Below are 57,134 nucleotides of genomic sequence, written 5' to 3'. Positions count from 1 at the left end.
GTAACTGTTTCACATTTACCGCCTTGTTCTTCACCGCTTGGGAACAAGATACCAGCATATTTTGAACCTTTGTGTAATTCTTGTCTCGATGGAGCCATTACCTCAATGTTTTCCCAACCACTCTGGTTTCCAATAGGCCACAGACACCCTGGTGTGATCAGAAACAGGGTAACTCCCATGGGTGCAGCTGCCAGGAAGGAAGCCGTGTTTGCAGCTGATATTCACAGCCCTTGCTGCTCCCACAGCCAGCAGAGGTATCCGGGGGCAGAACACACTCGGAAACTGCAGGTACCATGGGTGTGCTGACACCACTTTGGAACAACTTAGGTTAACTTACATGCAGAAATGATTTTGTAACTTGCATTTTCTGGAATTCAGTAGGCAAAGGGTGAAACTGCATTGTAAGCAATAGGATTTCTGACCTTCTCTAGTGGTTAGGTTGTGTCAGATTTGGTACAGCAGAGAAAGAATTCAGCTTGTATATAGAAGTTTATAGCTCAGTTGTTCTCAGTGAACAGAGCCCTTGCAGTCCAACTGCAGTTTTACTTGTGATCTGCTGTTCCTCTGTATTTTTCCTTCGAGTTTATTTTGGTGTCATTCAGAAGTAGGTACTGTGCTACATCTTTTTCCTCAAAAAAGCAAAAGAAGTCAGTGGCTTTTGCTCAGTGTCCTCTTAAAGTCATGCTTGAATGTAGCAGTCATTGAGTTAGTTCTGGACATACCTGCTGCTAGTTTCATACTCGGACATGTCTTTATCACAATGGCTATTACAGTGTTGTGATCAGGTTCCAGCTTGGCATTCTTAAAAGGAGTTACTTTGTCTGTCTAGTAATGAAAAATGGGTTACAGCTCCAGCTATGGCTGATGTTTTTATCCATCTTGCCGATAATTTACTTGTCAATAAATTATAAAACTTTGTAATGAGCCATTTTCAGTCACAGTTCCTTCCTTTTTATCTTGTATGTTAATTAGATCATTTTCCAGGTGCTGGCAGCATGCATAGCAAACAGCATTGTGCCGAGTAACGCTCCCAGATTTCTCAAGCTGTAGCTCCTCTATTGCCAAGCCCCAGGTTATGAGAGTAACTTGAGTTTTGTCAGCTTTCTGGTGACTGGTTTGAAGGTCTTTAAGTAGACATGTGTTTGCTTCTTCATCTGTGAAATAGATGAGATTTTTACCATCCAGTTACCTGATCATGTTTCAGTAACCATTTTTTGACCTTGACAAACCCCTCAGCTGGTGATGAGGGTTCCTTGTGAGCTGACTACGTCACTGTACAGTAAACACGAGCCTGCTGAAGTTATCTTTTCATGTTTTTCCTATGCAACCACAGTGATGGAGGTTGGGGAGGAAAGAAAGTGAAGGGGGATTGTTCTCATTTCTCCCAGAATAGTTCTGTGTTAGTATATTCTCATGGAAATTCCGGAATAATTTTTCTGTCTTCTAGCTTCTATTTGAAACTTGTCTATAAAAAGGAAATACTGCAATTTTACCCAAGGATCTAATGTTCCATAATGTTGTCTTTTGATTGTTAGTAATATTGCAAGTGCACCAATATTTACCTGCAGTCATTGGACTAAAAAGGAGGGAGTAAGGAGGATTAACAAGATTGCTCCTAGCAGTGGTATAAAGGTCTGCTTCATGACTGTAGTAGCTGCTGACTTTCACGCACAGTGTATTCAGGACAGTTACACTGAAAAGGAATCCTTGTAAAAATATCTCCCAAAGTGAAGGAAGTATGAGGGATAAGCAGTCTTTCTATTGGTAGTTTAATCTGCTGGTCCAGATAACCCTGGAGACTTAAAATTGAGTGCAACAAAGGAGAAGCTGTCAGACCAAAAGTCTGTAAGACCTCATGAAGTGTTTCTGGTCACTAATCAGTAGGAAATGCCTAGTGAGAAGTAAAAGTATAGGGAAATGTGGAGTTATGTGCTTTAAAGTGCACTCCTGCCTGCCTTTGTCAGCAGAGGAGGTAGCTGGTTCATTTATAACAGTAAATCTCAGAAGGCTTGAGCCACCTCAGGAAGGGTGATATCAGCCAGTGCCCATTTTTCTGAGTTGGGTCGTCAGCTGGCTGTCATGGTAAAGTCAGTTCTTTTAAAATAATTATAAAGAAACATGGGATTTCTTTAATAATGAATAAAAGGGTAGAAATGTAACTAGTGCCAGTAAGTGTGGCTTAGGAAAAAATTATCTTGGCAGACACACCAAACTTCATTAAGTGAGAAGCTTCAGCACAATATAATTGTGTAGATGGAGCAGACTTGGGTAAGGTGCTTCATGCTACACACACCTAAAGTCTCCCTTACTTTCAGTATCGTACATTGTATGGCTTAAAAACTGATGGACTGAGAGTTGTGAAGGAATACATAACAGAAGAAATGTGAAGAAATAACATTGCAGAAATAATCTAACAATTGGATTGTGTAAAGAGATGGAACCTTAGTTATGACCCAGCACTTCCATTGGGGCCTAGAAGTCATCGTAGAGTCATTCCTGTTTTTATTTGTAACCGTGACGAAGTTGCTGGAATAAGTGCATAGAGATGATGAGGAAAAGACAATAATGCAGAAACATCACACAGACCAGATTACTTCATAAGTTGAACCACTTAAATAAGTTAGGCCTTAATCTGTCCAAGTGCAAAATTAAGTGTCTAGGATTAATGAATGCAAATCATGTACCTAGAGAACATTTCTGAAACCTGGAAAGCAGAGACTTTAGAAAAGATTAAAGGAATGCAATCACAAGACACCTCAAAACCAGCCTCATATACACGTGGGACAAAAAGGGCTGGTGCTGTTTGGGGATGCTCACAGTGGAGTAGGTAGTAGAAATAAGGTGACTTTGTATCTGCTGGGTCGTATTTTTAAATAGACCAAAAACTGGAGAGGCCACAAAGAATTAGAGAAGAATTTGGATGCTTAAAAAGTCTTTAGCTGTTTAATACCAAAAAGAACAACAAAAAAAGTAGACATGAATCATATAGTACTTTCCCAGTTATATGAATTCACTTCAGTCTAAAGAGAGGCATGGATAGCTAGAGTTTAAACAAGATAGATTTGAACAAAAAAAAAAAAAAAAAAAGACTTGGCTTCCTAAGCAACAAATGGTGGTGATCAACCACAAGCAAAACCATGGACAGGATGGGTCTTCCTCCCCTTCATGCCTTCACCTTCAGATTGGATGGCACTTCCTGGCATTTCTGCCCAAGTCCTTTGGTTCACAAAGGAGTGAGTGAAATTTAATGGCTTATGCCATGAAGAAATTGATATTAGGCCATCTTTTATAGTCCTCCCCCGCCCTTTCACAAGTGGAAGCATGTAGAGGTATCTAGAAGAATATAGTTTCTTGGAGCCCTGGTTTTTAGTAGACTGATGTTTTCTATCTAAGAATAATTTCAAATATTTTTTTTCCTCGGTCAAGACATGCCCAGGCCTAGATACTCTTAAGAGACAATAGATTTTCTTATCCATTTTGTAGTCTTTGTAGCACTGTTTAGAATTTCTCAAGGATTGTCCAGACATTAATCTGTGTTTGTAAGTAAAATTACTGTAATTATCCAATACAAACCTCTGAAGACAGTGAGTTCTGTAGAGTCCTCTAGTGTACATGCTGAGGTGCTTGCTCTCAGACAGCAATGCCTGTTTGTCCCCTCTCTTTTTTATTCTCAGACGTTACAGAATTGATACTGCAGATATTGCCAAGCCTTTAATGGCTGACTGACACCCTTTTCCTGGTTGGTTTTGGAAGGAAACTTCTTTTTTCTGGTTTGTTTTCCTGGTTGGTTTTTTGGAAGGAAACTTTGGTTTGTTTTCCTGGTTGGTTTTTTGGAAGGAAACTCTGGTTTGTTTTCCTGGTTGGTTTTTTGGAAGGAAACTTTTTTCCTGCTGCTGGTTTAGGAAGCAGTCATTCTATGGCCACACAAGCACATAGGTCCTTCATTGGTCCTTCATTATCTCTTAGCAACCATTTGGTCCTTCACAAAAAATGTCCCAGGCTAGATGGTCTCAAGAGCTTCCATGCAAGACCATTGAAGAATGAGCTGTGACCCACAGAAGGAAATGTAGCAGGAATTACTGAATCACAGCCTCTGGGCCTAAAATGATTCTGAAAAGAAGGGTCCTTAACTCCTCTCACCTGGGGCAAAAATCATGGTGAGAAAAGAGTTGCTGGAACCTCCCAAAGCAGCTCTGGTTGTTGCTGTCCACTGTGACGGAGGCATGTGGCCATGCACAAAATCTCAGTGGATGAAGCAGAACCCCTTTGAAATTCCCTACAGAAAAGCGAAGACAGGCCAAGTTATCGGGAATTCACAGGGTGGATTTTATCCCGTTTCATCCACGGTATGAAGTGTTCCACCATGTTATGGCCAAGGAACCAAAATCATGGAATTCAGCAAAATCACAGCATAGCAGAGGCGCTGTCAGACCAAAGGAACATGAGGTGCTCCCAAGCTGTGAAGAGATGTTATGAGGAGTCAGGGCTTGGCGTTCATGCTGGACGAGGGAATGAGAGGCCTACGTGATTAATCTTTCTGGTGGCTAGGAGATCCCAAGTCTATAAAACTGCCCAGGTCAGTGTATGTGATCCATAGGCACCAAGTGGCAAGTGCTTAATAACCTTCCATTCCCCTCCAAAGGCACAGTTCACAGAATCACAGAATGGTTTGGGTTGGAAGAGCTCTTCAAGATCATCTAGATGCAACCCCCTGCCACGGGCAGGGAACCTGTCACTGCGCCAGGTTGTTTGTTGTTGTGATGCACTGAATAGTTACTTGGATGCTGCACTGGGTGTTGTGTTTCATGAATGTTTCCCCTTTCCCTCAGGTGGTCTGTTCCCTTGATAAGGTGATCTGTCCCTTGTAGCCCCTCCCTTTGCCCCTCCTCACTGGTATCCCATTGGCTGCAGCCTTCCGTCCCCGCCTCCCATTCCGCGGGTATAAATTGGAATTGGAATTCATTCTCTTTTTTTTCACCTGGACGGTCTCTGATGCAGGTGTCCCTTCCCAGCTAATAAAACAGGACATCAGAACCACGTGGAGAAAGAGCGCTTCTCATCCTTTGCTTCGTCTGTGTAGGATCCGTGCTGGCCTAAATCCCAAACTAGCCGGGGGGATTTTACAGCCCGAAACCCACGGTTCCTTCAGTTTGTCATTATTGGTGGCAAGCTGCTCACAAGTAGAGGCTTCCCTGTTCCTCAGCCTTCTCTGTTAGTTATCTGCCTCATTGAAGACACACAACCCCAGGACAGTCACCGGCCGTGTCCCCTGGCTCCAGCAGCTGCCAGTCCTGGGTTTGCTGCAAGACCCGCTCCCAGCATGCAGCATCCTCACCGTGGAGCTCGAGCACAAGGCTGCTGCAGCTCGGAGTGCTGCCCATCACCATCCCCTGGGAGCCTGTGAAGGGGCTTTGACCCCTCCATCTGCACTTCTCCTGAAGGAACCGGTGGGTTTCGGGCTGTAAATCCCCCTGGCTAGCTTGGGATTTATGCCCACACGGATCCTACATGGACGAAGTAAAGGACGAGAAGCGCTCTTTCTCCACGTGGTTCCGATGTCCTGTTTTATTAGCTGGGAAGGGACATCTACATCGTAGGGTTTCCAGGTGAATAAAGAGGAAGAGCTCCAAACCCAAGGGACATTTAAACCCGCGGAATGGGAGGCGGGGATGGAAGGCCGCAGCCAAGGGGACACCAGTGAGGAGGGGTAAAGGGAGGGGCTACAGGGGACAGATCACCTTATCCGAGGGATACACCATCTGAGGGGAAGGGGAATCATTCGTATAACACAACACCCAGTGCAGCATCCTAATAACAGTCTAGTGCATCACAACATTCTCCAGTTGCTGCTGGTGTTCAGGGTGCTCCCTGAGCCAGCTGAAGACCGAACTGGCTTGGTGCTGGCAGGAAGCTTCATGTAGTTTCTGGGAAGCAAGGCTTGGAAAGGGGCCCAGGCTGTCGCAGTGCCTGTGTTTTGGGTAGCATCTGGCCTGATGTCTGGCGGAACAAATGGCTGGCCACTGAGACAGCACATCACAGCCAACACTGCACATGCAGACAAAGCCACCAACTTGCTTTGGCCCGTGATGCTTGGGGACAAAATGCCATACACACTTGTCTCCAATTCTAGGGTGAGTTTAGACAACCAGAGCTGGGATGTGCACTGAACTGCCCGTGCACACAGGCAGCCACAATGCTTGGGAGCCAAAGGCTTGAGGGCAAGGAAAGATGAATGCAGCTGTAAGAAATACTTTCTTTGATGAAAAAAACTAGTTGCAGTGAATGAAACAAAGATTGACCTTTACAATTGTGTGTCAGTACACAAAATTCTTTGGAGAAATTTCTTCATGATAAGGCTGGAATATTGGATAGCAAAGGAGTGGGAAATACACAAACTGAACAGTGAAACATGATCTGAGAATCTTATTTGTTGCTTGGGGTCTGAAAACTGTATGTGAACTTAAACTTTCTAATGGTTCCTACTTATAAAAAAAGAGTATTTTAAAAATGCGTTCAGATAAACCAGGCTGGTGACTGATTGACATGCTTTTTATTCCAATATTAACATGTATCTTTGAGAACCATGTCCAGTGTAAAAAATCCCATGCTGTTGGGACCCAGAAGAAGAATGCAAGGCTCTTGTTTGGTCTGTCTGTGCTGTGCTACACGGGTAGTTGTAGAAAAAGATCAGAAGAGGGTCCAGATATTCAGTCCATGTCTTTTCTCTTTCAGTTATTCAAGGTCAGTAGGTTGGAACTGACCTAATAGGTTTAAATCAGTGAAAATGTTGTAAGACCAGTATCTCTGCAGCTGCCTGTATCTCAGATAACCTCTCTACTTAAAAACACCAGCAACGTGCAGTGCAATGTCACTTACTTTGAAGCTGACGTTTTGCATTGTACAGGTTTTCAGTTGCTCGTAAAACTTTGCCAGCTTTCACAAGTCTGAAATTTTCCCTAAGGGGTATTGGCCTCAAAATGAATTTTTTGGTGAAGAGTACAGACACAGTTTTTTCAGCTGCCTCAGATCAAAATGCAGATTATTTGTCCTTGTAGAGAAAAGAAGAAGAAAGAGAAAAAGAAAAGGAAAGAAAGAGGAAGAGAAAAAAGGGAAAGAAGAAAGATAAAGAAAAGAAAGGAAAAAAAAAAGGGGGAGAAAAAGAAGAAGAAGAAAAATAAATGAAAGGAAAAAAGAGAAGAGTTTTTTTAAATTCAAAAGCTATATAAAAAACCTTGAAAACAGATCTTACATTTAAACAGCAGGGCGGTCCTTGTGTTGAGCAGGAGTCCCTTGCAGCCTGTCAAGAACTGGTAAGTTATTTGTCTGCATTAAAATCTCTGACATGTCTTGGTTACAAATACTCAGTTGGCTTCTTAATCCTTAGTTGGACTTAGTTGTTAAAGGAAGGCTTTCACAGGCAGTTTTATTTCTAGTTGTCCTGATTAGGTGTTGTGCAAGCTTAAAGGTATTTTTAATTAGGTAGGACGGTTAATTATTCATTCTACAATTTCAAATAACAGCTCTTAGTTTGAACTCTCATTGGTTGTGGGGGCGGGGGGGAGGGGTGGACATTAAAAAATCCATGATTTCCTCCATAATTCTGTAAACTCACATTTCATTCACCTTATTTGCCCATGAATCAATGATATGGCCTAGAGTTGTTGGTGAGTACATATAACAAAGGTAAAAGGACTGGTAAATGTTCAGCCTGACACAGTGTTAGAAGTCAGCACTGATGGATCTTGAAAGGGTAGAGAAGACTTGAAGGGTTAAGAGTTCCTTTCCTCGGCTGGGGCTGGTGGAGTTGTGTTTGGCCCTGGGGGTTACCTGCTTCGGTGACTGTATAAGCATTGTGTTTTGAAACAGAAACAGCCCCTCCCTGTTTCTCTAGTAAATCGTTTAACAAGAGAGCAGGACATTACAAACCAAACCATTACTCTGAGGGACCAGCCTTCTCTTTGGGGAGACTTCAATGGGACAGCACTGATCATTGTGTTTATCAGTTCAAAGCTATGTTATTTGGTCTCTTTCCAGTAAAACTCTTCTGTACTATGTTAACTGTACTCCCCTTGAATGGATGGGAGCTGGTGATCAGCTTCCACCTGCAGCAGCTTTCACCAGTCCATAAAGCAGCCAGGTTGCTCTGCAACATACCAAGAGTCCACTTTCCTGAGATGCTGTGTGTCAAAACAGACACCTTCCCATTATAACGTTTTGCCCGGGGGTTTCGAGCTGATCTGATGAGCCCTCAACACCCCAATGTTACACCCCAGAATAGCTCAGCATTCCTTGGGAGGCATAAAAGGAGCAGGAGGCTGATGTGACAGCGTCAGGAACAAAAAAGGTTTAATAAAGGCAAAATAACAAACTCAAAGCGATCCAGGTGCCACAGACTTGTGCTCCTGGTAAAGACACCTCACAACAGCGATTTGGTTTCTTTGTTCTGTCCTTTTCTACTCAATGGCCCAGGCGGGACCTTTTGGCTCATGGCCAATTAGCTGTCCCCAGACTTGAGGTGAAGCCCCAAGGTCCTCTCAGTGATTTTCTACCTGATCCCTGGGAGAAAGTTCTGGGCTCTTTCCTTTTTGGGGGACAGAGGAAGGTTCTGTCACTCTGTCCATAGGGGGCACATTCCTACATCCCATAAGGCTCAAAATGCTTTCAAAGACAAAATGTCAGGTTTTAACTGCAAAAATAAATTCCCAGCATGAACACACAGGTTGGTAGAACAGCAACAGAGTGAAGAAGCAATGAATTTAAAGGAGGAATTAAGCTTTCAGAATGGCAGTAATTTAAGATCCCAGTTTCCAAACACTTAAAGCACAAGCTCCCCTTCAAGTACACGAGGGTCCCAGCAGTGTTAACGGGACAGTTTGTGTGCCTGAAGCACAGGAGTGCATGGTTCACAGGGCTGTACCAGTGTTTGCTGGCTTGGTGTTTTTAATGCATGCTAACAGACAACGAGGCAGGAGGCAAGGAGCTAAAACCATATGGAGAATATGTGAATGCTTGTGATTGCTGTGGAAGGACTAATTATACCCCCGTGACTCTTTCTGGTGTGAAGTATGTTAGATTTTTAAAGGGCTAAGTTGTATACAATTACTGCCAATGCAATAAATGGGAGACGATTTAAAGAAATAAAAATAATTGTTGCTAAACTTTGTTATCAACAGCATTTTGGCTGTAGCCAAGAAAAAGTACAAAAGGTTATTCTATTTCTGTATGTCCAGTGCTGGTCACCAAGGTTCAAAAAAGCTGCTTTAATGAAAACTTGCAAAAGCTGAGACTTAACTCTGTTGTGTGGTAGTTGGGATGATGTTGCAAGTGAAGTATTTTGAGACACATAATAGATTACCTAATCAAATAGATGATTAAGCAAAACTGGGAAGAGAAATGAGTTCAGAGAACCCTAAGGTGCATTGGCAGGAGAAAACACTTCTCAGGTCTTCATTGAACACCAAATACATGAAAATAACTAAATTTAGAAAAATATAATGTTTGGGGATGGGGTTTTCTAAATTACATAATGAATCCAGGCTAGTATGTAGGATTTCTTTACAAATGCCCACACAGAGGCAGAAAGGGAGAGCTGCTGCCTTGTTTCATTTGAACCCTTAGGATTGTGTAACATGAGACTTAATTAAATGAATCTTGATTTTTTTTTTCCCCCAACTCTACTGAAATATTCAAAAAACTGTACTAGGCTTTAGAAAGAAACTGAACAGAAAAGTTTGTGTTTTATAAATGTATAGCGTGCAATTTCTTAATGAAGCCTTCCTCAACACAAGTAAATAACACAGATATTGACATTACTTCAACTAAAATATTTTAAGAGTTTTCATCTGTGTTTGAGCACAGTGTTCTAGTGCCCTGTTTTATAAAAGACACTGAAGAATGTGTATTTATTTAAATATTCGAGGTAATTCCTTGAACAAGATATCTGTTCCTAGGTAACAAAATTCTCTTGCTAATTTGTTCTTTCTTCATTGCATATATAGTGCCCAGGTTAGGAGTCTTGTTTGGTTGGTTTTTAATCCTTTCAGGGTAAGAAAGGAGAACTTATTTACATACTTTGTAGTTTTTGACTTACAGATTCTATGTCATTCACCATAAACCAAAATTTCTGTAAAATTGGTTATTCTAGCTGGGTTTTTAGTCTTTTACTACAACACTGGGGTGGGCTGGAGATGAATGAAACATTCGATGAGCAGGTACAGATGGAGCTTGACAGGAACAAAAGCAGCCACACGAAGGCAGAGCACATGAGTAATTTTAGCAGCCTGATAAGTGAACATCAGCCACTAAACCAGCTGTGCCAGAACTGTGGCGGGGGAAGAGCTGATGGACAAGGAGCGGCGCTCCCAGGGCCTGGCGCTGACAGGAGAAGGCAGCTGGCCGTTGTGGATGCCCATGGGCCGTGCCAGGCCAGGAGGGCCGGCAGCTGGCACCGGCAGGCGTTTGGAACTTTAGAAATGTTTAGCCCCAGCCCGGCAGCAAGAAGCGACCCAGAACGGCGGAGCTGGGACTTTACCCTGGCAGAAGCGCTGATGGGAAAGGGGGCGGGACAGAAGTTTAAACCTTTCCTGCAGGCGGGCAGGAGGCTCATCCCCGTGACTCAGCATGGAAAAACAGCAGGAACCCTTTCTGCAACGGTGAGCTACAAGGTAGCATTTTTCAAAGTGCTACAGAACGAATGCAATAAAAAATAAGATTTTTTTTTTTTTCTGGATTTCGTGTATACTAGGACCCAATCAGCAAAGGTGTTAAGTTTTTTCTTCCCCCTTTCAGAATAAAATCTGCTATTTGGATGGAAATGGCATTTCCCAAATACACAGTGAAGTCTCAGAAATAACTACTGACACACTTCAACTTTGTACCACTGCACAAGCTATCTACATTTGTGTCCCCAACCCATTAGAAATGCAAATGCACACCTCTGTTCAGGCAGCTAAATATGACCTAAAAAGGGTAAAAAAATAAAATCATTCTGAAGTAAATCCTTGGTAAAGTGAGAAAGCTCACAAGGCTCACAATCTGTCACTACTTCCAACCTGGCCAAGAAAATCAAAGTAATTTTCAACTTCCTTAATTGTAGATATTGCCTTCTCCCCTTGCCTTCAACATCTGAGCAGCACAGTTCAGTGACTGAGGAGGGGGTGTGCACCCAGCAGCACACAATGTATTTGCACTGAACACTGCTCACACTTGGCTCCCCAGTGCTGCAGAGCTGTTTCATGTATTCAGCAGTCTCACTGTCCCGTTACTCATCACTCATGGCAGCAGTCAGAGCTTTCCATGAGAGGAAATCTTAGATTTTGGTGGCAGAAAAAGGACTCTGTCTGTGATTTGCCCCCAGGCCCTCATCCTGGCGTGACAGGATATCCAGCAGTGCAGAAAGTGGTGATCCTTGTGAGAGCCTCACTGCTCCTGGAAAAGCCACGGGGAAAGCAGGTCGATGCACAACTTTGGCAAGATTATGGCACTGGTGTTCTTTAAATTGCAGATCAAGAGAGACACAAGCTCCAAAATACCTGAATGTCTAAGAGTGTCTCTGGGTGCTTAACCAGTTTCTCAGCAGCTTTTCGCATGTGTTTCATTAGACACAGGTGCAGGGCACTGAGAAAGGACTCTGCACTGAATTCCTCCCTGGAGCTGGGGCCATCCAAGCACTCTGCTGTAGCTTACACTCTTTTATGCTCACCCTCCTGCCATCAGACTAGGCAAGGCTTAGGTTTATGCAAGTTCCTAGAATTCACAGTTAAAGAAAGGAGTTGCCAAAGCATGGAAGATGCAATCCTTGAAACAGACACATTTAAGATTGTAGATTGGTCAAGTACCTGGAGAGGCAGAACTACAGCTTACTCCTGCTTTTAAAATGGAAATGCACTATTGAAAAATTAACCTATTTACTCTCAACACCATGTGAGGCAGTACTTTACAAGTGGAAAAACTGAGTACAGGAATGCAGACAATCAGGAACAAAATGCAAGCTGTTTCATCAAATTCCAGTGTGATGAGTGAAATCGTATTTACCTTTAGAAAGCCCTTGAAGATATTGAATAAAACCAAAACCAAGCTCTGAAAACGCGCAGTACTTTGAACCAAAATATGTTAAGTAGCACAACTTGCTAAATAGTATATAAAACACCTGGAACTATGCATATTAGTACAAATGAAGAAGTGAAATTGATTAAAGTATTAGCACCCTACAGTAAGTTTATTACAATTATGTTGTATCCTGAGGCATGTGATTCAGAGTAGCTAAACAAAACTGGTTTTACACCTTTTTTCCTCATCCTATTCACAGTTCCACCACCATTACTCTGCCCCCATCCCAAATCATCCCTTTCTACAGCCTCTTCCCAATGTTTTATATTTGCTCAACAAAATTTCAAACTCTTTTACTCCTACTGTATAAAGAACTCCCAGAGCACTCCCACAGAGCTTCATGATGACAAAGTGATGTTCCAATTAACCACATTCCTTTCATAAATCCATACTAAAATAGGCCAAAACCAGTACTGCCAGTTCAGAACCAGTTTACTTGTAGGTTTTTTTTTTGGGGATTTAAGAAAACATGTAGTAATATCAGAAATGACAAATTCAAGTCAGTCAATACTGCCACCCTAATTACAAAGTGTAATACTTTAGAATCCTAAAGTCAAGAACCATAGAAACAAAGAAATCAAGTTTTTTGTTGGTAACAGTTGTCTAAACAAAACAAATTGTGCAGAAAAGGTACTAGACTAGTCTTCCAAGAGGAGTTTGCTTGCTTTTAATTCTTGCACTTGAACAATCACTGCAGTCTTTTGTTACTCAGAAAAACTGTATGAATTAATGAAAATAAGCAATATTTTATTTCAATACCAGATTAATGGTTTGTGTGTTACACTGGGGCTGGTTTGACTGATATTAAACAGATATGTCTGAAACACAAAGTAACATAAATTAGACATGCCATGAGACATGTACAATTAATTTCTACCAAAACGTGGATCATGAAACCCACTTCTATGCCAATTCTTTTACACTTTTAATGGTGATAGTGACTAGTATTTTAGTAAGAGGGTAAAATTCAATAAAAGGTACGAGGACAGCCATACAACTCAAAGATACTGTTTGCACAGCTTCCAATTCCACTGCGAAAATACACCCCCTCCAAAACAGAAACAGGCACTTCATCTTGAAAAATGAAGCACTCTTTTGTTCTTCAGTCATCATCAACAGTTGGCTTGATTGTCACTCCTCTTCTGATCTGACCCCAACCAATTAAACTGAAAAAAAACATAAAGGTTTATATTATTTTTACCAGTAGTCAGAAATATCCTGTATAAGTCAACATCCTTCTGCCCTTCTTATGCCTTCAGTTCTTACATTTTGAATTTTCTACGCTTGTCTCCCACCCAAAACATTCTACAAGAGCAAACCTGCTTAGTGGAAACACATAATAGGAAAGGATGAAGGACAGGGGCTATTTGTGACCAGCAAGGGTGTACTCCTGAACAGAAGCTGAAAATCTGAAAATATTGTAACTTATGTGCACAGCTTGATCTCTTTCACCTGTGTCTGAAGTGTTGCATTACTTTCAAAGAGAAATGACAATTCAGTAAGATTGCAAACAGCTGCAACTCTCAATGGCAGCCTGTGCCAGTAACTCAGCTCTCAGGTGAGTGCTGCTATTTATACTCAGGAAAATGAAGGCCTTTTTTATAGGCCACTATTGCCTCAGAAAAATACACTTGCAAAACAAATTCAGAATACATCCATTTCCACAGTCAGCAGGCTATTACTATATTATTAGTAAAACTGTTCAAAACCTTTCCAATTTCTGGTGAGAAACCACACATGCATCTCAATTTACCTTGCAGCAGAGCCTGTCTTGGGACACCAGAAAAGAAACTGAAGTTTATCAGAGCAGCACTTCCCACTTTTTAGTACCATAACCATAGGTCATCACTTGACCATCTTTGAATTCAGTGATCCTTGGAATCACTGGTGTATCCCATTTGCTGTTTAACCTTTCTCTATGCCTCTGTACATTTCCTTTTTACTTATACCTCTTTTTAGTATTGCTTTATGAACTTTCTTCTTTATTTTCAGTACTCCATTGTCTCAGGCTGCAAGTTTGTTTTCACAGTGCCAACTGTGTATTATCTTCACTGCAATTAGATTTTATTCTGCTGGTTTTCCCAGTTTGCCTTCTTTCCCTTTTCTCAACTTATAGTTTCCTTATATTGTCTTTATCTTTTTAATACGGCATAGGAATCAACTTTTCAATAACTATCTTTACACCAGGCTGCCACTATTTGTCCTCCTCATAATCCAGAGACAGGTGGGCTTTTGGGCAAAATTTGGTCAAGTTTTTTAACTGGGAAGGAATCTACAGAAGCCACAAAAGACACACTATTATTTGCACAGGCTATCAGTCTACAGCTTAAAAAAAAAAAAACAGCATAATTTCTAACATAGTTTCTCCTCTTCCTTCTGTTTTACCTGACTTAATTTGGGTCCTGCCTTTTTTTTTCCCTTCCTATTCAAGACATGTTATCTTTTCCCTTGGGTTTTTTTTTTTAGAGAATAATCTCTTCCCTAATTTGTCATCTTGCTCTGAGACAGCAAGCACTAAATTCCTGTCTACATTTTCTTGTCATCTGAAAAAGAAACATGCATCTGTGGATATTTAAAGCTTGGTTCCTTTCCATTTAGTGCAGACTTCTTGCTGTGCTCTCTCATACTACAAGGGCTGTGCAGAGCCAACAAATCAAGAAACTCTTTATGTTCTTATCAATCCAGTCTTATGAAACCTGTGACAGGTACAGTATGTGTAATCACCCAAAGAGCCTGGCACTGCCATAAACCAACTCTGTTCATCATTTTCAGAATCCAGATGCCTCTGCAGTCAGACATTTCATATTTGTAATTTGAATGGGTCAATCCAGTTGATTCTTTCCTCTGTGCTCACAGTACAGAAAACATTCAAACATCCCTCCTCTGTTCCCCTGCTGTTACTTCCAGGTTGCACTAGAAACCACAGGCAGCTCCACAGCCAGAAAACCACTGAGCTGTGCATAAAGATGGCTGTTTGGCTTAACATTGTGAGAATTTCCCAACCCCTCTGCCAAGATTCCCTACTGAGCTCAATTTACAGCTTGGCAGTTTGGGCAACAAACACAAACCTCAGGTGTTTCCTTGTCTGTTAACTAATAGATAACCTCCCAGTTGTGGTGTTTGTTTGAAAAGGAGATAGCAATGAAATTAAGCATTCCACAACCATGGCACCAATGTGTTAGGAGAATCCAGAAGAATTTTTAAAACAGACACATGCTTACCTATTCTAGTACAAAATCAGATCCATGTATTTTTTTTGTAAACAATGTATCTCAGAATCACAGAATTTCTAGGTTGGAAGAGACCTTTAAGATCATCGAGTCCAACCCGTGTTCTAACACCTCAACCAGATCATGGCACCAAGTGCCACATCCAGTCTGTTTTTAAACACATCCAGGGATGGTGACTCCACCACCTCCCTGGGCAGATGATTCCAGTATTTGACCACTCTTTCTGTGAAAAACTTCCTCCTCAATTCCAGCCTGGATCTCCCTTGGCGCAGCTTGAGACTACATCCTCTTGTTCTGTCTGTTGTTGCCCGGAGAAAGAGACCGACCCCAGCTCAGCACAGCCACCCTTCAGGAGGCTGAGGAGAGTGACAAGGTCACCTCTGGTATCAAGCAGGTACCCTACCAACCTCCCCAACTTACCGCCAATGTTTCTCAACTCTTCGACTCAGAGCAATTTTTTCTCCCACTTCTGTGCACACAGGGTTAGTTAACACAATCTTCCCCAAATCAGCCTTTACAGCACTGACTCTTCCTCCAGTAGATAAAGATCCTATGTTTACCATTAGAACTTCATTCTTCGATAATTTTTGCACCTGAAGACAGACATACAAAACTCTGAAACATGAGCTTTAGTACTAAAAAACAAACAGCACAGACAGTACCAAGTAATGTTCTGTCACCTTCTTGCCACAAAAAAAGGTACAGCTGAGAAATGCTATAAATATACACACACAAATTATGGGCAGCAGCATCAGCAGATGAAAGTTTTATATGCCAAAGGACAAAACACATAAAGATGTACATGTAGTTCTGAGGTTCTTGGTATGATATACTTTCTTGGGATTGATCTACTTTTTCTATAAACTATACTGATAATTTCATGACGTATTAAAAACACAAACAGTCAGAGATATTGGAACAAACTGTGATGTTATACTGATTATTTACTAGGATGGTGCATTCTCATTTCCCTTACACCTACATAGAAGAAAATTAAAAATAATTAATTTCACAGGATAAGAGAGCGCTGAAGCACTTTACTCACTGTTACATGAAGCAGTTTATAGAGTTAAATACTAACAGGGGAAACAGAAATCTTTTAGTTCATTTGTGTAAAACAGATCGTGTTACACAAGTTTGTCCTGTGCCTAAAGTTTGTTTTTTTTCAACCAGAGTATTTCAAAAATATTTAAACTTTAAAAAATTCTTCAGTGAAAAAAACCTATAAAAAGCATGTCAGTAGGAAGTGGATCAGTACCACTGTAAAACGAATTATTGCACAAATGAATAGGATGATGGCAAAAGAAAACAACTACCAGCATGTTTAGAAAAATACATAACATGACACATAAATACCTTATGCTACTTTAAACTACTGATATGAATTTCTACTCCTCTGAAAACCATTCTACAATATTAAACAAGCAGGTAAGCTTTGTGACAAGCTTATATCAACACTGAGACAAAATGGCTACATATGATCAAAGAAATAGATTCATTAATGAAAATGAGCGCAGGAAGCAAAATCAGGACAAACAAAAGAAGGGGCACAGACCTTTGCAGCTTTCTTGTCTCCTTCAGTGCGCACACCCAGGAGTCGTCTGAGCAGGAAGTAGGAAATTTCGAGCTCTGTAAATATTTCTGGCAGTGCCCCAACTGCACCAAGAACTTGGCCCACCATGCGGTCAGCCCGGCACAAGGTGGGATCAATCTTGGTGCCAACACCTACAACACAACAAGGGAAGGCAGAAGGAGTAACTGAAAGGTAGCTGTCTTTTATTTTATAAAGGAAAGGTCCTTTTTATTTGCTAAAATGTTTGAAGATGATCTGAAAAAAAAACCAGAGAATGTACTGGGAATTCCTTACTACCTGGACAGCACTTACAGAATGTCAGCAAGGCTGTGAGCTCTGTCTAACAGATGGAGAAATATTCTGCTGTTAAAGCTGGTACAATTTACACTGCAAGCTGATCTGCACTGGCCAGTGACATTCAGGAAAATGATTTCATTCTTAAATACTCATTTTTCACACCAACCACGTCTCTCTCTACACATATAAATTATCTAAAAATGCTCGTGGTATGTTTGTTAATTACACTGCAATTCATTGTTGAATGAAACCAAGTGTTTTCAATAAGCATGAAGAAATCAATCTTTTCAAAAGAGGACATTCTTACCTATAAGGCCTCCTGGAGCAGCATATTGTAGATCATTGTGTTCAGCAAAGAGTGACACAATTTTGGAAAAGATTGGCTTGCACATTAATTTGCCTTCACTGTCCTTGGACACAATACCAGGCCTCACCTCAATTTCCTGGCCCACCTAATGCCAAAAGTGAAAAAGTGTTTAACTGTTTATTTCACAGGAACACAAAGCTGACTAGTCACAGATAAGACTTACATATCCCAAGATCTACTTTTCATACGAGTCCTTGGTTCTGGGCTACTGCAGAACCCGTAGGATTTCTGTTGCACTGTTTTATGCAAATTGAACGATACTTACAGCAAATGTAACATCTGATTTTCTTTTCAATACAATTTGTGAAACTGCTTTAGCAAAGGATCTTTATCAGCAATAATTCCAACAATTAAATTTCAGTTTAATTTTTAAACACTGTATTTAATTTAGAAATATTTCAGCTTTGAGAAAAATTGAGTTAATTCAAGCAGGGTAACTGACTGACAGCAATACACTGCAAACCAGAGAATGAACATTTATACAGCTTGTCCTAAGACAGAGTTTGCTCTCCAGCCTAACAAAGCAATCGTTTTGAAGTTTCTGTCTACTGCTAGCAAGCAAGCAAAATTTAAAAAAAATCAAAATATACAGAACACTTAAATGGGGAAGTGGGACCTGTGAGAACCCATACACACTTCCAAGGTGCTTTTAAAGTTCTTCTGCTCTCCTCTTCCTGACAATAATTCAGCAAGTGGAAGTGGTAGGACAGGAAAAAAAAATAGCTCCTTCCATTTTTGTGAGGGATTAAATCTGTTACCATTATTAGCAAACGTTAAGACTACAATAATATATTTAATAAAATAAAACCAGTGCTCCTACCAGTGTTCTGGTATTTTAAAACTGTAAAGTGAAAATGAAGTACAGACAGAAAGAATAAGGGCCATGTGACTGTATTAAAGTTGAAAAAAAATCAATTATGTATTTAAATACATATATATTTAATTACTGTATATATATTTTTAAAAATCAATTTTGTAGCAAGCATGGGGAAACTCTACTCATTGTCATTACAAATTTCAACCAAGAAAGAGAAAGGGCTACCTTTAAAACACCCTTTAGAATACTGCCACCAGCAACACCTCCCTTAAGGTCATCAACTTCACAGCCAGGCTTGTTGACATCAAAAGATCTAATTACTGAAAAGAAGAGATCAGAACCAGGTTTATATTTACTATCAGATTTTTAAACAATGTCTTTCTTTAGCAACTTTCACTGCTTCTGTTCTTATAATAGGATATATATATTTATAACTATTACAAAAACAGATCAGTATTTTATTCCCAGTTTTTAGGCTGACAGTTAATTTTATTCTCAAATCCATTTAAACTACTCATATATATAAATGTTCCATAAGACTTTTTCTGCATAGCAGAAAGTAACTCAAAGATCTGAAAAAGAAAGCAATGATCAACAAAACCCTTATAATATTCACAGTGTTCATCATGAATACCAGAACTCTGTTTTAATGTGCTCATAGCTGAACACTGTGACCTTGATGTAACGTTGTGAATTTTTATGCATTTATGCAATGTAGGACTCCCTTGGATTATTGGGGAAAAAAGGCAAGCAAATGAATTCCTTGAAGGAACTGCATTTCATAGTATGCTGGACAAGAACTGAAATTTTGACAATTATAACCAGGAAACAAGAGACTAATACAAAAGATTTAATCAAGCCACCCAAAATATTTCCATGGAAATAATTTAATTATCAAATCCATCAATTTGCCCATATTTTATTAAATCAAAACCTAAATTCATAGCCACTAAGGGATGTTTTTAAGATAGACGTATTTCTCACTTTTATTGCATTTTAGTGCTGTATATGCACAGAATGTACACAAAACCAACAGCAATTAACAGTGAACAAACAATAGAGCTCACAGAAGACAGGCAAGTTTTAAAAAAGAGCATCCTAAATACTCCTTTAAAACCCACCTCTGTTTAGGGCACTCAGCATCACAGAATCACAGAATTTCTAGGTTGGAAGAGACCTTTAAGATCATCGAGTCCAACCCATGTTCTAACACCTCAACTAGATCATGGCACCAAGTGCCACATCCAGTCTGTTTTTAAACACATCCAGGGATGGTGACTCCACCACCTCCCTGGTGGATGGTTCCAGTATTTGACCACTCTTTCTGTGAAAAACTTCCTCCTTAATTCTAGCCTGTAAGAAATAGCATGTGCTCTTCTAAGTGCAGACATGTTCAGAGAATGTTTGGCCACAAACACCCAGGCCTGGCATTTACGCACCAATGAGCCGCGGTTCAGACGTGAAGTCTCGCAAAGGGACCGGGATTTTCTTCACTATGTACTCACAAACCACCTCTATGTTGTACTTCAGCTGTGCTGAGATTGGAATTATTGGAGCTCCTTCTGCAACTGTACCTAAAACAAAATCAAGTTCAGCGTTAAGCTTTAATACGACCAAGGTTCTGTCCTTGTTAAAAATAGTAATGAATTTTGTGGCATGTTCTATGCGTATTTCCCAAAGCAAGAGCAGAGCATCTATCCTTGCCTTCAACATTTTAGCTCACATCAGCCACACCTACCTTTTGAGGCATTCTGAAAGCATGCAAGATAATCTTCTATTCTAAGGGAGGATTCACTTCCTACACTGTGATCAGAAATATTTTAAAGATTTCCTAAAAGAGTTCAATATCTCGGTATTGGATACAGCAGTGTTAATTTCACAGTCAGGTTTCATTATGACAAACTAAATTTCCTGTTAATTTAATGATTTATGTTTTTCAAATTTTGCAATATAAATACGTATTTTAGAAAAATCCTTATTTTACAGAAGAATGCATTTAGCAATCCAGGTTTTTTAGACATTGTTAGTTTTAATTACATCTATGTTCCTTGTGATAACTCCAGTTTTCAAACGCCAAATTTACACATCAAGCCACTCTGACAGTTATGAACTGCTTCTGCAAGGCAAAAATTATGAATTACAAAAAAAAAAAGAAAAGAAAAAAAAAAAAGAAAAAAAAAAGACCCATAGGCAACTTCTGGTGGTGACAATCTAGTTCTGCAGCTTGTCACATACCCCACCTACTGCAGATAACCAGGGAAAACAGTGGAAGCTCCAGGGAAAGATAACACTCAAATCACTATAAAGGTGAGCAGACCTTTACAGAGTAAATTAACACTGCCCCAACTGGATTTATACAGACAGATGAAAAAGCAATCTTTTGTCATTAGTTAAAAAAAATAAAATAAAAAATTAAACCTACAAGGTGCCCCTAACAAATAAACAAATACAGCTTCCTTCTCTCCTGGACTGCAGTAAAATCCCAGTGAAATCTGGACCAAAGAAGCACTCCAGGAAGAAATCACAAATCCACTGAAAGCTACCATGTAAAAGTGACTGATGTTAGTTTTACATCTGGAGCTCTGACCCAGAGCTGTAACACTGTTGTATGCAAGCAGGCTGAAACAGGCAAGAAGCACATCTCCCATGGTGTAATTTTCACACTAACAGACCATGAACACCTGCATTGCCCAAAATAAGCTTTCCTATGAACGTACAGGAAACCACTATGTCCATGTCTCAACACTGAATTGTGGTTGTGATATTTTATGAAAATCCCTTTGCTAGGATTTTCTTCTCCTGAGAAGCTGAAGGGCCTCAGCTTCAAGTGTAAACAATTTGTTATCTGCTGGTGTGGGATGCAGCAGGTGCTTCCTCCATTGGTCAGTGTGGGATGTTTCTACTTGGTGACCAATCCAGGAGGCAGCAGCTCTCGGACTCTCTGGGAGTCACAGAACTTTGTTATTCATTCCTTTCTATTCCTGTCTCGCCTTCTGATGAATCTCTCTCTCTGTTCTTTGTAGTACAGTTATAGTGTGGTCTTTTTTAATGTAATATATATCATAATATAATAAACCAGCCTTCTGAAATGGAGTCAAGATCTCTCCTTCCCTTCACCAAGTCCTGACTGCCCTGAAGACCCACAGCAATACTGAATTTCCACCACTTACTAGATTTCTGCTCTTGAAAACTTACCTTGTACAAATGCAAGAATCTGTTCATACTGTTCTTTAGCCTGGCTCTCTTTCACCAAGTCAATCTTATTTTGTAGAATCAAAATGTGCTTCAGTTTCATGATTTCTATAGCAGCTAAATGTTCTGAGGTCTGAGGTTGAGGGCATGACTCATTACCAGCTGAAAGAAGAGAAGTGACTGGAATACAGAAACTATAAAGATAGACAAAACTCCTACAGTTAGGATATCTACTTGTATCTACTATCACTAGGTAAAAAAAAAAAAAAAAGACAATTGTCTCTCAGTAATCTACATGTGAAGCAACCCAGTCACTAAGCACCTATTCTCCCCTACAGCTGCTGGCTGTAGCCTCCACACAATGCAGGACAGATAAGAGGCTGCCAGAGAGATTCCCCCATTCTACCTGCTCCCACAAGGAACACCCACCCAAAATATCCAAAGATCCAACACCAAACTTGGCTTACTCCATCCTTCAGCTCTTCAGATATCTCAGTGTTGACTGTAGCTTAATACACAAATTACCTTTCAAGAAGTATCTTAGTATTTTCATAACAGTAAAGTCATAAAAATACCAAGATCCCCAAACTCTTTATAATTCTATCAAGTATGTGAATAGAATCAGCATGATTTAGATTTCAGCTAAGAAATCAGCATTGGCTGATGTATGATTATGGTGGTTAATCTTGCCTGAAGTTTGGTCTGTCACACTTTCTGGAGATAAACAGGCAGAAGAAATGACAGCTCATCATTTATCTTAGACTTTAAATTACACTATCTGAGGCTGGTTTGTTTTTTTGTTGACATATCCTATCAGGGTAAGATAATTACTATGTATCACTACAGAACACTAGAATGTTCTACAGACATAGAAAAATCAGTTTCACTCACTTTCTGTTGCTTGCAAATCTGAACAAAAGTTGTCTGGATTACATTAAATCTCCTGTACTTAAATTTTGCCTCTATTTATCTGGGTTACTGTTTGTACTGTAGTTTGTGAATTCTACTGTGTGTCAAAGACTACATGCATATTTAAAGGAAACTGAACCTTCAGAGAAACTCAAAATGCAGCTAATCTGTTTCCATAAAGTGGTAACAATTTTACAGTACTATACTACTACAAGGTTTTATATTACCTGTCTCCTACCAATGGGGCCAGCTACCAGACTAGTGGGTATGGGTAACTGTGTTTAAAACAACCCAGCTTGTTACAGTACATTACCATTGTAGCAGCACTTTATTTTCTTTAACACATCTCAAAAGCATTCAGTTGTTTAAATTGCTCACCACATCCCAGGAGATTTTAAAACTCATGTGAAGCTGCCTCATGCTACTACAAAACAGAGTTCTGGTTTTGGGTAGCAATTGTTACCTATCAACAGCAAAGCTGCATCCATTACTGCTGCACCGTTCAACATGGTAGCCATCAAAATATCGTGGCCAGGGCAATCCACAAAAGAGACATGCCTGTTGGAGGAGAAGGTGAAAGAGAAATCCACAAGCCCATTATCAACAATTCCTCTGACTGATTTATGTCAGTGATTAGCCAGACACAGAAGTTAAAAGTATCCATAGAATAGTATTTTCAGAAAAGTTCTAAAAGAACACAAACGCTATTGAACAGCTATCAAATACTTTTTCTGAGTTTTCAGATTTAATACCACATGTCCACATTAAGTACCTCTTTAACATTTCACCAATTTACTCTAAACTAGATTAAATGCACCGGGGTAAAAGCCCGAAATCAAACCAACCCACCACCACTAACCCAAACCCCAACACAGCACATGGGATTTCTCTTAACTCTTCTAAAAGGCACCTCCCATTCTTCAGTTTTAGGAAACTATGCATCTTTAATTACATGGTTATAACTGCACTTCAAAGACTTGTCAACAGACACGATGTTACATTTTCAACTCATGGTTTTATTGTGCAGGCCAAGATAACTGATTCACTGTATTCTTTCCTGAACCTATCTAGTGAAGATTCCTTGCTCTTAGTGGCAGGCCACCAAAAACCAAGGGACTAATTCGGTGCTTGGCTGATGATGTTAGAAATCTACTACAAGCAAATAACCAGTAGGATAAAGAATGCAAAGCTTTTAAGCAGCTGTTTCACAATGCCTGCCTGTCACACTCCAACAGAGTTAATCTTAGTACAAGTGCTCTGCTGGGAATCTGAGAAAAGGAAAGACACAGCCCCACACGTATCATAAACACAAACTAAGGATCTTGTACAACAGTCCTCATAACCACTGCATACAGACTGTGCTACACTTGATCAGAAATCGAGGAAATTAAGAACACTCGGCCCCCAGTGAGAGGCCTGATCTCACATTAAGCACCAGGCTTTCATATATTCATTTTAAAAACTTTGGAAACTCTGCCCTTAGGAAGAAAAAGTTCAACAAAGATCACCTTCCAAAAGAGATTTTAAAGATGCGTTTGTGAGGTCCACATTGGCTCTCAATCTGCCTGGTTTAAAATGTACTTCTGTTAACAGCAGGAATATTTAACTTCAAAGCCCTGCAAGTAGCTGAGGCCAGCAGACACAGCTGTGCTGTGCCATGGGGTGCTCATCACCACCAATGAATTCAGTTTAGACAATGCCTTAGCCCAGGAGTGCCCCACCTAAGAATGTGTAGTGTGCCAGAACCCACCCAGCTCACAGCTCAATCCTGTTTTCATACAAAGGGAAGTAAATGCAATTTATTCCAGTAATTTAAAGCAGTTACCTGACTAGCTTAAAGTTCCCTTTGGTGCCAGGAATATCTGTAGGGAACTCATCTGGGGTGCTGCTTCCACAGGATCGGTAGCACTCTGGTCGAGAGCAGCTTGGGTCATCCAGCTTGTAAATCTGTGATTTTTTTAAATTGAAAAAAGGTTTAATATCCTAAGGGTTAGTTACCTGTAATATTACATCCCCTGTGAAATATATTAGCAGCATAGCTGCTAGATTTACAGAGATGACTCACCTTTGCATTAGCATAACCCAGCTTGATTGTGATATTTCTTTCCAGTTCATTTTTAAATCTGACAGTATGAACTCCAGATATAGCTTTGACTACTGTCGACTTTCCATGGGCTACATGACCAATTGTACCTGTGTTGTAAAAGGAAATGTCTGTCAACAAACCACAGTTTAGCGATGTGCAATGCTCCACTGCAGTCAATATACAATTACCCTGAATTCTCCACAGCCAGTAAGTCCATATGGTATACATATGGAATTTGTAATCATTTTTGGTTAAACAAACAAGACCCGAAATTGTGCTCCCAATGGACAGATCTTTGCATTTTAATGAAACTCATTCCAATCCTTTATTTCAAGGTAAAACAAATTTTGCTTTAGCAACTATTCCCCACACCATTCAACTGTGTTCCTGAAGTAAAATCGGTGCTTTTCAAGTCAAAGGGGCTTGACAAAACTACGATGTAACTGTTCCTGTACAAATTTTTTTGAAAGTGTTACCACACCATCTGCTACTGCATGAGCATCAAAAAGAGTCACCTTAATGTGCCCCTCTTTTTCACAAGGTTCTTTTTTACCTATATTAATTGTTGCTTGTCTGCTGATGACTTCTGGTGAAAGAGGCGTCAACTTGGTAACATCCTGTATAAGGGAGATTTTAGAATTTATTCATCTTGTATATAAATGTTTAGAAAGTTAAAAATGTAGAAACTTGAAAATTAACTGATAGTTCTATACAGCAAAATCTAGTTAGATTATGTGCATTCCAGTCTTTTAAGCGTGTGAAATACGTGTGAAAAGTGAACCAAGTCCTGCTGGTGAATCAGTACAGGCTACAATTGGCTGCAAAGTGTTAAAGATGGGAGTAAACAAAACAAGAAACCTTTAACAAAACACCCCAAGCCCCTACATACCCTGAACCTAAATGACACAGAACAGGCAAATTCATTTTCAACAGTCTGCATGAGGAACTGCACCAATATTTTACAAACAAGGCTTTGTCAATCAACAGTTGTTTAATTGGTCTCAGGTTCCATTACAGCCAATATGAAATTACAACTAACACCTTGGAGTCAGTGGGCCCACAGGTTTCATTAGCACCACAGCTTTTCTCTTTAATGGCTAATTTTTTCCTCAGATACTCTTACTGCTGCTTTAGGTATGAGACAAAAATTCTGCTGTCCTAAATAAGTCTGTTGTGCAAACTTATTGGTAGCCACTGGCAAAACAAAACCCTCACAAATACACTCTGTATAAATAAAGAAACAACAGGTTATTTTAAAGGTGTTTAACCAAATAATGGACAAGTGTTGGAATCCACTGAAGCGTTCCTCTCTAAAGCTAATATCCATCCTGCATTTCAATAGTTTCAATCCATTTCATATGGATGAGCCACTCAGTTCAAGCAAAGATCCACGATTTGCATCTTTGCCAGAAGAGTCCTCGGTGAAGGACAAAATTTAAGATACAAATAATACTAACATTAAATCACGTATTGTTTACACGGTTACATGAAGGCTCTGTGCAAAATGATCCAACACATCTGTGTAAAAATGTTAAGTGTAGGAATGTGTCCCCTATGGACAGAGTGACAGAACCTTCCTCTGTCCCCCAAAAAGGAAAGAGCCCAGAACTTTCTCCCAGTGATCAGGTAGAAAATCACTGACAGGACCTTGGGGGCTTCACCTCAAGTCTGGGGACAGCTAATTGGCCATGAGCCAAAAGGTCCCGCCTGGGCCATTGAGTAGAAAAGGACAGAACAAAGAAACCAAATCGCTTTTGTGAGGTGTCTTTACCAGGAGCACAAGCCTGTGGCACCTGGATCGCTTTGAGTTTGTTATTTTGCCTTTATTAAACCTTTTTTGTTCCTGACGCTGTCACATCAGCCTCCTGCTCCTTTTATGCCTCCCAAGGAATGCTGAGCTATTCTGGGGTGTAACGTTGGGGTGTTGAGAGCTCATCAGATCAGCTCAAAACCCCGGGCAAAACGGTACAGTTAAGCTCAGTCATTCTGTTCTCAAGTATGACATGAATAAAATGTTCATCTTCAACACAAAGCAAGTTTTGAACACCTAAGACACACAATTAAATTTATATTTCTCATCTATCGAACATAAAATGACTTCCCAGTGATGGGAACGTGACCTGCAGGTGGCACCATGTGGCCGGGCGAGCAGAATTTCAGCGTGATGCAATTCCTGCCACCAGGAGAATTCTTCCTGGTGCAGGAAATCACGCACGCATGGAGTTTTTGCCTCAAGACTGGTAAAAGGCTATTATTGCTCAGCAAGAAGCTTCTCTCAGTCGTAAGCACTCAAGGGCCGGCAGAACTACCCTTAAAGAGAATTCCTGCTGATGTTCCAGCTAGTCTCTGTCCGTGCCTTTTCCAACTAGGAAATGCCATGGTCAACAACGACAGAAAGAAAAGAAACGATCTGAAATAGCTCCCGTAGGGGAATTCCTGTGCTCAAGCCTGAAGAACAGCCAATATTATTACTGCAAAGACAAACGAGCTGCTCCATCTTAAACACCGGGGACACAGCAGCAGGATTTTTGACTATGCACACTATAACACACTTGAATTTGAAATATACGTTACATATACACCAGACTAGCGCGTAAATGTAACAAGTGAGGCAGCCCAGGCGAGCTGTTTAACAGGCAAGGCTGCCACAGCAGGAGGCCACTGCACCTGGCTGCAGGGGTGGCTGCAGTGGTAGACAGAACTGGCATTTCTCGGTAGTTGTTAATATTGTCAAGAAAATTTTCTTGGCAAACCAACCAAGACAGGGGCGGTAGAGAACTCCTTGAATTCGCTACTCCTTGCTGTAGAGAAAGAGCTCAAATTTATGGTTCTACTTCGGAAAAAAAAAAAAAGTCTTTAATACTACAGAACAGGGCAACCCTTACACGAGGAAAACTGCACCCACCAGTGAGCCATAAACGCTTCAGCCGCGCCGGCGGGACACGGAGCCGCTGAGCCTCTCACTCACCGGCAGGAGAAGCGCCTCGCCCGGGCGCCCCACACCCACCAGGACCGGCAGGACCGGCTCCCTGCGCCGCCGCCTGCCCTCGGCCCGCGTCCCCCTGCCCTCGGCCCGCGTCCCTGCCGCCCAGCGTGCCGAACGCGGCTCCCCGAGGCGCCACCGCCTCCCGCGCCCTCGGAACGCATCGGCCACGGCGGGGCCCAGCGGAAGGCTCGGAGCCCCTCGGGCCGCACCCCTCGCCCACCCGGCCGCCCCCTCCGCTCCCGGGGCGCCCCTGCGGAGCCCCGGGAGGCCGATGTCGCTGCGGGGCGCCCCGCGGGCGGCGCTCACCAAGGTGCCGAGATCCTGCCGGCTGAGGTGCGGCTGCCCCAGAGTCACTCCCGCCTCGTCGCCCGCCATCTTGGCCCGAGTAGGAAGTGAGGAGTCCCGCGCGGCCGCCTGACCGCCGGCTCCACTCGGCACCGCCGCGGCCGGCCCGCAGCCTCCGGCCCAAAGCGCGGCACCGGCCGGCCCGGGAGCGGACGCCGAGCTCAAGGAAACACCGCGATCGGCGCCGGCGAGCCGCCGTCGGCTCCGCGGCGGGGCGGCCACGAGCCAGGCGCGCCAGCGGGCAGCCCTGTAAAGGACCTGCGGTCGCCCTCACGCCGGGTGATGCAACCGGGGCCTGCGGCGGGGCCGCGCGGCGCGCGCGGGCGGGCGGGGGAGCGCGCGCGCGCACGGGGCGGGAGCGCGGCCGGCGGGGAGCGGGGGCGCGGGCACGGCGCGCCTGCGGGAGCGCGCCTGCGGGAGCGCGCCTGCGGGAGCGCGCCTGCGGGAGCGCGCAGCCCGGCCGGGCCGGAGCCCCGAAAACCCCGCCAGGAGCGGCGGGAGCCGGCACAGGCCGCGCCGGGGCCGCGCAGAGCGGGTGCGAAAGAGCGCCGAGGCTGCGGGCAGGGAGGGGAGCGCGCCTGGTGAACGACACCCCGGAGGCAGCAGGCTCCGCGCTCAGGGTTTGTTGCTGTGCGGGTTTGTCTGGGGGGCGCAGGGGGTGCGGTGCAGAGAGACGCCCGGGGGAGGGCTGAGGCACGGTGTCCGTGTGGGTACTGAGACGAGCGCATCTGCCTGAACCGAAGCGTGTCCCCGTGCGTGGGTTACAGCCTCTGCTGGCCCTCGGCATGAGGAGATCTTTCTCATTTCAGCCTTTTCTCTTGTTAACTGTCTTTGTAGACTGGGCGCTCAGTGTTGGGGGAAGCATGTGGACGTGAGAGCTGCCCCAGCATACCAACAGCCGGAATGTTTTGTATGAAACAGGTAAAAATCCCACCAAACACTTGCTGTTTCCAGAGTTGCGTGTGACATAAATGCATTAAAAATTGAACAAAATCCCTAATCCGCTGATGAGAGCCAGTTTAGAGGTTCACCAGAGAGTAAAAGCCAAATTCCCAACCCTTCCCTGTGGGAAATCAACTGGACGTCTTCATGGGAACCTCTTACAGGCATAGAAAATGTTGCTGATAGTATTTCCTCTATGGCCAGGGAGGCAGGTTCCAATGCAGGTAACCAGTTATGTTTTCCAACTGTTTTCCAACAGCAGTGGCTTTGTCTGTTGGAAAACACGTTTGTTCTCAGACTTAGCCTGGCTTTGCAGGTCAAAAAAAGCAGGTTTGCCTGCTTGGGTCTTGCTTAGCTTTTTCACTGAAATGTGATAAATCCGTGTGAAACTGGTGTGCCTGGTTTAACAAGGGTTGTAACCTCCACTTTCACCAATGCTACTATTTCCATGCTTTCCTGATACAAGACCTAGGACTGAATTCCACTGGATATACCTAGAGCAAACACATGGCCACTGTTCTTGATCTGAAGAAGTTGACAGAACACCTTGTAAGAAACCTTCCAGTATCTATGACGGCGTTGCCAGTGACAAAATGTATTTTGTCTTGTAACCCAATCATGTCATGCATTGGTCTGGAAAATAAATGTTCATATCTGATCTTTTAGCAGGCCGCATGGTGTTTTCAATTTTGTATTAAGTATCTTCCTTCTGGGAAAAACACCTGAGATACGTGAGGCGTAGTGGGAACATGATGCAATCCTTGGTTGTAGTTGCCTCGATGTTCACACCTGTATAATCCCTCTTTTATGAAAATGAACTGAAACTACTGGACTCTGTAGTTACTTAGCTGTTTAAATTATGCAATAAATGCAGTGCAGCGTGTGTAAAATTATGGAAATAGGTTTTGTCACATTGGAAACAGCCTTTAAAAAGGACTTAATCCTTGCCAAACACCCTGTCAGAAATATGAAAAAAATGCACAAACTGTTGCTTCTATTTTAACAATGAGATTGTACATTTACATATTCTGAAGTACTCGTGCTATTTTGGTTCACTTATTTGGAAACGTTTGTATTATAAAGAAAACCCAGAAAAGTCTAAGTCTGCAAATGTCTAATTATTGTAGGATCCTAGAATGGTTTAGGTTGTAAGGGACCTCAAAGATGATTGAGTTCAAATCTTCCTGCCGTGGGCAGAAACACCTTTCACTGTCCCAGGTTGCTCAGAGCCCCATCCAGCCTGGCCTCGAACACTTCAGGGATGGGGCATCCACAGATTCTCTGGGAAACCTGTGCTTCACCACCCTTACAGTAAAGAATTTCTACCCAACACCTAATCTAAACCTGCCCTCTTTCAGTTTAAAGCCATTCTCCCTTTTTCTGTAACTACATGCCCTTGTGAAAAGTCCATTTTCTAGCCTTCTTTTGGGCCCCCTTTAAGCACTGGAAGCTTCTATAAGGTTTCCTCAGAGCCTTCTCTTGTCCAGGCTGAACAACCCCAAGTAAAATAGGTAAGAGCATTTCCAGGAGCTGACATTATGTCATATGTCAATATGTGTGTATCGGACATGAATATGCATGAATTAAATAAAGTGTAAAAATATTAGAATTAAATTGTAACTAGTGTATTAATACAGCTCCAAAAACTATACTCAGGATTTTATTCATTGCAATAGTCTCATTTGAGCCAGTGGTAACTGTTTAGCCACTAACTTTGTAGAGATGCCTAAATCAGAGGGGTCAATCCAAATCTCAATTTAATATTCAGTAAGGTAATCTTGATACCAGTGGTCATTGTCAGAGGCCTAAATCTAATTATTTAATTTTATTTAGGAGACTGGAACTGAGACATCATTAACATATTTTAATTTTTTGGTAGAAGCAAATTGTTCAGTGTAAAGGAGAAGGGGATGGGAGGGGTTTTTTGTGCTTTGAAATGTTGTGCTGTTTTAAATGTCAAAGCTGTTGTGGTTTTGTTTTGTGGCTAGGTTTGAGGTCCTCTTCTCTGACAGTGTGTGGGAGAGACCTGAAGACCATCTTGCACCTCAGCTTGACACAAACTGCAGACAGCAAAATGACAGTCAGGTAAAACATAAAAGTCTTGCTTAGCTTTTTCCACCCTTGCTGACCTATGAAGGTCAAAAGTCTGAGGGGTGCAGAAGGATGCATGAAGTTTTGGTTGTATCATTTCCGTATGTGATAAACTTTATTTTCTACTCATTTTCCTTTGTTGAAGCGTTAGACGTGGGTGGGTACATGCTTGCTGCACCAGGAGATGTCCCTTATGGAAAAGGGAGGGAATGTCTCTCCTTTGAGACACAGGTAGCAGGAACACCTGCTGTCTTGGCAGGGTCAGTCTGTCAGGCCAGTTTTTTCACCAGAAGTGCACAAGTACCAGGTTTTAAAACAGCGACTGGGGAGATGGGGCAGATTTACTGCATGAGTGGACGAGATGGAAGAGAAAGGAGTTGCAGAGGTCTGGCCACTGGAATGAAGGGGTGAGGGGGAAGCTGACTGTAACAGAGGGAGCAGTAGGTAGGCAGTTGAGCAGAGTGGGAATGGCATTGGGAAGTCTTTGTGAGGCACCACATGGAATAGCTGGTTCATTGTGTGAAGCCCTGACAGGTGGGAAAGACATTCAGCTTGGGGGTGGCAGGTACAGAGAAGGTACACTTGTTTTATAAACCAAGAATGGGGAAGGGGTGGTAATGAGAGAGTGAAAATAGGCTGTGAAGGGGATGGGAACAGCAGTAACAGGGAGAGGATGGCAGCCTGTGGCCTACTATTTAAAGTAGGGAGTGACATGGAAGGGTAGCACATGGTTTGGAGGTGGTAGTGGCAAGCCAAAGGTCCACATAGATTAGTTCATCTCTTACAGTAAAATCTGAGTTCGCCAGGCAAAGGCAAAACAGTGAAAGCCAAGGGGTGATGTTTGTGCTAAGGCAGAGCCCTGCTCACCCCATCAAGGCGGGGCTCCCTGTGTGCAGTTTGTTCACTGCTCAAGGGCCGCCGGTCCTGACCCTTGCGGCTCCGGTGACCCGGTTCCCACGCTGGCTGCGAGGCAGCGGAGCTGCGATCGGCCGCGATCAGCCCGCAGCACCTGCGGCTGGCCGGTGTCCGGGGAGGAGCTCAGCCGCCACCGAGCGGGCACTGCTGCAGCCCGGGGCGGGATGCAGCGCTACACCGGGCAGCTGCCATAGCAAACCGGGAGCTGCCGTAGCCTCGGAGGAATCTGCCGCAGCCTGGAGGCAGCGGGGTGGGAGAGAGCAGCGCAGCACGGACCCTCTGCCAGTGGACGCGAGTGGATGCGCGTCCTGGCGGGCCGGACGCCGATGACGCTTCTCGGTATCGCTTCCTCCAGCCGTGCTCCTCGGGGCGTGCCGGGGCTCCGGCGTGCGGCTGACCCGCGCGGGCCGGGCCGGGCCGGGCCGGTGCCGGTGCTGCCCCGGGCCCGCCCGCGCGGCCGCAGGTGCGGCGGAAGTGACGGCCGGCGCGGCGCTGCCGGGGAACATGGCGCCCGCGGCCGCGCGGGGCAGCGCGGAAGGTAAACAAGCGTGAGGGCGGCGGGGACCCCGGGGGCGAGGCCGGGCCGGGCCGGGAGCGCCGGTGCCCCGGCGGCGCGGCGGGGGCGGCTCCCGCCTCCCCCCCGAGCGCGGACGGCGGGGAGGAGGGAGCCCAGGATCCCCCCTTCTTCCTCCGCCTCCTTCTCCTCCTCCTCCCGGCTTCGCCTCAGCCATTGCCCCTCTCCGCAGCCCCCCGGCGCCTCCCTCCGCCGCCCCCGGCTGTATGGTACACGGAGCCAGGGCCCCTCCGCCGCTGCAGCGGGAGGAGCCGCGTCCTCAGCGCCGCCGCTGCCGAGAGGTGGGTGAAGGATCCCCCGGGCCCTCCCGCCGCCGTCGCCCGCCCCATCGGGGGCGGCCCGGGCGCTCTCCTGGCCTCAGGGACCCTCTCTGCGGGACGGCGGGCCGAGTGCCCGAGGGCGGCAGGCGGGGAGCGGGCGGGCTGGAGCGGGATCGGGCGCGGCCGCGCCGGGCGGGCTCGGCGAATGCCCGGCGGGTCCGGGGCGGCCGCAGCCCCGCCGGGCCCCTCGGCTTCCCGCGGCCGCGGCTCCGGGCCTGCCAGCCCGCTTGCCTGCGAGCTCGGCCTGCGAGCTCTGCTCACAGCGGAGCGGCGCTGAGCGTGCGGGCAGACGGGCTGAAGTAGGTCATCTGAGTTCCTGCCCCGAAAATGGCCATTTTTACCTGCCCCCCCACCCCCCCCGGATCGTAGCTGATCGTGAAAAAAGTGATCTGTATGAGTAGAGAGCTAGCCAGGGTTGGTACTAGAGCTTGGATCCATTTGGTGAATGCTGGAACGTCACTTAAAATTTTAAAGTTCTTGCCTTTTTATTGTTTGGTGTTTGGGTTTTTTTCCTCCCATTTAGAAGAGGAACAGGAAAATCATAAAGCTGTTCCTGGATAAAAGAACAGAACTACTGAAGTCTGGCTTCCTGTGGACTTGTATAGCCCAGCTCTTGCACCACTATTGCCCCAGTTCACATTCAGATCCCCTGAGCATACCACCATGCGCCAACATAGTTCCTGTGTTTTCCCTTCCATCACCTAGAAAATGTGTTTAATTTCTACCACATGTCCTATAAACTTTCCCATTGACACTCATCTCGTTTCACTTTCCATAATTATACCCTGTGGCTGGTTTGGATCTACACGTGTTGATTTGCCTTTCAGCAAGCAGAGCACAGCAGATAACCACTGAGCTCATGCTGGAGATGTCAGACCTTTTTCATTCACCTAGCTGCCAGTTTGGGGGATATATGTAGAAATTAAATACGTTTGAGATTTCTGTGTTTCTGACAAGTGAGTTTGACATTTGGCAGTGAGGTCAAAACCTGTGTGTCTTAAACAAAGGGCACAATTAATGTCATTTTCTCAGAAGATGCTAGGAGTACTTACTAAGTTAGCAATAAAGATACAGATAAAAAGACAAATGGAGGGGGTAGTTTAGCAATCCTGATTTAAAATATATTTTACTAATGTAGTTTGAATATTACATCTTGCTCTTTTCCAACTTATTATACTAAAAATTTATAAGTCAGAAAAGACAGGGTTTTTTGTTACTAACAAATACTTAGCTTGCTACTTTTCTGTGTAAAATACGCTATCATTTTCTTCATAAAAATCTTCACAGTGAGAGAATCAGGCTTTATTTATACATTTTTCTTACATTTGAAAAGATTAATCATTCTATAAGACACAAATCTATCTGTATGTCTATCTATATATCTATATCTATCTATATTTGTCTATATCTATCCATCTTACATATATGTAAGAAGGACTGATATCATTCAGGATAGAGCAGTCCTGTCCACTTTGAGAGCAATGGAAAAAATCTGTAGTTTTCAACACTACTAATCATTTAACTTCTAGGTATTACTAATGCAAGTATTTCCAGTTAAAGATAATTCTCATTTTGGTGAATGTATCAACTGTTTTATACAGGGCACTGCTCTGGTGTCAGTAAATGCAGCTGGAAGAGCGTTGAGCTGAGCTTGCTCTGTGTTTGGGAGCGGGTTTTTCTGTACGAGTGTTGTGATGCAGTGACCTTTCAGACAGATGATTCAAGCTATCTTAGTGTCTGAGAAGTGCAGTTACGGGTTCTGGCACACACTGAGTGAAGAGTAGCCATGCTGAGTTTTAGCAGGTTTGGTAGTAACTAGTCTGTAACTAGTTCTGATGCTTCTGGCGCAGCCCTGATGACCATGGTGACACCAAGTGCCACTGTTGCTGTGTGCTGACTCAGATTGCTCCCAGATAGCAGCAGGAGCAGGCATTGTCAGGGAGCTGTCCTGGTCAGCTCTGTGTCCCTAAGAAATGGAGCGTGGGCAGCTTTCAGGAGTAGCCAGGTTTCAAGTTCTGGAAGTCTGGTTCCTCTAACTGGCAGTGATTGGTAAGCTCCTGACTTCTCCATTCTCAAGTAATCCAGTGCTTTTGGAATTCTAAAGATGGATTGGATGAAGTCTTAAACATTAAGTTAACATTAACATTAATTAATGTTAACTTAATTAATTAATGTTAACTTAACATTAACATATACCGATGTGTTGAAGATAAATTGTTTCCCAAATTTAGCGTACTAATTACAAAGGATTTCAGATAAAACACAGGGAAACTGGAGGTATTGCTTTGTTCCCTACATTTGCAATTGTTGTAGCAATGGAAAGCTTTGCTAGCCACTGGTTATTGATCTGTCCCACGTGACATCACTCCTTCTGTTGCTGTCGGGGGATGATGATGAAAAATGGTGGACAAAATTTAATGGTTTTACTTTTAAACCATGTAAACAGAGGTTTAATTTGGGGGATAAATTATTTATACTGTGTATGTTATAATTGCATTCTTACTCAATGGAGTACACTGCATTCAAAGGCCCAGCCTGCAGCCACGTGTGCAGTTGTGAGTGTTTGCTAGTGTGTTCAACTACTTGTTGTGTTGTATTTTCATATGTGTGTATAACATTTGACTGTGGAGAAATGTCCTCTTGCTGCAGAAAAGCATGTTAACAAAACTAGGGTCAAAGAATTCTGCTCTAGGCAGCCTTTGCTGTGCACCTCGCCAAATAAAGCATGCATAATGGCTTTAAAATTTACATTTAAATGCATGCATTTGGTGGATGGAAGAGATTATTGCGTTTTAAGCTCTATTTTAGTACTTTGTGTAGCTGAAGCGTGGTTCTGTGTGTCTGGTGAAATATGTCTATGGTGTAACTCATGGATAATAGTGTTTTACTGTGTGAAAATTTGTTGTTCAGCTTGTCCACAAAGATGATTTCTTAAAATATCTGTGGGGTAGGTAAGATGAGCAAGCACTCTGTAATTAGTAAACAAAACAAATCTTGCTTGTTCTGTCTCAGCATCCCAAATGAGTTAAACAGGAAAGGAAAGCTGAAATTTTCCTTTGAGCTGGTGTGCTAGACTTGGTAAAGGACAATAAATTTCTGTCCATAGAAGAAGCTTTTTCAGGTTAGTACTGCTTTTGGAGATATTTGAAATCCAGGAGGGCATGAGTCAAAAGTAGATATTCTATAGCTTGCTTCCCAATAGCCAGTGCATTTAGACTCTGTTTCTTCTGCTTGTGACTAAGAGCCTCAGACACCCTGAGGAAAGAAGTTCTCCTTGTTTAGCCAGAAAAAGCAGTCTAGAGGAGGGTTGTCAGACCTTTATTACAGCTGCAGAATAAAGATGAGAAATCAGTGTTCCAAGTAAGTGGTTTTGCAGTTAGAGCACTGCAGAATCTAATGCATTATGTGCATAGAGAGGAAAAAATGTAAGGAAGAGCTAATAAGGTTAAACGTATTTCTCTTTTGGCTTTTCAGCAGAGTCTTACTTCCTGTGCTGCATTATCCTGATCAGCTCTAATATGTGCAGAACAATAACAAATGTCAATGTACATTGCCCCCCACCTCCCCTTCATTGTTTCTACATTGGAATTTTTTTGTTCCAGTTTTCCTGTAGACCACTGCAGGCTCCATGTCCTCCATTGGATTTAGTGTACAGCTGTGATTTGCATGCATGAAGAAAATCTAACTCAATTTTCCATTTTTATTGAAAATATGAAAAAAAAATTGTTATGTATTGTCCTCTGGGAAATAACTGCAGCATTTGAATAGTGCTTAGAATTACATCAAAGATTGCAAGTGTGTGTGTGGGAGGAATGGCATAGCTATGCTTTAGAAAAATTACTTGGTTTGAGAGTGTTTTGTATTGCTTTTTTTAATGTTTGAACTACCACATTGCTATTTGCTTTTGACGGAGGATGCTTTAGCTTTAGAAATGAAGATTTTTACCAATTAAGCATAATATGCATTTAATTATCTACTTCCCCAGATTTTGTACTGTTTTAACCCCTTTGTGTATTTGCACTGGCAATGCAGTTTTTTGTTTTAAAGAAAAATTTATCTGCTGATAATGTGTATGGCTTTATGCCAAGAAAAGGATATTTACTCCTTTTATTTAATGCAGGGAGACAAGTAGTCCTTTTGCTTTTCATTCCTAGAATTGTGAAGCTTCTTTAGATGGTGTAAGGAGAAGTCTTACTGCTTTTGTGTCTACCTAAGTAATCCATTAAATGCTTGCTGCTGTTTAGGAGGAAAAATATGTTAATGTTGAAAACCGTAGATGTACTAAAAGTAATAACAGCAGGAATGTGAAAAGAAGAATTAAGTGATTTAAACACTCACATTTTTAAAACATTCAGAAATAATAATTTCCAAGTGTTGACCCCTTTGTTACTTTTATGGAAATTTGTGGCTGACTCAGTGTTTTAAATATTTTTCATGGAATAGCCAGTTGGAGGGAGATGTAAAAATTGCAACCCTAAAGGGTGTTCCCTAAGTACAGGTGGGTTTTGTTTCTCAGTATTTCAGTGATTGCTGCCTTGTTAGATTTAAAATTCAAAGGATAATAACATATACACAAATTCTTTTCTTTTTGTGTGTTTGTCTTATTTCTATTTAATCAGAATTAAAAAGAAAATTGCAAAAAAAATCCCCACATCGTTGCAGTGTCTGTGCAAAAGAAACAGGATCACATATTCACAGACTAGTTGAGGTCCTCAGGGACCTCTGGAGGTCATCTGTGCCACCCTGCAGGGCCACCTAGAGCCAGTTGCCCAGGACTCCCTGGTGCTGGTTTGGGTGGAGGCTTTTTGTTTGTGTTTTGTTTTGTTTGTTTGTTTGGTGCTTGTTTGTTTTGGATTTGGAGTTTTTGTTTGATCGTGTTGAGTATTATTTGCTTGTTTTGCTCCTTAAAAGCAACACTGGAGGTGCTTCTACAGTGTCTCTCTGCTTAACTTCACTTCCAGCTTTTCCTTTTTGCTTCTTTGAGGGTGGTGAAAGAGGCCTTTCTTTTAAGGCCATCCTGTGTACAAGTTAATTTGTCTCCTTTTTTTTTTGAGGAGTACCCATGATGTAATTACCTTTGTCAAAGTTAGGGCAAAGATCCTCCTGTGTGTTTGGAGCTTGCTGCTGTGGGTTTTCAGTGCTGCTCAGGTAGACAGTAATGCACGTACTCTTTTGAAGAAATCCCTTCAGTAGGATTTACCTGTGTCATGGGAGATCCCATTATTTCCTGATGAATACACAATTGCTTCTGTCACTTGGGAAATGTTGCTTCATTTTTTACTTTTTCTCCCTTGATACATGGCTGTGTCATTCTGTACTCGTTCTCACATTTGCAAAATCCAACTGTTCTTTGCCATTTTTAACCCTGATCATGGAACTGATGCTGAGCCAAGTCTTAGTTGGTCTCCTGAAGCTCTGTATCTTACACAGTTGTGCTGTCTGGGAGTCCTTGTAACCACTGAACCTGCTGGCTAATCTCAGACAGCAGTGAGAGTTGTTTTCAGTCGCTGTATGTTTTATGAAAATGAGTGGCCCATTTAAAGGCAAGTGATCATTAAATCTCTGAACAGGAAGGACTGAGGTATGAGCTCAGCTATTCAACATCAGAGAGCTGGGGATGGGAGGAGAGGAGTTACAAGAACTCTGATGAAAGAAGGAAGTAAGCTGATATTGGTCCTTACCTTACTATTTGATATCAGAGATCCGGTTAGAAAGCAAAATCCTGTAAAGCCTGACTTTATGCTTCCTCTTCAGTTGGGTGCTTCTTTTTGAGGTGGTAAGAGTTAGTGAAGTGGTTCTTCCCTCATCTGCTTTTGTGAAAGAGTTGGCAACAGCTAAGAAAAATACCTGATGGTAATTTTTCCTTCTGGTAGGCATTTGATGTTGAGGAATAAGAGACTCACAATATGAGGTTGCAGAGCAGTTTGCATGTTTCTCTTTGTCTTCAGGGACATTGAAGGGAAGGTGCTATCTTGGATACTGGTGAGAAAGTGATTGGATTGTCACCTTTGTTCTTTGCTCCCGCTCTTACTTTCAGGAATTTGAATTCTGTGGGAAGGCCTTAATTGTAAAGAACCCTGCCAGCATTGGCTTTATCGTGCACAGAGCCCACCATCAGGCTTCAGCAGGGTGGGAGTGGTGCTAATTCCACAAGGTGTGGTTACAAACACCCGTTCACCAGTTTAGTTTTGCACAGACAAAGAGCATCTCCAGTTTGGTTTTCCAGGATGTGTGCTGAGGAGTGAAAGAGAGGAGATGATTAACCATTGATGAGTCTAATAAAATGCCTCCCTCTTACAATGGCAGCAGCCAGAATGTGGTGCTTGAGGAAGGGGGGTAAGTGGAAACTGCTCTCTGAGTCTGTGAAACACGGGCCAGCCTGGAGTCACTTCTGGGTGCAGATACTTGTGTCAAGTTTTATGACCTTGAGAATCTGCAGGTTTTTCTGATGTGTTGGTATTATTTAGGTTTTCACGTGGGTTACCAGTACCAAAATATTATTCGCTTTATTTGTTACAGAAAATTCTGAGGGAAAGTTGAAGTCTAATTTAAGGTGGGATGAAGTGGAACAAAAGCAGCTGAACCAGTTCTAATAGTAAATGGATGCCAAGTAGGGAATTTGTTGCTCTTTCTCTCTCTTCCTGCACAAGCATGTGTCCTGCCCTCTGCATCAGGTTGGTTCTTGTGCCAGACCCCACAGTGTCAAGGCAGAAGTCAGCTCACTGGGAAGCAGGAAGATTTCTAGTTTTGAGGGTTTGTGTGTGCTCTGGAGGGGGGGTGGTCATGTTTGTGTCGTGTCTTTTTCACATCTGTCCCTCCTTGCTCTTAGTTTATTTTTTAGTCATGTTTATGAGTTGAATTGACTTTCTGGAGTAGCCCAGTGAGCCCCAGAAATGGCTCAAAGTAGGCAGCAGGAGCTCAGGTCCTGGGATGTGACAGAAGGAGGATGCAGGGTGCTGTGGTGCTTTGATGAGTTGTTAATTGGTTCAAGCTGCGCTGTGCACCCTCATCCTACCTAAACCCAAAGAAGTTGAGCAACGCTTTGAGAAGTTTCTGGATTTTGAATAGGTTTTTATCTTGATTATTGAATTGTCTTTAACAGGGTAGGATCCTGCTACTCTTAATTTTTTTGTTTATTTGCAGTTTAATTATAGCTTGAATATAAGTAATGTTATATCTGCAAATGCTTAATGAGCAATTAAGCTTCAGTAAGCCCACTATACAGAATATTATTTTTTGTGACCTATTCTTGTCAGTGCTTCTTGTTGCCTTAGTATTTTGCACTTCATTGATCTCATAACTTAATATTAATCACTATAGTAAGAAATGGGGGGGAACATGATGGGACTGTGTTTTTACAGAAGTGAAGCACAGAATCTCAAATAGTATCTGTGAAAATGTTCATTTTCCTACAAATAACTTTTGAGTAAATTGACATAGATTTTAGAGCATAATAAATGTTGGGGTTTTTTTTAAGATCATACCATGTACAGATCTACTGAAACTTGTTTCTGAAGTTAAGGAAGTTTGGCTTCCTTTTTTTTGAGACCTTTGATATCCAAGAGTGGGTGTTTTATTGCTCCCCTGAGATAAATTCATAAGAAAGATTGACAGGGGAGAGGAAAAAAACCATGACAACCTTCTAGTTCATTATATGACCATGAATTAACTCGGAGTAAGGAATCATTTTGGCAGTATTGCATAGTTATTTTTGTTCATTACCCTGTATTTAAAATGAGAATATCTGTTTTGGGGAGAAATATTTAAAGTTTGTATTTTAAGTTATTTCCTAAGTTGATTTTTCAGCGGGAGACAGAACAGAAAGAATGATGAAGACTTTTAAGTCCTAATCAAAGCAATGTCAGTTAGGATTTATCTGGTCAGGAAGAGCTTGTAATATGTTACTAGAAATTATGATTTATTTTTATTTTTATTTATTTTCTTTCTTCCCCCCAGGTGATTCATGGCAGGGGACGTGGAAGGGTTTAGCTCCTCCATCCATGACACCAGTGTCTCTGCAGGATTCAGAGCACTGTATGAGGAGGGATTGCTTCTTGATGTCACACTTGTCATTGAAGACCACCAGTTTCAGGCCCATAAAGCTCTGCTTGCCACCCAGAGTGATTACTTCAGGATTATGTTCACAGCAGACATGCGAGAACGAGATCAGGACAAAATCCATTTGAAAGGTCTGACAGCTACAGGCTTCAGTCATGTCCTCCAATTCATGTACTATGGAACTATTGAACTGAGTATGAACACTGTTCATGAAATCCTTCAGGCTGCCATGTATGTCCAGCTTATAGAGGTGGTAAAGTTTTGCTGCTCTTTTCTCTTAGCTAAAATCTGCTTAGAAAACTGTGCAGAAATTATGAGACTTCTGGATGATTTTGGTGTAAACATCGAAGGAGTCAGGGAAAAACTGGATTCCTTTCTGCTAGAGAATTTTGTGCCGCTCATGTCCAGACCTGACTTTCTTTCATATCTGAGCTTTGAGAAGCTCATGTCTTACTTGGATAATGATCATCTGAGCAGGTTTCCAGAGATAGAGCTGTATGAAGCTGTTCAGGCCTGGCTGCGCCATGATAGAAGACGCTGGAGACATACGGACACCATCATTCAGAACATCAGGTTTTGTTTGATGACACCATCCAGTGTGTTTGAGAAGGTTGGTGCATTTGAAAAGCAGTAGGCAGGATTCATCATTTAGCTAGGGCAGCATGCCATTAAATAGGTAAGATTCCGGAAGCTATGCAAAGGAACAAAATTATAGCATTTATTTTTCTAATAAAGAAAAGCATAGAAGGCGAACATCTAGAAGTGTTGTCTTTGGTTATTAGACAATAATACTACAGTGGCTGGAGAACAGGTATGTTTGCAGTACATGTTTATGTGTGACTTAATATGGAGAAGACCTTTTGAAATAAGGTCACTTGTGTCTAGTTTGATTTCAAACGTTCTTAACTGTTTTCCACAAGTTGCTTCTTGCTTTCCAGAGCCTTTAGACCTGCACATAATAATGTAGGGTGTACGTCATGATGATTGTTATCAATATAATCAAAAATAGTGACTGCAGATCTTATGTGGCTTAAGTACAGGGCAGATTTATTTACAAATGAAAAGCAGCATCTTCTCTTAAATCTGCAGAGTATTGCTGTTGTTGTATCTTCAGTGCTTGTGCTATTACACAGCAGTTAGAAGTAAGCCCTGATCCTGCAAAGTTATGCATACACTTGGTTGTACACAAAATATAATACAATCAAAAATTATTGATGGTGTCAAATGTAATTATTTACTTTAAATATCAGAGGACTCTTTGTAACAGGTGATCTTATAGTTAACTTTCATTGAGTGTAGTACGAGTCAAACGAGAACTTGCCTTTTCTACTCTTCTGTTGAAGAAGAGACAAAAAATGGTATCCTAGTTCTTCAGAATCTCTGAATATTTATTAACAGTAGAGCATTACAGTACTTTGTAAGCAGTTCTCTTACAGGCCAGTAACAGTGTTCAGGTTAGGAATTCCTTGATCTCTGCTGTTTTAACAATGTTAATTTTGTGTTATAAGATACAACTTCAATTTCTGTATTGTTCACCTCCTAGGCAATTAATAGGAATTCAGACCCCATGTTTTTGTTGTGCTTCTTACAAATTATTTTTCCATTTATTTTTAATTTAGTATCTAGTGAATATACAGACACAGTTGTATTGGTTTTAAGGGCCACTGGATCATCTAAGCAGGTTTAATGGTTTTAAGGGCCACTGCATCATCTAAGCAGTAATTCTTGTATTTCAGATTAGTGAATTTTTATATTTTGGGTTTTTTCATATTTTGGGTTTTTTTATATTTTGGGTTTATATTTTGGGTTTTTTCTGTGTGTGTGAATTGAGTATAGGAAGTAATAATACATAAAATATATTTATGATGCTATATTGGATTATAGACATAAATAAAATAAATACCTAAACATATTTTAGAACACTAATGTAATGTTTATATTGGGTTAAAACATTTTTGACTAGTAGGAGCTGAACTCTGCAGGATACTGTGTAGTGTCTTGCTTTAAATAGCACTTCTACCATATTATTACATCATTTAAGCTCTTCAGTAATAAAACCTACAGAATTCACAACATATTTTTTGAGGTTAATCTAATAAGGCAGGATTTGTGTGAGTCTGCTTCAGCAGTATGAGTTTTGGGGATGGAAGCTCAAGCATCAAGCTGTCTTCAGTTACATTTCTATAAATGCAAGTGAAAGTGTATGTTGGTCTTCAGCATTATATTTGGGTATAACTTCTGGAGTTGATTCTGATATCATTGGTATAAATCCTGCATACAGTGCTTCTCATGTTTTATCTTGACAGCTACCAAATGGCCCAATAGGTGCAACTTCAGGAGAGCAGTTGTTTGCAGATGCCAGGTTATGTACCTGCATGTAAAAGCTTTGTCTGCCAATACCCTCTCTGTTGATTGTATGTGGGAGCAGAGAAAAGCCAGTGCAGATTATGGAGTGAGGCAGCTCAGCAGAGGGAAGCAGAGCTAATTATGTCATTTGTTACTGCAGCTAGCAATGCGTTTGTGTTCTACCCTGGCTTGGAGAGTATGAAGTTATCCAGCAGGACAAGTGACAAAGGACAACTGCAGTTGGAGCCAGCATCAGAATATAGAACACTTTATTTTTTTAATAAAAGAGCATGTCTGTTCACTGTTCTGGCAGTAACTCAGGGAGAGCCTCTTTCTTCTCTGTGTAAAATGGGGAAATAGTGGTAAAACTCCCTTTTTTGGAGATCCACAAACAGAATCCACCCTTTTCCTGAAGCCAGCTCATAGTAAATGCATGCATGTACCAAATACAGTCTGAGGTTGACTCTTCCAGTTCACCAAACTCTGTATTTGCTGTACACGGCTGACTTGTTACTTACTTTTGTGTAATCTTTCTAATACACATTTCTCAGATGCCTGTCACTGTAGGAAATAAATAGCTTATATAACTTACCTTTGCAAGTAGTGGTAAGGATACTTTTGTCCTCTTAAACCATTCTGTCCCTCACATCATTTTTTTTGGAGAGATGTACAACTTCAAAATTAAATCAGTGAGTCTAGATTAATACCTGGAGGCTGATGTGCATTTAGAGTGCACAAGTGAAGGTACAGCATGTTTGTTTACCACAAAATGTCCTGGAAAAATGGCTTCTGAACTATGAGTAGGTGCTCCTTTTCCTCAGCCCTTAAAGTACATGCAGGTGTATGGGGAAAAAATGGAAATACAAATCAAGTAAGGATATAGGGAATAGTTAGAAAGTAAAGGCAAAGTGTTTGGGGAAAAGCACAAGTTTCACTATCCATGTTGTGCTTTCCTGTCTTTACTAAACATATCCATGGCTCTGTAAGTCTTGAGGAAGTTTGGAGATAGGAGTGCCTTTCACCTGGATCTCTGAGTTAATCTCCATGTTACTGGAGGAAACCATGTCATGATTTCCCTGAAGTATACTGTTAAACTCCATTTAGTTTCTGTCTACTACTCAAATTGAAATGTTACTTCAAAATTTCTGTCCTTAAAACCCAGAGATTTTTTATGTCCATTCTGTAAGGTTTATTATGACTAGCTCATGCTTATTAATTGCTAGCTTAAATCAAAAATTTACTAATCACTAGGTTCATCAGCTTCTGCTGTAGAGGTAGGATGAATAGCACATTATCTTTGAATATCTGCTGTCCTGTTCCTAGAAAATAGTAATTTTGAGAAGATGTCATTGAAGTTTTATGTTACTGTGACTTTACCTTTCATAAATGGGTTGGATTTTTTTTCCCATTCACCTCCATTTCTAGTAGTACATATGTATCTACTCAACTTTGTTTGCTAAAGCATAGAATAAGAAGTGTGGGTGAAGTTAGGGGCCCCTCTTATTGTAAATAGGTGCTCAATATTTTTGGGTGTTAAGATCACTGTTGATGTGAACAGGTTTGCTAGCAGTATTTGTTCTGTGCAGAGCTTCTTAATTGTGGCATATGGATTGTTGACTCCACTCTGATTTCAGAGGTTAGATTGAGTTAGACTCCAGCTTGATTTTGACAATTTCTCTTTCCAGCTTTTAAAAAGGAACAGCTGAGTAATCAATTTGAGGGCACTGTCCTTGATGCACAGAGGCTGTGCCTTTCTCTGGTTAGGCTGAAAACACTTAAGTGATTTCTGTTCTTTCAGAATAGCCCTTCAAAGCCCTTCACTGGTACTGAGCAGTTCTCACACCAGCTTATAATTGTGATTAGAATATGGCCAGAGATAAGTAGATGTGAAAATAATAAGGATCCTTGTTAGTGGAGGTGATGGATCTTCAGTTTTGATTCAGGTTAATCTCTAGTAAAATAAGTCTGGAGTTTTGTTTCAAGTAAGAATTTGGTCTTTAGAAGGGTGATAGAGATGCCATCATTGTGATTGGAAAGGTGGAGCATTGCTTCTGGACTCCTGGCAGCTGAGTTTGAGCTGCATCACACATTCACAATTGGCAGGCTTAGAAAACATAAGCACAATAAGTTGGAATCTTTAAAACAATTCTCTGTTTACATGACTAGAGATGATAAAGTGACATTATGAGCCATTGAGATTTTTCTGTGCTTTTGTTTTTGTTTGTCTTGGCAGGTTTTTTACCAGTTCTACAGAAGGAAGCAAATTAACAGCCACCCCATATAATAACATACTAAAATTTAGTTACCATTGCACAAATAATAGCTGTTTAGTTTGGGCAGTTCAAAAGAAGCTTTTCTTTCTGATTTTTAAAGCTTTTTCTTATAAACCTGAGTAACAAGAACACAAATACAGCAGTAACTGTAAATGGTTGTATGAGGAATTTTTTTTTTAAAGTCTGTATACTGAAGTCAAACGTGTTACAGAACACTTACCTTGCATTTCATTGCTCTTCCTGCAGCTGATTAATTTGCATAATTGGTTTTGGGGAGGGGAAAGTTGATGAACATAATGTGGGACACAGCTGATCTTTTGTGGAGATAACTTTTCAAATTAGAAAGTAATGGCTTAATTTTTTGTTTTACTTCTTCCTACAATGTAAATGGAGGATTCGCAGACTTCCATAGCTGCTCCAACTAGAAAAGCATGCATTCAATACAGCAGAAAAATAGGCAGTGATTAATCACTGGATTAACTTGGAAAGCCAGCACTTTTTATGGAGTGTTTCACTGGTTTCAAATGAAGAAGAGGAAATGCATTAAAGCTCAAATTTACTGCAACTGGAGGGATGCCCCATGGGGCAAGTAGAGGGATGGATGTTTTTAATTATTTTTACATCTTTTATTATGGAATAACACATTTGATTTTGCTTATCCTGTTCTCAGTCTGTGTAGCTGAAAGACTGACTGTGAACCACTATACACTGAGATAGTTCCCATTCTCCATCTCTGGAGATCTTGTGGAAACTCTTACATTAGGCTGTGTCCCAGCATAACCTCTTTAAGAGGGTTTTCTCCAGAAATTTAAAGAAAGAATTTGAAAGAATGTAAAGAATGTGAAGAAAATCACATGAGCAAAGCTTTAGCGCTTGGATTGAATTCCTTTTTTGACAGTATGACTGGAGTTGATAAGGAGGTCCAACTTAAATTGCCTTTGACACTCTTCAGCAAGATAACAGAACAGTTTAAAGAAAAACTTCAAAAATGCTTTGAAGCATTTATGTATTTTTATAAATTCAGAGTTGATGATATACTCTTTAGGAGTGCACATTTGTTTTACTTCAGGGTTCCTCACAATTGCTGTACATTTCCACCTGTTCTGCTGAAATCCCTGTGTTCTGTTTGAGTGTTGTTTATTACGGACAAATTCCTTCCAGAGCTTCTCCATTTGAACTGAACAGGAAAATTGGTCTGTTGATAAGCACTTTGATATTTGCTGATCAACTTCTTGTTGCTACTTACAGGTAGTGGCCAAGCCTACTTTTGAAAACTGAAGGCTTTCCTTCTGCATGTTTTAGACAGAAGTTCCTGCAAAAGGCCACGGGCCTTCATCTGCTGACATTCACAACTTACAGTTGTTTTAAATACCAAACCACCTAAATTTTAATGCTTCTCTTTTTTGATTATATACACAAGTAATGAATATTACTGTAAAATTACTTGAAAGTGTAGGAGGAGGGTTTTTCTTACTAGGGGCTGAACAGGGCTTTCAAATATTTCTGGAACATTTCATAATGTGTGACTGGAAGTGGGTCAAATGGCCTACATTTGCTTTGTTTTCATTCACACTAAGCAAGTGGGAGCAGTCTGTGCTTTCCTATAGGCATATCCTAACATTCATCATTTGAGCCTCGCGAGAGGTACTGCTCCTGTGTGGCAGAGGTTATGCTGGTGAAAGGTGGATGGCAAAAAACAGGGATTTTTTCCTTGACAGCCAAGTCTAGGAATGCTCCAGTTACCTTTTCTTACCAGAAGTGAGGCAGTCGATCACTCTTGTTTTGTGGGATTTTTTTTTTTTCTGCATATTGTAAGGATTGCTAGTGCTTGTGTATTTTCATGTTCAGCTCTTCAAAGTCGTGCTTGTCGAAGCTTCCCCGTGAACCTCAGTCACAGAGGGGTGTTAATAACTGGGAGTTGCATTTGCTCCATGTCTTTTTCATGTAAGGTAAGAGCTTGAGGCTGTGCTTTGACATGAGTGCCTTTGTCAAGATAAGCAGTAGTAAACTAATAGATTGATTCCCTGGTCTTGAGGGTCTCTCTCTGGAATTAGAGATCCTCCTTGTTCCCTTTGGCATGCTGTCATGGCGTGAGTTTTAGGCTGTGTGGAGGAGTACAGTGATGAGGTTGTAGGCTTATTTTAATTTCAGTTTCTGGCTGGCATTCCAGTTTCTAGCTCTAATAACAGAGTTGTAAATGCTGAGGGAGAAAGGAAAAAAAATTTCCATCTCTGCCAGGCTTTACTGATATGCTTCACATTGTAAGCGTGTTGACCCTGTTGTCTTCCATAATTGTCCAAGAAAACCTGAACTGCATATAGGTGGAAGAAAGATAATTTATATTTTTATTTAACTCCAAAGAGGATAGCTCCAGTTTGGGAATACCTGAAGTAGTCCTGCTGGTTTACAATTTGAAAGTTCCTTTTAAGGATAAAGTAGACAACCACGATTCTTTGTTATTTTAACTTCCTTTTCATTTTTTAACCTTTATATGTTACCATTTTTCTGTGCTGTGGTTCTCCCTGCCAGCATATTTTCTGTAATTTATGTTCAGTCTTTTCAGTCAGGCAAGGTATGTGGTTTATTCTACCAAATACCATATGAGCAAATCTGTCTTTGTATGATATATTACTTATTTGCAACAAGAAAATGGAGCTGTTGTTCCCAGAAGAGTTGGGCTTACTGTAGGTTTTCTCTAAGTACCATACGTGAGCAGACCTTTTTGCTCCAAAATCACTTCTGGTAAATACAGTAGAAAGAGGCTGGACATTGCTTCAAGAATAATATATATGATCTGCATGTGACCATCCTCCTTTTTTTCAAACAAAGATAAGTTGAACTTGTCAGAATAAAAGTGGAGGAAAGAAAAAGTGTAAATAAAAACATCAAGTCACCGTAACTCTTGAGCAATGCATTGCTTTACAATAGTAGGTTGATATTCGGCTTTCTTTTTGAAATCTGGTGCTTCAAACTGTCTCAAAAACTGTGCAAATTGTGTTCAATAATAGTAGTTCAAAAGATTTTTTTAAACAATCATTCTTTGACAGCAGAATGTCTTAATTACTACACAAGGAAGATATGATTACCAGATGGCTGACATAATTTTAATGGTATGTGTTTATGGAACAAGCAGCTAATTTATTCACAAGGTATAAAGAACATTAATTTCCAAATTGCTCTCCATATATGTCAAAATTCATACCGCCATCCCTGAGGCATTGTTCTTTGGGACAGGATAGGAGGAGGTGGGGTAAAAGATTCTTAAAAATAGCAGCTCCTGGTGTTAGCTTGTGATCACTTGAAATTTCAGAGTGGCCTCTGATTTTTTTTTCAAAGCATTGCTTCTTATTTGAGGCTAGTGGATACTAAAGGCTTTTAGACTATTTGAAAGCGATCCAATTTTATGTGAAAGAAGCTGGGATTTAGGATCAAATCTGACGGAGGGTTTGTGGATTTGGCAACAACTAGCAGGTTTTGATTTGTTTTGGAAGTGTGATTCAGAATGCTGTGTTACACCAGACTGTACAGGAAGAGTGAGGCCTCTGAAGAGATTCCCTTGGAGAGCTGAGGACTGCCTTGAGCTAGATTAATTAAAATGTTCAAGACAGGAATGTGTTTTGGAATGGTCTCGGGACCAGCCTCAGGCACTTGAATTGGCTTAGATAGTAGGAAGGGTCCCAGAAGGAATTCTTATTTTCCCCTGTGCCTGCAACTCCAATAAAACTGAGCAACGATGGCTTTTAGAGTGTAACTCTCACCTGGGAAGTGGCAGTTCAAACCTACCTCTGCAATTTGCCAAAAAAATTGCACAACCAAAGGATTATAGGTGGAAATGTTTCCTTCTTGTGTTCAAGGCGTGTGTTAACGTGGAGACTCACGGAGGGGAAACCGTCAGGTCGCCGTCATGATGAGTGCTTGGTGCAAGCACGTATTCTGAAGGAAGGAGTTGGGTACCTTCCCTTCCCACCCCATGGCAATTAAATAGCCCTGTGAGCAGAGCCTAGCGTTTGAGAGCTCAGGCTTAATTTATGGGAATTCAGAAAAAAAACAGACTAGAGTAGACCTTGGTAACCACAGAATGCACGTGTAGATGTCTTTGAAACCCAGGAAAATATGGAATTTTTAATTTGGGTACTTTATCGATTAAGCAGAAGATGAACAGAAGCTGTTTTCAGGAGAAGGAGTAATGATTCTTTGACTTGGGGATTTCAGTTGTGCCTAATTCCAGCATAAATTCTGCGTGTGATTATTCTGCTGAAAATGTTAGTCACTGCTCTTAATCACTAAATTGCCTTCTGGATTTTGCATAACAACACATCAGTTTAAACCTTCATGCATAAATGCAATCGCTCTCAAGATTGCTTGAATGAAACAAAGTAAAATAATCTTCTAATGACATATAGTGATTTAGGTTTTCTGGATTGTTTCTCTTGGTCAGAATTTTAATATCTTTTAAATGTATTCATAGGTAAAAACATCAGAGTTTTATCGGTACTCCCGGCAGCTGCGACATGAGGTTGACCAAGCCATGAATTATTTTCATAGCGTTCACCAGCAGCCTTTGATGGAAATGAAATCGAACAAAATTCGTTCTGCCAAACCCCAGACTGCAGTGTTTAGAGGAATGATAGGACACAGTATGGTAAACAGTAAAATTCTTCTCTTGCACAAACCGAGGGTCTGGTGGGAACTAGAGGGTCCTCAAGTACCTTTACGACCAGACTGCCTTGCCATTGTAAATAACTTCGTGTTCTTATTAGGTGGGGAAGAACTGGGGCCAGATGGTGAGTTCCATGCTTCATCCAAAGTGTTCAGATATGACCCAAGACAGAACACTTGGTTACGAATGGCAGACATGTCCGTGCCTCGTTCCGAGTTTGCTGTCGGAGTGATTGGCAGGTATGTTTATGCAGTGGCTGGCAGAACCAGGGATGAAACGTTCTACTCCACTGAACGGTATGATATTACTGAAGATAAATGGGAATTTGTGGATCCCTATCCAGTCAATAAGTACGGACATGAAGGGACTGTGCTTGGCAACAAGTTGTATATCACTGGTGGAATTACATCATCTTCAACTTCTAAGCAAGTGTGTGTATTTGATCCCAGTAAAGAAGGGACGGTAGAGCAGCGAACGCGGAGAACTCAAGTGGTCACTAACTGCTGGGAGAACAAATGCAAAATGAATTACGCGAGATGCTTTCACAAAATGATTTCTTACAATGGTAAGCTTTATGTCTTTGGTGGTGTCTGTGTGATCCTGAGAGCTTCCTTTGAATCTCAAGGATGTCCATCTACAGAGGTTTATGACCCCGATACCGATCAATGGACTATATTGGCTTCTATGCCAATAGGTAGGAGTGGTCATGGCGTAGCTGTTCTGGACAAACAGATAATGGTTCTTGGAGGCCTTTGTTACAATGGTCATTACAGTGATTCCATTCTCACTTTTGATCCAGAGGAAAACAAATGGAAAGAAGATGAATATCCAAGGATGCCGTGCAAGCTGGATGGCTTACAGGTCTGCAGCCTGCACTTCCCTGAGTATGTTCTGGAGCATGTTAGACGTTGCAGCTAAAACAGAATGAGCAACCCAGTCAAATACAAAAGAGCTATACTAATTTGTTGAAAAAAATTACAAACCAGTTGAATTCCTGCAGAGACATGTCCTTGTGTATAAGAACAATGGCCAAATGTTCAAGAGAAACAGGATGTACAGGCAGTATACTTACAAGTTTATTAGAAAAGGTGATAGTTGGTCTGACCTTGTGAAAGCTTTGGTTTTGTTTTTTTTTAATAAATTGTAATTGTAAGTATGAGAAAAAAATATATTTTTGAGTCTGCTTTTTTTTGGTAACATTTTATGTCCACAATGTGTTCTGTTTCTTTAATGGCCATTATACCACTATGATTTTGAAATAAGTTGAGATTGACAAAATATTTGTGAAAGGAAGAGAAGAAAGATGTCATTTTCATTTTTATTGAGCGTCAAAATACAGCTCATCGCCTGTACTTGGGTACAACCAGGTACAAAGTAACAAGCCAACCATTTCTGTATTTTATGTTGTCTTTTAGATGCTTTTCCTATTAACTGCAAAGTACTCTCAAATCTACTAGGTGTTTTTCTTTTCCCTTATTTACTTTGGAAAAGAATTTTAACCCTTTTGCATGACCCTTTTCCTGATTTTGTATAGTTGTACCAGTAAGTCTGCCAAAATGCAAATTACACATTTTCTACTAAATTGAAAACAAAGCATTTTTATATTCAAAACCCTATTTCTATGCTGCCTTCTATTGTCTGTGTTGTGTTTGTTGGTGAGAAAAAAAAATGTATACACACATGTGCATATACTGTAAAAACTGTATATAAATGCATCTTTTTATGTGCAGTTACAATATTATATTTTAACTAGTGCACAGATTCAGCCATATCTGTTGAATTTAGGGTATTCTTTCATGAGCTAAATAGTTCAAAGTTCTTAAGTGAAACTGGAAGCCTCATTTGGCATCAAAGTATCTTTAGTATAAACTGATTGATCCAGTAACCTTAAACTCTTTATATTGTTGCTACATAATGAACTGTTGGTTATTTGTTATTTTACAAATTATTTTTTAAAAAGTAAACTCATTTTACCTGAGTTTCTTTTTGGTTTCAATGTGCTGCCCAGTTTTCTTTTTTTCCTTGTAATTGAAAATGTCCAGAAGCAAATGCTCAGCACTGCTGTAACTCATGGTTATTTTTGGAACTGGATACTGGATATGCTACAGTTTATTGTCAATACTTTATTATACTCACACTTCAATATGAGTGCTCATTTTGAAGTGGTATATTATTATTATTATTATTATTATTATTATTATTATTATTATTATTATTATTATTATTATTATTATTATTAAATTATTAACTGTTAAGAACTACTGTGTTTGGAAAATGTGGAGTTAGGTGATTGGTTTGTTAGTACAATTTCCATTTCTTTTATAAAAACCTACACAACTATGGCTGCTGACCTTGGAATGCCTGAATAGAGATGGCTGGTCCAAGAGGGCTTTGACTATTCCATTGTGTTAACTTGCAGGTATAAACGACAGTAGATTGATAAGAATTATTTGCCAAGACATAAATAATAACAGTAACTGCATTTGGACTATCTTTGTGGATGGAAATTAGCCACTTCTGGAACCCGAAGGAGAGAGCTGGTGAAGCTGAAGGCTCACGTGCAGTTCAGATGCTGAAACGTGAGCTGCATGTTTTGTAAAATCTTATGCGGCTGTGTTTCATTTTAAGCAACAGACTTTACTTTATATGCAGCAGTGCAAAACCACTTTATTCAGCATCTGCCAGTCAGATAGAAGAGGAATGTACAGTACTCAGGGAGTTCGAGAGAATGCACTTACAAAGGGACCAAAATCACCCTAAATTTTCTATGTTAAAAATAACATCTGCTTGTGTAAATGAAATTTCAAGTAATAGAAGTTAAAAGAACGTGTAAAACTTCTCATATTGTGTTCCTGTATTTTTGTAGGAATTATGTTCTGGGTTGAAATGTGAGTATTTGGAGCTATATGGCAAGTCAGCAGATTTTTTAGGGTTTGTTTATTGTTAGAAATGATTTATTAATCGAGTATCTTCATATGTTTTAAAAGAAAGAGGGAATGTTTGCCATCATAGCTGTAGTGATAAGTTATTTACACCAGAAGGGACTGGACCAAATATTGATATTCAGCCTTCTGATGCAAACCAGTTTGCAGCTAAATTTGTCTTTTTTAATAAGAATTTAGTTTACTGAATTAGAAATCTAATTTACTTTCTTGATAGCCTAACTTAAAAAAAATGTGGCTTACACTAAAACCTCAGTTTCACTGTGAGACGTGTACACCACCCTACGTGGGGAGAGAGAAACTGACTCTGCTAGGTGCTGGCTGTGTGCTGACTGTACATAGTTCGTAGAATATTGGGGCACAAGAGAAAACTGAACAGGATGGGGGATTTTTGTTTGTTTGTTGGGGTTGGGGTTTTTTTTGTTGGTTTGTTTGGTGCTTTTGTTATTATATTTTTTGTCACCAGCTCATTTCTTAATGGGGCAGCAAGCTAATCCTATGTGAGGCAGCTGTCAAGGGCACATTCACAGAGCAGAGTAATTCACTGGATGTGCGGCCAGTGCCGGTGTGGGGAGCAGCCCTGGCTCTGCATATCTGATGTTCAGGAGTCAGATGTCTGAGAGACGCGGCCAAGACTTTATTAAAAGTAATGGTAAGGATAGGGGTGTCTCAAGTTACATTTTTGAGTCTGCATTTAAGCACCTTCTGAAGCTCTGTGCACTCAGCAACTGCCACTAAAGTCATTGGCGAGTGATGACACTTGAAAAATGAAGAACCAGATTGGTTTTGGTGCTCTGCTTTTAAGCTCATGTTTATCTTCAGGTGCCCAGTTCTGAAAGATTTGTTCAGGATTGTAGTAGGAATTGTTCTGTGAAATTATAATTGAACTGTTGGTTTCAGCTTCCCTGAAGCTATGTCTCCATTGAGAGGCTGGCTGTAACCTTTCCAGCATTAGGGATGGTTGGAATTTGCTTGGGATTAGAGTGGTGGGGATATGTGAGAATGTTCTGTCAGTTTACATATCTGCCGTGCTTTCATTGTTTCAGACCTGAAATATAAAAATTAGCTTCTCTTCTCCTTTATACTATAATGGAGCTTTTGAGACTGTTACTTGGAGGGATTTTTTTAAATTTATTTTTATGTTTGCTCCTAGTTTTTAGCTCCAGATAATTTAGTACCTTAATAGGAACAAACCTAAGATGGCTAATAAGTATTGCCTATTACTATCAAATTTTGAGCATTATGGTCAGATTAAGATGGGTTTTAAAAAACATTTAAATGCCTCTCATTTGCCAAGGAATAGCTAAGTTATGACCTTTGGTTATTAAATTTGGGGAGGTTCTCCTATTCCCGTCCCATAATGGAATACCAGCAAATCTAATGTCCCCCACATATTTAAAATTCAACATACTGCTTGCTCTGAAAAGCAAATGTACTTGCCTTTTTTTAGACAGGTGGACATAGTGAGTTACAATCTAGGAGGTTTTTTTCACATCTATAGAAAAAATGTATCAGCTTCATTTCTTAATTTAGCAACCAACTTCAGGAAGAAATTTTCTTTTCAAATGAGATAACGGACAAAAAGCACAGTGTTCCTGTAAAGGGACCGGATACTGCCAGTTCCCATTTCACATGCTCCTAGGTCTGGTTTTAGGGGACAGATTTTTTCTTATAAGAACTGCACAAAGGAAAAATAGCTCACTTTCTGCCACAAAGTGTTGGTAGTGTCATTGTGGGGAGGCATCAGCTGGCAAAAAGAAACTTTAGGTGTTTTTTTTCCCCATGAATTCAGCTGGAAGAAGGCAGACCTTGGTTTTACAGAGGTCCTGCTGTTTCAGAAAGCACTGCTACCAAGTGGCAGCGTGTGAGCTACCTGGCAACCTGCTTTTATGTTACTTTTGGAAAATGTGGATGCCCTACTTCCTGCAGTGTGATAGCAGTCCTGTTAGAACTAGCTCTGAGGGTTTGACTCGAATATTTCCCTGCTTCCTGAGCTTTGCAGCTATTGATTCTTGAGGCCCTCCTGCCTTAGAATCCCAAGTGCTCCATTTCCTCATGCCCATAATATGGTACCTACTTGTGTCAGGGATGAAGCTTCACGTGACACTCAGGAAACAAAGATAAAATTCAGCAGGTGCAAATTCAAACTGATGTGAAAAACCCCATTGCTGAACTCATGATGTCCATTCCTTAGCAAAGGGAGGGTGTAAGCATTGTGGGGACACACTAACAGCTCTTTAAAATAAACTTGTAGTTTGTGTCAGCCTGCATACATCAAAGTCTTTTTAGAAGTAGTTGCATTTGTAGAGGTATTTTGCCTTTTTAATATACTTTTTCTTAAAAAAATAAATAGTGAATTTGGCCCAGATTCTTTCAGCATTTCAGGTGTGGACTTCACATATGTGAATAGTCCAACACAAAGAAACAGAAAACTCGAAGGTACTTAAAGAAAAACATGTAAGCACATGTGTTACTAAGCCTGTGCTTAAGAGTTTATAGGGTTGGGGCCATCAAAGAAAACATCCCTCCTGCTCTCCTGCTAATAAATATATATATATATATAGGTGGTGAAGTTACTTGAATTAGCATCTGTCACACATGGCGGGGTGTACTGAAGGAGAGTGGGAAAGAACATCTGTTCTGAGTGGAAAACACATCATCTGTTTAAGCAGGGCTTGCTGGTGTCCTGTAGCTAAGATTCGGAGATTTTCATGTTTGTTAAACAACTAAAAGCTGCTTAAAAGAAATGCTAATGACTACTTTTGCATCTGTATTCTATTTTTTGAAAGTTGGTGAGTAACTTGAAAATTTTGTGTGGGTATACTTCATAAAAAATAGTTGTATATGGCAGGGGGCGGAAAAACTCGGAAAAACTAATTTGTTTTGAGCACAGCTTTCCTGTGTGTCCCTCTACTAATTTTTTTATACTTCTCTAAGTTCAATTTATGTAATCTTTTAAAAATAGCTGTCAAAAATCAATTTTAAATACCTTTGGATTAATATTAAGTTGGTAGCTAGGGGAAAATAATTTCTATTTGCAGATGGTTTTTATTTATGGCTCTGGTAGAAAAATCTTACTGTAAGTCTAGGAAATGAAGTGCTCTGTAGGACTGTAAAGTTAGCTATATTTAGGGGGGCTTTTATTACCTCAGTGGGACCCACCTAACTTTTATGTCAGTGTTGGAGCAGGTGAAGGGAAGAGTGAATTATGTTTTTATGTTAAATATTTTTCCCTATATATTGTTATTTTTGTAGATCTTTCTAAAATAAATTATTATATGCTGGAGATTGCGATTCCACTATAATATCCCACAATTCCAGTGTACAATATCAGATTGTTTGTATTGAAAAGAATGTATTTGATAAGTTAACAGGAAAAGTTATTTTCAAACTGTACTGTGTTTGTGTCTAGCTATTGGAAATACTTTTCCTATAGAAAATCGAAATTATATGTATATGTCCTTATATATACATTTGGATTACCTGTTTAATGATTACCCTAGGACTGCTATAAACTTATATAAATAATTTAAGATTTGCCTCTTTTTAACTGTTTAAAAGCATTTTTTTCTTTTTTTTTTTTGGCAGAAAGTAATTTTCCCTTGCTATGGATACAGTGTGCTCAGACTTGCATATGTGCTCTGTTTGGGTTTCAAGCTGAAAAAAATTGTATAAAATGTGTATAAAGAAAAGTGTAAATAAAATATTTTTAATCTTTAAACACTCTTGTGTAAACTTTGTAGTACTCAAAAATGTAGTGGACCTGGATTATCTTCTCCAGGGCTTCAGAGATGACTCAGTTAAGCAGCTTTTCAAAACTGTCTAGCTGCAATGTCTCTGTAACATTTTGTTAAAGTTGTTCCATCAAGTTGGATGTGCTTATATAAGCAACTTGAAGCTCTTCTCTTCAGCTGGATTTCACAGCCTCCCAGTCTTAATTGCTTAGTTTTATATATATTTATATATTTATATATATTTATAGGTATATATATTTATATATATTTGTATATATTTATATAAATAGTGTATTTATCTGTTTACTCTGCATTTCAGGCTTGAACGAATGTTGGGAGTTGGCTTGGTTGTTACATTTGTGCCCTGGT

At 41.0% G+C, this 57,134-nt stretch overlaps 2 protein-coding genes across 8 annotated transcripts; one reads left to right on the top strand and one right to left on the bottom strand.

Moving 5' to 3' along the window:
• Positions 1-12,524: 12,524 nt before the first annotated feature.
• Positions 12,525-28,096, bottom strand: EIF2S3 (eukaryotic translation initiation factor 2 subunit gamma). Its single transcript, XM_038127932.1, has 12 exons — positions 27,872-28,096; positions 25,133-25,196; positions 24,559-24,686; positions 24,319-24,440; positions 22,957-23,051; positions 21,588-21,746; positions 19,832-19,966; positions 18,618-18,712; positions 17,516-17,660; positions 16,894-17,063; positions 15,759-15,931; positions 12,525-13,274 (listed from the first exon to the last, which is right to left on the bottom strand). The coding sequence occupies exons 1-12, from the start codon at positions 27,938-27,940 to the stop codon at positions 13,211-13,213; spliced, it is 1,419 nt and encodes a 472-aa protein (XP_037983860.1). The 5' UTR covers positions 27,941-28,096; the 3' UTR covers positions 12,525-13,210.
• On the top strand, positions 28,060-56,752 carry KLHL15 (kelch like family member 15). 7 transcript variants are annotated; one of them, XM_038127870.1, is made up of 6 exons: positions 28,322-28,530; positions 28,748-28,831; positions 30,841-30,937; positions 32,605-32,713; positions 40,709-41,420; positions 49,898-51,007. In XM_038127870.1, exons 5-6 carry the CDS (start codon positions 40,716-40,718, stop codon positions 51,005-51,007), a joined length of 1,815 nt encoding a protein of 604 aa, XP_037983798.1. In that variant the 5' UTR covers positions 28,322-28,530; positions 28,748-28,831; positions 30,841-30,937; positions 32,605-32,713; positions 40,709-40,715. The 7 variants fall into 7 exon arrangements, with proteins under 7 accessions (XP_037983820.1, XP_037983808.1, XP_037983798.1 ...); XM_038127892.1 differs by lacking the exons at positions 28,322-28,530; positions 32,605-32,713 and adding an exon at positions 28,060-28,189 and having other exon boundaries at positions 49,898-51,074; XM_038127880.1 differs by lacking the exon at positions 32,605-32,713 and having other exon boundaries at positions 28,316-28,445; positions 49,898-51,074.
• Positions 56,753-57,134: the final 382 nt, after the last annotated feature.

This window comes from Motacilla alba, chromosome 1 (assembly GCF_015832195.1).
Source record: "Motacilla alba alba isolate MOTALB_02 chromosome 1, Motacilla_alba_V1.0_pri, whole genome shotgun sequence".
Lineage (NCBI taxonomy): Eukaryota > Metazoa > Chordata > Aves > Passeriformes > Motacillidae > Motacilla > Motacilla alba.
The sequence above is the reverse complement of the archived record's forward strand: the minus strand, read 5'-3'. Positions and strand labels throughout refer to the sequence as shown.

Bases quoted from the DNA above. Each gene is read 5' to 3' on its own strand.
- EIF2S3 (XM_038127932.1), bottom strand. From the start codon at position 27,940: ATGGCGGGCGACGAGGCGGGAGTGACTCTGGGGCAGCCGCACCTCAGC. The intron at 24,441-24,558 runs GTGAGTCATCTC...AAAAAATCACAG, and splicing joins TGGGTTATGCTAATGCAAAG to ATTTACAAGCTGGATGACCC. The intron at 21,747-22,956 runs GTAACAATTGCT...CTCTTCTTTCAG, and splicing joins TGCAGCTTTGCTGTTGATAG to CTGGTAATGAGTCATGCCCT.
- KLHL15 (XM_038127860.1), top strand. From the start codon at position 40,716: ATGGCAGGGGACGTGGAAGGGTTTAGCTCCTCCATCCATGACACCAGT. The intron at 41,421-49,897 runs GTTGGTGCATTT...ATGTATTCATAG, and splicing joins CATCCAGTGTGTTTGAGAAG to GTAAAAACATCAGAGTTTTA.